At 44.2% G+C, this 72089-nt stretch overlaps 3 protein-coding genes across 8 annotated transcripts in view; 2 read left to right on the forward strand and 1 right to left on the reverse strand.

Moving 5' to 3' along the window:
• Positions 1-8009, reverse strand: part of pum2 (pumilio RNA binding family member 2) — a 92028-nt gene extending 84019 nt beyond the window's left edge. For 4 of the 5 annotated variants that reach the window (XM_062984129.1, XM_062984120.1, XM_062984115.1 and 1 more), the window contains exon 1: positions 7722-8009. The gene's annotated coding sequence lies outside the window, so the exon portion shown is untranslated. The remainder of the gene's footprint in view (positions 1-7721) is intronic. The other variant, XM_062984136.1, reaches the window with a different exon arrangement.
• A 17390-nt stretch (positions 8010-25399) lies between these two features.
• LOC100558251 (b(0,+)-type amino acid transporter 1) lies at positions 25400-53436 on the forward strand. 2 transcript variants are annotated; one of them, XM_003215460.4, is made up of 6 exons: positions 25404-26404; positions 28803-28936; positions 32751-32880; positions 34101-34225; positions 52397-52484; positions 53052-53436. In XM_003215460.4, the coding sequence occupies exons 1-6, from the start codon at positions 25658-25660 to the stop codon at positions 53283-53285; spliced, it is 1458 nt and encodes a 485-aa protein (XP_003215508.2). In that variant the 5' UTR covers positions 25404-25657; the 3' UTR covers positions 53286-53436. The 2 variants fall into 2 exon arrangements, with proteins under 2 accessions (XP_062840220.1, XP_003215508.2); XM_062984150.1 differs by lacking the exons at positions 34101-34225; positions 52397-52484 and having other exon boundaries at positions 25400-26404.
• An 11506-nt stretch (positions 53437-64942) lies between these two features.
• On the forward strand, positions 64943-68672 carry rhob (ras homolog family member B). The gene has a single exon (XM_008118251.3). The coding sequence runs from the start codon at positions 65067-65069 to the stop codon at positions 65658-65660; it is 594 nt and encodes a 197-aa protein (XP_008116458.1). The 5' UTR covers positions 64943-65066; the 3' UTR covers positions 65661-68672.
• Positions 68673-72089: the final 3417 nt, after the last annotated feature.

The following is a 72089-nucleotide window of genomic DNA, read 5'->3' on the forward strand; positions in this document are numbered from 1 at the left end:
TTATGAAGACAGGATAGTTTGCAGAAGAAAGCCTAGTGCAGGAATTTATGTGAACATTAAACATTGTTAATACAGTAGTTCCTTCTTTAGAAGTCTAACAGATGCTACTCTTTATGGCCCCAAAATCTCAACAATAACTTCTATAGCCTACAAGTAGTAAGCCAGGAAAAAGCATCAACAAAATAAAGTAAGCAAAAAAATCTGCAAATTGGTAAGTACTAGAACTATCTCCCAATCTTCTTTGTTTTATGTGAACAGTCTAATCACTTCAAACTATTTTGTCCCCAAACTTCCCTCCACTCCCATTCCCGCAAAACAGCAGGAAACAGTATATTTGAAATGCAAATAATGCACTTATACATACATTTAAGTTAATGAAGATTTAAATTTTTCAGAAATTTTGAAGCTACAGGAGACCCTTTCCCCATTTTTAAAAGCAAACTTTTGGAAAATTGGAAGAAACATGTTAGCATCTTTTACAAATGGAAATAACTTTGTTACTTTAGAAACATAAAATGTTACAATACTGTATAACATTATACAATTATATAAATTTGGTACAAAATTATCACATTTGATACACTAAAAGTACAGTTCAGTCAGACGACGGTTACAAACTAAATTTCCCTTTAATTTTTGTTGTTGCTCTTAAAAGTGGAGCTACTGTAGGGAACCTCTTTAGGAACAGGCAGGGAAAAAACAGACAGAAAAAGAACAAACGAACTATCTCCAACATAAGCAAAACATATAAGATTATTTTGATTCTCAATTTTCTTATGTCCACCAGATATTAGGCATTTATTTCCACACCAAAAGAAAAGATTAAGAAAAGATTACCAATACCAGAAACTGTGATGATTACTAGATGTGCACAATGTTTTACACACAAAAAATCCTATTACATAATTTAGGAAAACAAAATATTTTTGCTGTTAACTGCTATCAAGTCAATTATGACATATAGCAACTCTGTAAATGAAAACACTTCCAATTTCCTTAACATCAACTGCCCTACTCAAATCTTGTAGACTCTTGAGCCATGGTGTCTTTGACTGAATCTATTCCTCTTTTCCTGCTGCCTTTTATTTTACTAAACATTACAGTATGACTTCCTTATCCAGACTCTATATCCATTCTTTCACATGAAAAACATATTTACCCAGAAGTCTTTGTGAGCCTTTCCAGGTCCTAAAGTGTGTGATTCTATGGCAGTGGTTCTCAACCTGTGGGTCCCCAGATGTTTTGGCCGTCAACTCCCAGAAATCCTAACAGCTGGTAAACTGGCTGGGATTTCTGGGAGTTGTAGGCCAAAACACCTGGGGACCCACAGGTTGAAAACCACTGTTCTATGGTATTCTTCCATCTCAAAACATGTCATAAAATAGCACTAGAGGACCTGGAGAAGCTCACAAATTCATTCCTCAGTATTTTTTCAAAATAAAAAATTGTAAAAAAAAAAAAAAACCTCCCCTACCCCCTTCTCACTTCTTTTCTGGCCGTTCATATCTCTAACTGTAAGAGGTAAGCTCTCTATTAGCAGAGGTCAGACACTCCATTGCTGAACTATCAGTGCTGAATCAATGCTTATGAACACTTTTGCCTTGAAGGAGGCATAGCCCTAGATGGAAGAACAGACTAACCTATTCCTATACACCCAATTCCACTGCAATCACCAAAGGGGAAGTGATATACAGACACAGTGACTGCAACAGTCTCTCCCATAATGGAGACAGGGGAGAGTCTGAGATATGAGTGTTGGCATTCAACAGATATCCCCACTGTCGTCTCTCATTTCCTCACAAATTGTTACTCCTCATCCAGTGACCACATGTTTCAGCTTCTGGCTATTGCTCACTACTTTCTTCCCATCCCCTCCACTAAATATCAGATCTTCCATACATCTGGTTCTATGGAATTAAAGAATACACGTCGCCATCACCAGATTACCAAGCAATTCCTATGGTGTAGTTAACCAATTTATGAAGGTGCTACAGCATGAAGATGCTGACCAATAGTAGCTGCTGTACCACCTACACCCAGTATTAGTAAAAGCAAATTAACTCTCAATCACACTACAACGATACAACATACATGTGGGGTTACCTTTAAAAACTATTCAGAAGCCACAGCTAGGGAAAAAGATCCCCCATTATTCTCTCTTCTGGCCCTTTTGAATGCCTGGGTGGGGGTGGGAAAATGATGGTGGAGGCATCTATTCTTTGGCACACACCCCCCTCCAAGGAGTTATGAGAGGCGGCCAGTGATTCATTTAGGTTTTCTTGGGAAGGACTATATCATTATCTTTTGCAATTTTACTCAAGGGAAGGTTCTCCGCCACCACCACCTTTTTTGGCAGGAATTTAAACCATGTGTTAACTTTTATCAAAATAGGAAACATCTCAAAAGACTGGCAAAAGATCTTCTTTAATGGCTAGGCAGGAAAATGGGGGTGGTGAAGACAGCAAAAGAGGCTGTTCCCCTGAGGCAGAGCTGGCTGTTTCCTCACTGCAAGGAATGACACTTCAATTATCCACAAATTGTATCAAAATCCATAATTTGGTGATCAAACCTTCCCTCAACTAACATATGAGATTAACGTACACACAAGTATATGATATGTTGACCTATAAAACCACAGGCAGTTGAAACCTTCAACAGAGGCCCTACTGCACATACCACTAGCCCAAGAAGCAGGAAAAACTGTAGTAAAGGTGGTACACAATAGGAATAATTTTGTCCAAGACAAGCCAGACTGGTTTCATTTCTTCTGAAAATTTACGAATTGTGTTTTTCCTTCTGTCTCTGAGTTTTAAAAACTAACTTTTAAAACTATTTTAGTTTCTTTTAAGTTTTTAAATAAATATATACTTGTTTTAGGCAGAGTCCTGCAGTTTTGCAAGCTTCATGACTGAAAGCTATGCAACAATTTATGGTGTTCCTGGCAGGGAGCAGAAGGTGATCATGCTTGTTAAGTCTGCTATTTATCAAGGCCATGTTCAGTAGCTGGAAGTCTGTGCTAAAAGAGTTACTGGCATATGCAGCACCACTCCTGAATAATTTGGCTACAGGAGCCCCTCATAATCTTTTCTATGTGGGGTTTACTCTAGAATCCAAATAAGGGCTAACACATTCAAAACACCAGGAACTAGGGATCCTTGTGAAAGATATGGGATCCTGGCATACTGACTGGGCCTTGAGATTGAGAGAAGGAGAAGACAAATGGTCAATAGTATCTCTTCTTGGGAGACTCTCTATTTCAATGCTGGGCCTCAAATTCTAACCTTCTGCTTCCAACTCATCCCTTGTTGCCTGTCTCAGCTTAATCCTTTCCCTCCCTCTAAATGGCTTTTCGATCCCATAAATTAATCTCATACCATGTCCAAGAAGAAATACATGTAATTTTCAAAGGCCTCCTGGGAAGGGAAGTACATGGGAATATTTTCCTTTTTATACGTGTCCATTAATGTGCTATGATTTCAAAAAGTGTTTTGAGAGTAATACATTTTATATGGAGTTTAAAGGAACTATCTTCTGAAATCTCATGTGATTCTAGCTGAGGATTTTTTTCAGAGGCACAAAAGTGAAGAGAAAAAGAATCCTTATGTTTCTGTAAATGCAATATACGAAGATTTTCCCTATATCTAAACAGGGTTACACAGTCAGGCAAATCATAACATTTATAGAAATTTTTTATTACTGAATTATTTTCTGAAATTCTACAGCATAATTTTACTGTGACATTATTATTAGTCATAATGAAATGAAAAAATATTCTGAAAAACTATTTCAAATGAAATACAAAATATACTACAAAGGAAGAAACATTTCCCCACAAATCCAAAATTGTCCAAAATATCAGTTTTATCAATTAGCAGTCTTTCCCCCCCACCATAGTTATCTATTAGAGACTTTCTAAGGAATAAAGATTATTCAATTGTTTTACATGAACCACTAAGCGCAATAACCCATTTTTGTAGTATTTTCAAAGGACCAATAGACACCACAGCAGGCATGGGCAAGCTTTTTTGCTTTGGGCCCACATTGCGGGCCCAGCCAGAAGGGCTGAGCCGGGAGAGAGGATGGTCAGGAGGGGCCCGAGCAGGGCCCGAGTCATCCTCAGGTTGTCCTCCCAGCATATAGACAGTTCTGCTCGCCCCATCCTTATGCTGGGCAGAAGGGGAGGCATGCGGCAACAACCCCGATTCTCCTCCCCTGATCCTTGGGGTTGTCCTCTTGGCATTATGCTGGGAGGAGGGCGAGATAGGTGGTAGCTGAGAGTGCTCCGAGGGGCTCTCAGCCACCTCAAGCCTTAAGCCATCCTCCCGGCATAAGAACAGGGCTGCTTGCACCATCCTTATGCTGGGAGGAGGGCAAGACATGCTTTGAGGAGATAGGGCAGGTTATAAAAAAGTATGATGATGATGATTATGAAGTGGCTGAGAGTGCTCCAGAGAGCTCTCAGCTTCTGTGTGCCTTCCTCCCACAGCAGGCCACTATGTCTTTATGCCAAGAGGACAGGGAAAATTAGGAGGGCCTGAGTTAAGCACCCAGGGGGCTGCATCCGGCCCCCGGGCCTTACTTTGTCCATGCCTGAACTACAGTGTCATCTTTTGTAGACTATAACCCACTTCAGCAGTTGTTTAAAATATCTCTTGATTCCCCCCCCCCCCCCAGAGTATAGATATTTGGGATGTGGGGGAGGGGGCTTTAGAAACACTACAATCTCACTCCAACCATATTGGAGTATAAACAGACATAATTCATTTTACAAAGCTGCCCACAAAGAAGATTTTTTCTTCTTTCCCTCTACCTAACTGGAATGTTTTTAGCAGCAATTTTACTGGGAAAAGTTAGAGAACAATGAAAGAGGACTGGAGAAATACATTCGTACCATGTTGAATTATCCCAGATATCTGCAGTAAACAGTGCAATAAAGCCTAAGTTGGAAAAAATTGGATTTTATTCTCACTGATCTTATTGCAACTGTGCATATCTGCTCACAACAGGCAAGATAAACTGCAGCTACCTCCAGAATCCCTTACTGATCACATGTGAATCGCAAAACAAGAAAGAAAAGGAGAAATCAGAAAATCTTATCATGCATCATCAGCATATTAAAAAAAAACCATTGATTTATGAGCCCAGTGAACAAAATGGAAATCATAGGTGGAAGTTATTTTTTTTTTGGGGGGGGGGGGGGGTAGATATCCTTGGATACATATTGGAAAATACTTTCAGTTTATCTCAGGACAAATCCAAATGCGAATCTGCTTAGTTTATTTCATGTGCACATTGTCAGTTTTGAATAAAATGTTTGCTAAAACATGTTGAACTGTTTTTTGCGCTTGTGTAGGAACCTTTGACTATTCCTTCCATGTTATTTCTGCATCTGGTATCAAACCTTTAAGCAATATTCTAGAATGTATCTACTCTATTAACTAACAGAAGTTCTAAAGATGTCTTCTTACATATGAAAGTGTGGTCTATAGCCATTAAAAGGTAATGCTATAATAAATGAGCTATAATCTTTAAAGTCGCACAAGACCCTTATTATTTTGCTGCAACAAGCAGAGCAACCCAGTCTCCCTTTAGGATTCAGATTACCTTTACTATGGCCCCATCTAAACTAACCCTTTAATGTCATTTCAAACTGGTATGGATGAAAGTGATGTGCAGATGATTACATAGGAAATCCTGGAACAGGTTTGAGACCCAGATTGAGATTACAAAAACCACAAAAGACTGATGCACATTAAGATGTTACTTTTGTTCACTTTTGCAGGAGTTTGTCTGACCATGGCATTTTGAAGCTAGTTTGGAACTAGAGTCAAAATTAAATGATCGGAATAGATGGGACCAATGAAACTTTAAGAGACAACGGGTAGGCCAATGCTTTCCTTTTTCTACACAACTTCCCTAGAGAATAATTTCAGTGTAACACAAGAACATTCCTATTTTTAGACACCACTTCTTTTAACAGCTACTCTCCCCCACCTTACTCTTTTGTTACATATATCATTTCCTCAGATTACAACACAAAATGGAATCTCATGTCGCTGAGGGCCTAACTACCAGTTAGGTTCCACTACAGAAATTGCACTTCAGCTCAAATATTCCCACAGTTTAGCCTTGTTACAGTTTTCGCTCTCCTTGTCAGAATAGGCTGAACACACAAAGACAGTTCCTGTTGGCAAGGATCCACCAAAACAACAAAGGGAAAAAAAGAGGTTAACTGGTCGATTGGCCAATCCAGTGCCCTGCCGATGCTCCTCTTTCGCCTCCCACAGCCGAGGAGGCCTCCAAGCACAGCCTTCTCCTACAAAGGGTGCACACACCCCGTCGTTGATCCACAGGCTTCACAAAGAGAAGGCCACTTCGAAAGCACCCACCAGAAAGGCCCCTTCCTCCTTAACACACTGCCCCACCCACTTCCAAAAGGATCCCCTTGACTCTTATGTGATCTCCATATCCTAAGGACAGCTAGAGCTGCATATCCCAAGAGGCAACAAAGCCCACAGAGGGCCCTTCCACACTGCCATATAACCTAGGCCCCTTCCACACAACTGAATAAATCCCACATTATCTGCATTGAACTGGAATATATGGCAGTGTGGACTCAGATAAACCAGTTCAAAGCAGATGTTGTGGGATTTTCTGCGTTATATGGCTGTGTGGAAGGGCCCCCAGAATATCAAGGCAGAAAATCCTACAATATCTGCTTTGAACTGCATTATTTGAGAGCCGTTCCACACAGCCATATAACCCAGAATACAGTATCAAGGCAGAAAATCCCACAATATCTAATTTGAACTGGGCTATCTGGATCCACACTGCTATAGAATTCAGTTCAATGTGGATTTCATACAGCTATGTGGAAGGGGCTAGAGAGATATCAAGATGATAAAAAGTGTGGTAAAGATGATCACTCTAAAATCAGGACAGTAAATAAAGGCCAACACTCTAAAAACGGGGGAATTAGGGTCATGAATCAATCAGGGCCAGCTAACACAGCCCAACAAAGGATTCCCCCAGGCAGGAATCAGCCAGGCCTTGAAGCTGCAAGGTTTTTCAATGCTCAAGGTGATTAATTGCAATATTCACACTTTCCTCCAACCGACAAGAATTCTTTCTTTCACCCTGGACGTTTCACAGATATATAAACTCCACTTGCCTAGTTTCCAATAGCCCTCACAGCCTCTGAAGATGCCTGCCATTGATGTGGGCGAAATGTCAGGAGAGAATGCTTCTGGAACATGGCCACAGCAACCCAGTGATCATTTTATTATTTGGGGAGGGGAAGGGAGGGGGAGCAGCCCACCCGTGGAAACGTTTCCAAAGATCCTCTGCTGGCTCTTTCCAGCACCACACCCACATCGGCCGCCACCCTTCTCGTCTCTTTCTCTCCCCTTTCCACCTTAGCGCGGCGCTTTGTATGGCCTCCTCGCCTCCACACTGGAACACAAAGGGACGTAACGCGGAGCCACCATGCAGGCCCGGCGCGGGGGGGAGGGGAGGGCACAGCAGCAGCAGCTCTTCCCTTCTCTCTCTCTCTCCCTCCCTCCCTCCGCCTTTCTCTTTCTTTTTTCTTCCCCCGGCGCCGAAACAATAGAACGTGGGTGAGCGGGCGCGGAGGGGGGAGCGGAGAGGGGTTGGAATGCCCGCCGCGCGCGCCGCCTCCCTGCCGTTCCTTGCGCGCACCCTCCCCCTGCTGGAATACTCACAGGCTGTAACGGACTCGGGGAGGGGGGCTCCCTCCGCCTGCAGCGCTCGCGCCGATAATGGCCCCGCGCGGCCACTCTCGCCTACCCTCCTCCGTCGCCTCCTCCTCCTCCTCCTCCGCCTCCTCCTCCTCCTCCACCACCACCGCCGCCGCCGCCCCTCCCCCTCCTCCTCCTCCACCACCGCCGCCGCCGTGAGGGAGACTCACAACAACATGGCGAGTGAAAGAGAGAAAGAGAGGGACAGACATACACAGCAACAGCAGCAATAGCGGTGGCGGCGGCGGTAGCAGCGGCGAGCGACTACCGCGCATGCGCGCCCAGGCCCCAATCAGCGAGCGCTGGGACACAAAGGGGGCAGGCTTTTTTTTTTTCAGAGGAGTCCGAGGGAGAGACAGCGAGCGCGTGCGTGCCTTCGTGCGCGCGCGCACACACACACAAGACCTGCCCCGCCCCTTTTCGCCCTCCCTACGCGTGCGCAAGAGCAGCAAGCCGCTCGGAAAGGAGGAGAAAAAAAAGAAGCAAAACAAAGCCATAGAGGCTCGGTCTTCAGATCGTCGTACAGCAAGACAAAGAGTTCCGGTTCTCAATTGCACTCCCGTGTGAGGGGCAAGGGGCAGAGGCCTGCTTTTATATTTATCCATGGCGTTTGCGGCATCAACAGCTCGCTGCCCTCAAGGCTTACCGTCTAATTAAGACGTGACCCAAAAGGAAAAGGAGATGGCAGCGTGGGAGGGGATTGAGTCCAGAATATATGGATGGCCTCCTGGGCTTCTCTGGGGCCGCAGCGATCCTCAAACTGGTAGATCCAAATGGATCCACATCTACCTATGCAGTATACTCTCTGTTATCCGGAACTCGCAAGCAACTGGCAAAGTAAACAATCAGGGCTAGGTAACACCTCCCAACAAAGGATCGCTCAGGCAGGAAGCAGCCAGGCTTTGAAGCTGCAAGGCCATTCAGTGCTAATCAAGGTAGCCAATTGCAACATTCACACCTGCCTCCAACAGACAAGAGTTCTTTCTCCCACCCTGGACATTCCACAGATATATAAACCCCACTTGCCTAGTTTCCAACAGACCTCACAACCTCTGAGTACGCCTTCCATAGATGTGGGCGAAATGTCAAGAGAGAATGCTTCTGGAACATGGCCATACAGCCCAGAAAACTCACAGCAACCCAGTGATTCTGGCCATGAAAGCCTTCGACAACACACGGAAGAAATTGTGTATATGTAAAATCTTTTTTGCAATACAGTAAAACTTTTCACATTAAGTGTGTACAGTATTTGTGTTTGGTGATTGCATTTCAATATTAATATCATAGAATCATAGAATAGTAGAGTTGGAAGAGACCACATGGGCCATCTAGTCCAACCCCCTGCTAAGAAGCAGGAAATCGCATTCAAAGCACCCCCGACAGATGGCCATCCAGCCTCTGCTTAAAAGCTTCCAAAGAAGGAGCCTCCACCACATTCCGGGGGAGAGAGTTCCACTGCCGAACAGCCCTCACAGTGAGGAAGTTCTTCCTGATGTTCAGGTGGAATCTCCTTTCCTGTAGTTTGAAGCCATTGTTCCGTGTCTTAGTCTGCAGGGCAGCAGAAAACAAGCTTGCTCCCTCCTCCCTATGACTTCCCTTCACGTATTTGTACATGGCTATCATGTCTCCTCTCAGCCTTCTCTTCTGCAGGCTAAACATGCCCAGCTCTTTAAGCCGCTCCTCATAGGGCTTGTTCTCCAGACCCTTAATCATTTTAGTCGCCCTCCTCTGGACGCTTTCCAGCTTGTCAGCATCTCCCTTCATCTGCGGTGCCCAAAACTGGACACAGTATTCCAGGTGTGGTCTGACCAAGGCAGAATAGAGGGGGAGCATGACTTCCCTGGATCTAGACGTTATTCCCCTATTGATGCAGGCCAAAATCCCATTGGCTTTTTTAGCTGCCGCATCACATTGTAGGCTCATGTTTAACTTGTTGTCCACGAGGACTCCAAGATCTTTTTCGCACACACTGCTGTCAAGCCAGGCGTCCCCCATTCTGTATCTTTGATTTCCATTTTTTCTGCCGAAGTGAAGTATCTTGCATTTGTCCCTGTTGAACTTCATTTTGTTAGTTTCGGCCCATCTCTCTAGTCTGTCAAGATCGTTTTGAATTCTGCTCCTGTCTTCTGGAGTGTTAGCTATCCCTCCCAGTTTTGTGTCATCTGCAAACTTGATGATCGTGCCTTCTAACCCTTCGTCTAAGTCGTTAATAAAGATGTTGAACAGAACCGGGCCCAGGACGGAGCCCTGCGGCACTCCACTTGTCACTTCTTTCCATGATGAAGACGATGCATTGGTGAGCACCCTTTGGGTTCGTTCGCTTAGCCAATTACAGATCCACCTAACCGTAGTTTTGTCTAGCCCACATTTTACTAGTTTGTTTGCCAGAAGGTCGTGGGGGACTTTGTCGAAGGCCTTACTGAAATCCAGGTACGCTACATCCACAGCATTCCCTGTATCGACCCAACTCGTAACTCTATCGAAAAAAGAGATCAGATTAGTCTGGCATGACTTGTTTTTGGTAAATCCGTGTTGACTATTAGCAATGACCACATTTGTTTCTAAGTGTTTGCAGACCACTTCCTTAATGATCTTTTCCAGAATCTTGCCTGGTATTGATGTGAGGCTGACCGGACGGTAATTGTTTGGGTCGTTCTTTTTTCCCTTCTTGAAGATAGGGACCACATTCGCCCTCCTCCAATCTGCTGGGACTTCTCCTGTTCTCCAAGAACTCTCGAAGATGATTGCCAGTGGTTCTGAAATAACTTCCGCTAGTTCCTTCAATACTCTTGGATGTAGCTGATCTGGCCCTGGCGACTTGAATTCGTTTAGAGTGGCCAGGTGTTCCTGGACAACTTGTTTCCCTATTTGGGGTTGGATTTCCCCCAATCCTTCGTCCATTCCATGTTACTGAGGTTGAAGATGGCTTTCTTTTTGTGAGAAGACCGAGGCAAAGAAGGCATTAAGCAGTTCTGCCTTTTCCCTATCCCCTGTCACCATCACCCCATCTTCTCCTTGCAGTGGCCCTATCGCCTCCTTTTTCTTCCTTTTTCTACCAACGTAAGCAAAAAAACCTTTTTTGTTGTTTTTTATGTCCCTGGCAAGCCTGAGCTCATTTTGCGCTTTAGCCTTGCGAACCTTTTCCCTACAGGAGTTGGCTATACGTTTGAATTCTTCTTTGGTGATTTCTCCCCTTTTCCACTTCTTGTGCATGTCACTTTTGAGCTTTAGCTCAGTTAGAAGTTCTTTGGACATCCATTCTGGCTTCTTTGCACTTGTCTTATTTTTCTTCTTTGTTGGCACTGTTTGCATTTGCGCCTTGAGTATTTCACTTTTGAAAAACTCCCATCCATCCTTAACTCCCTTGTTTTTTAATATCGGCGTCCATGGAATGCCGCTCAGTAATTCCTTCATTTTTTGGAAGTCAGCTCTCTTAAAGTCCAGAATGCGTGTTTGACCTGTCTTAGTTTCAGCATTCCTTTGTATTGCAAACTGCAGGAGCACATGGTCACTTGCCCCTAAGGATCCAACCACTTCAACTGTATTGATCAGGTCTTCCACATTTGTTAAGATTAGATCAAGAGTTGCTGATCCCCTTGTTGCCTCTTCTACCTTCTGGACCATAAAATTATCTGCAAGGCAAGTCAGGAATTTGTTGGACTTTGTACTCTTGGCTGAGTTTGTTTTCCAGCAGATATCGGGATAATTGAAATCGCCCATGACTACTATATCTCTTCTTTGTGCCTGTTTGGTCAGCTGTTGACAGAAGGCTTCATCAAGTCCTTCATCCTGACTCGGAGGTCTGTAGTAGACACCCACGACAAGATCTTTTTGAGTCCCGGTCATACGGTAAGTCTGCTGCTGAGTACGCATGCCCAGTGTGGAATACATCTCGCCGCCTTAAAACAGTGGATGTGGGTCTTAATGAGACATGCCATATTATCACAGGATGTCTGTGCCCTATGGCATTGGAGAAATTACACTGCTTAGCCAGTATTGCACCACCTGATATCCATCAGGAAGTAGCAGCCAATAATGAAAGGACCAAGACATAGACATCTCCAGCCCATCCTCTGTTCGGATATCAGCTAGCATGCCAACAATTTAAATCAAGAAACAGCTTCCTAAGATCCACAGAGGTACTTGCAGGAACAACTCCGCAAGTGAGAGTCCAAAAGTGGCAGGCTAAAACCCGGAACCTCAATCAGTGGTTGATACCAGATGAGAATCTTTCTCCTGGGCACACAGAAGCCTGGGCCACTTGGAAGGCGCTGAACGGACTGCACTCTGTTACCACGAGATGTAGAACCAATCTTAAGATATGGGGCTACAAAGTGGAGTCTGCAACAGGAAGGTGTAGAGAAGAGCAAACCATAGACCACCTACTGCAATGCAGTCTGAGCCCTGCCACATGCACAATAAAGGACCTTACAGCAACACCAGAGGAACTCACAGGTGCCCAGCTTCTGGTGAAAGGAAATTTAGCCTAATGCCAAGTTTTTAACTTTGTGTTTTTCTTTAATACATTATAACTGTATTCTCAATTCGCTTTTGACACGATAAAGAAAGAAATCAAGTACAGTAATTACAAAGTTTATGGTAGGGCATAGTATGGGGTATAGTATTAACTAGGCCTATTTTTAATTGTAACTCAAGCAGCCAAAAACTGTATTTCCTCAGCATCTACCAATCCCCATAGAGTAGAGTTAGTATTAAAAAATAGGCATAACTAACACTACTGAGAGTTCACTGTGTGTAGATCTATAATTTGAGTATCCTTTATCCAAAATACTTGGGACCAGAAATGTTTGAATTTCCGATTTTAAAAAAAATATATCTGTGTTTGAAATCTCTTGGAAATGGGACACAAAACTAAGTCTGCCTACCTTATCCAGATAGCCTGAAAGTGATTTTAAACATATTTTTCATAATTTCGTGTAATATGTATCTTTTATAGATATACATTTGAATATGTGTATTTGTGATATTTTTACAATGTGTGTGTGCTTTAATTATTCTGCAACCCTCCTTGAGCCACAAGTAGTGACTGGTAAGAAATAAAATTATTATTATTATTAATAGAATATGAGAAAGCAAAGGTGTCACTGTCTCAGCTACCCGCATGGACAGCTTCAGATTTGGGAATTCCTAATAACAGATACCCAGCCAGTATTCACATTTTCATTATTCTTTATTGAACATGCTGTTAGATTGTGTATACAGGTGATGAAAGTACGTTGGAGATTCACAGCATTAATGTACTTCACAGTACAGCAAATAACACATAAAGGGAACAAACAACGTGTATTAGTTTCAACATTCCTCATCTGTAAGCATCTCTCGTTGCTTGCTTTTCACAAAATTGGTCCTTATTTACTAACCACTGAGGCCCCTTCTGCACTGCTATATAATCCAGATTATCAGATCAGATAATCCACATTCTCTGCTTTGAACTGGTTTATATGGGTCTACACTGCCATATAATCCAGTTCAAAGCAGATAATCTGGATTTTATATGGCAGTGTAGAGGGGACTTGAAAGTTTTGTGTTAGAATCTTTTTGGAATTCCCGATGCCAAACTTGTAATGAATAATTCACTAGGTTTTGCTCTCAATTAAGCAATTACAATTGAACAATTAAGAATGATCTTTAATTTACAAGCCTGCAGATGATGCTTCTAAAAAGCCTTGTAATGTTTTTTTTAAAGATTTTTGTTTTGTTTAGGAAAGAAACAACATAATACAATGGCAATAGTAAAACAAACCCAATTTTAGGATATATAACAACTCCCTTTCCACCAGATAAATTTTTACATGACTCCAGATACATAGTGATATAAAATAGGTATGAAAATCAAACATTTACTGATAACAAATCAGCATTTGCAAGGCTTGCTGAACAGGCTGGTTTTTCTTTTTGAAGACTACAGCTGAAACATTTTCTGCAGAGCCCACTTGCTAACAAATTTGTGCAAATGGGTGACATTCAGGACACTTTTACTGTTGTGTTGTCGAAGGCTTTCATGGCTGGGATCACAGGGTTGTGTTATGTTTTTCAGGCTGTATGGCCATGTTCCCGAAGTATTCTCTCCTGATGTTTCGCCCACATCTATGGCAGGCATCCTCTGAGGATAGATGCCATAGATGTGGGCAAAACGTCAGGAGAAAATACTTCTGGAACATGGCCAGACAGCCCGAAAAACATACAACAATCCTGCTTTTACTGTTGCCAGTTTTGGTGACCCCCAACATTGAGCTACGGGGACACCATTTAGGGTCAGGATCCACAATTTAAGTAGCAGTGATATATATTACCAAAACTACACAGCTACATTTTACTACCAAGTACAAACTGACATCGAAACACAAAATGAGTCACAGATACACATACAAACCTTTTTTTTAATTTTTTATTGAAGTTTGTTACAATTGTGTTGCTAAAGGAAAGAGTGAGGTAAGTATGGGCAGGTAAATAGCTATGGTAAAAATAAGTGAGAAAAGGAAAGGGGGGCCTATTCCCTATATTTAGGGGAAGGGGAGGGGAGTGAGTTTCTAAGGGTGGTACAAGTAAGGGAAGGGTTCTAGGGGAGGGAAAAGAGGGGGAAGGGAAAGAAAAGGGGAAGGTTACTTATGGGGGGGGGTAGACTTCCACTCTTCTGTCTTCCATTTATGTCTATTTGTACATCATCTTCTTAGTTCTTCTTGTATATAGGCTTCAAGATTTGACCAATCCGTTTCCTTCATAGCTCGTCCGGTGTTCTTTTTAATCATAAAAGTCAATTTATCCATATTTTTTTATCTCAACTACTTTTTCTAGCCACATTTCTTTAGTAGGGGTAGTTGCTCCTTTCCAATATCTCACTACCACTAATCTAGCTGCAGTTACTAAAAATGTAAAAAAAATTCTACATTCTCTCTGTTTTTCGTTTTATCTTTCAGATACACATACAAACCTTAACACTCCTTTTCTGATGGCTTTTATCCATTATAATTCTACACTCTTTAACTGGTATTATATAGCCACACTTCTACCTTTGGCCTGTCATGTTTTTAAATAGCTCCAATAGTACCAGAAATAGGGGAAAATGGCATACAGTATTGTTAATTGAGCCCTCTCTGATTTCTTGGCAACAGACCGGGCAAAGTGTGACCTGCAGGTTTGGCAATACAAGATCCACCGTTTAATAAAGAAGGCATTCCAAAACCAGCAGCTGCGATAGGCATTTTGTGTATTTATTCACACTAATCTGGATCAGCCTTGCAGAACCTTTTCCCCTTCAGGTGCTGGACTACAGCTCTCTCCCTCCTTACCCACCCAAAGCACTCGGTCAATGAGAATTGTCATGAGACACATCTGGAGAGTCCTGGATTGAGGAAGGCTGGTATAGAATTACATACCAATCGGCGTTTCGAGGTTATTGTCACCAGCAGAGATGTTGACAGGCAGGAAACTGAGGTCAAATTTAGGCCTGTGAAACCCATACCTAACAGGAAGCGTGTATCAAAAGTGACAGAGGCCAAAACAGGCTCAGCATGTTGGGCTAATTGTCTCCTTTCCGTGGCAGCCTTGCCTATGCACCCGTGGAATAGATAAACAGGACACAACGAGACAGCATTCCTTCTCCCCACTTCTTTTGCAACTGGAGCTCACAGGTCCCCTGAGCCTGGAGGTGCAGTTTAGCTCCAAGGATTGCTGATGAAAATTGTTAAGAAGGCAGTGAAGGAGCTTGAGGAAAGGAAGAATAACAGGAAAGTAAATACAATAGGAGTGAATTACGAGCTGCAACTCTCCTTTTGAAAGCAGTGACACCTATCCCACTTTCTCTGATTCCATAGGCCATGATACAGGTCACTGTCAAGGTCATAGCCCACCTTTGGGTCGATGCCATCTATGAATATGCGTTAATTTCATTGATTAATACAGTTTAAGTTTAAGGACGCTTCCGGACAGTGCCAAAATGCGTGTTTTAAAAATGAAGCAAAAATCCCAGTACCTGGCAGCAGGTCCACACTCAGGCCTGTCAGTCCCAGGAAATTGTCCCGTGCCATCCTCACATCTTCCTTTGAAGCGGATCAAGATGGAGGATGGATAGAACATCCAGCAGAAGTTGAGTTGTTGTTTTTTTTTTAATTCTCTCCGTAATATGCTAGACCTCATATGTGCACATGCAAATATAATGTAAACACAAGCAGATTTCTTATCTCTCTCTTGACCCAATTGTTAATTCAAGCTCTGTTTATAAAGTTCAAAGAAAGAATTTCAGAGTTCTAATTACTTTTCACTTGTCCTTCCTTTGAGCCACCCGTTTGTCCATGGCAGCATTTTTTGACAGCCTGATCAGCTGTTTTGGGCTTTAAAAAAGAGCACGTGTGCTAGAGCAGTCCACACAGGGGAAGGAAAGCACATGTTTTGCATGACTGCAGGGATATACAGTCATGCGAAGGTGCATGTTTTGGGGCAGAATTGTGTTTTAAACACACCTTTTTAACACATGCTTTTCAGCTGTTAACTCACCTCTGCCTGCACTTTGTTGAAACTTTGAAATGTATCAACCCACCTTTTATCCCAGTTACTTCTGGGACATGGTTTTTAGCCATGTGTTAAAGGGCCCTAAGTCAGTGCAATGGTACAGTAGAGTCTCACTTATCCAAGCTAAACGGGCCGGCAAAAGCTTGGATAAGCAAATAACTTGGATAATAAGGAGGGATTAAGGAAAAGCCTATTAAACATCAAATTAGGTTATGATTTTACAAATTAAGCACCAAAACTTCATGTTATACAACACATTTGACAGAAAAAGTAGTTCAATACGCAGTAATGTTATGCTGTAATTACTGTATTTACGAATTTAGCACCTTGTCAATGTGTTGTGAATGGTTGGATTGTGTCCTGCTGCATAGTCTGAAGGGTTGGGCTGGATAGCCCTTAGGGGTCTCTCCAAACTCTTGGATTCTATGCTTCTATTATTATTATTCTTATTATTATCTTCATCATCATTATTATATATAGGCTGGATGACCATCCGTTGGGAGTGGTTGGATTGTGTTCTCCATGGGAGAATTGGGTTGGACTGGATGGCCTTTAGGGGTCTCTCCTAACTGTATGATTCTATTGTATTTCTCCTCCCCGCAAAGACCCCCCATTTCCCTTTCCTTTACATTGGCCCCCATTTCCATTCAGTCCAAGGACACCCGCATTCTTTTGTCACCCCGAAAGATTTACCCCAATTTCTCCTCACCACGTCTGAATTGTTTTGCGGCCTAGTCAAGGCCTAGTCACATCCTCCCACAGGGCTGACAGGCCAAGGAGAGATAGAAGGCCTGAGGGTCCCTCTCCTCGCCACCTTCCCTGGCCCCGCTCCTGGCCAAGCGTCGCCGGAGGGTGGTGGCGGCGGGGGGCTCCGTGCAGGCCTCGCTGCTCCCTCCTTCCCCAGTGCCGTGCCCAATCCAGCGCCACCTCCTCCGCTGCTGCCAGGCCGTCAGCGCTCACATCTCCAAGGCCCGCACCTCCCTCCAGGCCATTAAAAGGAGCCTGAAGCAGCAGCGGCTGAAGGAGGCAAGGGAGGCTAGGCCTCTCCGGATGTGTTTTGGACTCCAAGTCCCGGCATGCCTGGCGGCCTCGGACCCTTTCCCTTTCCCTCTCAGCCGCATGTCTTCCTTTCAATGGGGGTGAAGAAATGGTGATCCCCAGTGGCTGTCATTTTCCTCACGCGGTGTGGTTTGGGGATGTTGGGAAAGATGGTGGCGGTGACGAGAATAGGCAAGCACGCGAGGGGCGGGGGAGCGACAGTTGAAGGAGGGGGGAGGGGGTATGCTGGGCACGCGCCGGTTCCTCTTCGGCACAGGCGCAGTTCGTTTTTTTCCTGTTTTTTGGGTTTATGGTGTCCCGGTTCGGTTCCAGATATTGGGTTTTATTGTAGGAACCTAGCGGCAAGGTAGTTGTGTTGTGTTGCGAAGTTTCGTGGTTCTGTGGCTTTTAGTTTTGTTGTTTACTTCTAGGCCGAAAGTCCATTACCTTTTTATATACAGTATATAGATTAATCTTATGAAAGCAATTTCATCTGAAATATTTGTTAAACTCTCCAACAGATATATAGACATTAACCCCTAGCAAGCTTTTGCAATCTCTATGTACCTTTATATTTGTATCTAGTATCTATATACAATAATTTTATATATGAATTTTCCCCTCATATGTTTGCAGGTCTTTGCAGATCCTTTATACATATTGATCTGTGTATCTGTAGCCATACATATACATTATTTTTATATATGAATTTACCCTCATATGTTTCCAAGTTTATGCAAATCCTATATAGATATAATTATCTATATAAAGAGAAATGTCTGGATAGATATGAATATATTCTTACCTACCTATATATAGGGCTTGCAAATATTACAGGGGGGAAATGAACACACAAATATATATAGACATGTCTAGATAGATATGAATATATATATATAAATATATGGCTTGCAAATATTGTAGGAGAAATGCACACACACACACACATAGAGAGAGGGGGATTTGCAAACGTTTCAGGGGGAAATGCATATGTGAAATTAGTATCTATAATTTGTCAGGGGATGATGGTGTGCAGAGTGGATTCCAAAATTCATCATCCCAGTCTCACCTCCTTCTCCAGACTGTATTCCCATGCGGAGAATCAGCACTGTCCAAATACCACTTGTTCTTCTCGGTGATCCTCTCATTCGCTGCAGCCATGAACACCTGAGGCTTTGTTGTTGTTGACAAACTTCTTGCCCCTCTGTTCCCACGAGAACTTCTAGCCTTGTTGTTTGGGCAATTCCTGGCAAAATGCCCCGGCTGGTTACAGACAAAACACTGTCGTGTTTTGACCTGGAGAACTGCAGCTTCCTCACAATTCCCAGGAACACCATCTGGACCAAAGCCGGCCACTTGCGCCTCCTCCTGGTCGCACTGTGCCATCGTCTGCTTCTGGGCTTTTTCAAAAGATCTTCGGTCCACTTCTTCTAGGATTTTTCCACAAACTGAATCCAATGTTAAGTCCTGGACTCTCACATTCTGAAAAGAATGTACCAGAAAGTCCCAATCCTCGGACAAACTTCAAAGCACCAAATAACACTTCTGTGCCTCTGTATATTGCAGGCCCCTTTCTTCTGCTCCAACCAATATATGCTTTAGATTGTCCAAATGCTTTCTGACATCCTGGCCCTGAACAAGCTTTGCTGAATACAGCCTTTTAGTCCAAATCATCTGAAACATGCAAGTCTCCCTCTCAAAGCTTGCCAAATCTCCTCAGGAGTGTCCTTATTCCTCACATGGACGAGTTGGTTTGGTTGAAGGCACAGTACCAAATATGCTTTGGCTTTCCTCCTGTGCTGTGCATTCTGGTCAGATCCATCAAGGGTATTTTCTAGATCCTCTGTTGCCAGCAGAGATCGCATCATTACTGACCACGAAGCATAATTATCATCAGACAGCTTTTCCATGCTGGAAATGAAGCTTTTCCCAGCCATCTTTGCCATCAAGAAACAACAACAACACCCCAAGCTCCCGGTGAATCAGCTGCCTCCGTGATTCTCGGTCCCGAGATTAAGCCGTACTGCTACTCACACAAGCGCAGACTCAGGCAGTCACAATCTTCTTCCTGCAGCTTCACTGGAGCTTTCACTGGGTCCCCTCCGTCTCTGGATTCCCTCTCTTGGTCGCACAGTTGTTGAAAGCACACCAGCCATCAACATCTCCACTCAGCACTGGTCAAACAAACACTCCAGCAGGCGAAGGGTCAGTTGTTTAACTGTTGTTTAACTTTATTTACATAATCTATTTACAGTTGCATTTCTCGGCTTCAGAGCATAGCATTCATAGTCCATCTTCAGCGAATGCTCAACGCCAAACACCACAGATAAGATAAGACACACATTCCTCTGTCCAGAGGAAGTTCCGACTCCCAAAGTCATGCCTGATAGGTCATCGCAATCACAACAGGCTGTCAGTCAAAACTAGCCTGCTGTTAACTATTTCATTACTGAAAAATACACACTCTTGCTCATCAGCAGTAAACACTTGATTTACATTTCATACAAATACAACCATACTCCAACATAATTATAGATGAAATTTTATGGGTATCTATTTTTATTTTGAAATTTACCCGTAGCTGCTGCATTTCCCACCCTCGGCTTATACTCGAGTCAATAAGTTATCCCAGTTTTTTGTGGTAAAATTAGGTCCCTCGGCTTATATTCAGGTTGGCTTATACTCGAGTATATACTGTATATATTTTTTACCTGAGGCTGGATCTATACTGCCCTATATCCCCGGATCTAATTGCAGACCATCTGCTTTGACTTGATTATATGAGTCTACACTGCCAAATAATCTGGGATAAACAGATAATCTTGTGTTCAGATCCTGGGATATAGGACAGTGTAGATCCAGCCTGAGAAAACACATCTCTAGGAAGGGCCATAGCCAGAAAAAAAATTTTTTTGGGGGGGGGAGGGTTGAATTTTTTTTTTTAGTGAATCATAACGAGTAGTTCCATAACAAAATAATTTAGAAATCAAGCTCTATTGATAAACTTCAGTGGACACTCAAGACAGATAAACTTCAGTAGACACTCATGGGGATTTGGTTAATCAGTTAAAATTCATGAGTAAACCAGGTTTTTAAAAAAACCTGAAAAAATCGGGGAAGGGGGTTGAATCCCTAAGCCTCCCCCATTGGCTACAGCCCTGTCTCTAGGAATTTCTAGGTCTTCCAGTATGACACTCTGGTCAATTTCCCTTGGAAGCTGGCCATAGGATCTCATTTGAGGATGGAGAAGGGCGTTCTCTCTAGAAATCTCAGGTATTCCAGCATTACTGGGGGAAGTTGACCATAGACTTACACTAAAGGACGTAGAGCTTCCTAGAGAGATCATTTTGATCAAGTCTGTAAATCAATAAGCAAATCCACAAAAGTCAGAACTATAAATGTGGAAGACAATTACTTTTCAACCAGCGTTTTTCATGAACAGAGTATTTTTATTTTATGTGCTGTTATGGTCTATGTCTTTGATGCATCTATACATTTTAGAAGTGTTCAGAGCTAAGCAGTTTAAAAATATTCATAAATAAACATCTTAAACATTGGATTCTCCATGTCATTGTGTAGCCCCAACGAGTTACTATTGCCTTAGTTCTATGAATCCTCATGTACTAAAGCCAACTTCTTATTAGGCTGGAAGTATACAAATTACCTCGTCCTAAAACAAATTTCCAGAAGACTTCAGTGCCACTTTGGTTAGGTTAAAGCAGGAATGAATAGCTAGGGCAGATGAGGAGGTGGCGTTTTCCATTGTGGATCTTAGGGAACAGGGATGACTTTCAAAGATAGTATCTCGCGGTGGTGCAATGGGTTAAACCCTTGTGCCAGCTGAACTGCTGACCTGAAAGTTGGTGGTTCAAATTCGTGAGACAGAGTGAGGTCCTGTTTGTCAGCCCTAGCTTCCCATGTCGGAACATGAGAGAAGCCTCCCAGCAGGATGGTAACACGTCTTTGTAGATGGCCAGTTCTTTCACACCAGAAGCCACTTGTAGTATGTTCTCAATTCGCTTCTGACATGATTTAAAAAATCCCATTATTAGATAAAAACACTCTTGTCTCACAAATAAAAGGCGCAGCTCACTCAAGAACAAGGCAAAACATGATTACATTAGAAAAGCCTACAACCCCAACCCTGAGATGAAGAAACATTGATAAATTACAGGTTTAAAAGATAAATATATAGTACTAATTGCTAAAGCAACTCCACAGAGACTTTCAGCACAGATTATTACCCTTACAATTAACTGCTTTAATTTTGTACTTTGCAGGGTGTAGTCTGTTGGCCTCTGCTTTACATCCCCAAATATGTCATTTTGATGCCTAAATAATCCAGCCTCCTTTAGTGTCCTGTTATGCCCTACTGAGTGTAAATATTTATTGACTTATGGATTTTTTTAAAAAAAGTCAAGGCATACCATTGCGTAAAAAGATGTTCTGAACAAATTCTACTGTGCTATTTTTGAAAGGCAGATATAGAAGACACTCCAAGGATAAACAAACAATCACATTTAAAGTAGAGGTTACTGCCTTAGGGGGCTTCACAGGGCCCTTAGCCAAATACCAAAAGGTCAATTCAAAACAATCAATTCAGACATCTGGCAAGAATAAAATGATGGTCTTCCCTCACTGTCCCCAGGCTTTATGGGTTGGGAGCAAGAAGGTTTGGGGTTGGCAGAAGTGACAGAAAGGGGGGGGGGAGAGGGCGGGGGAGACTCAGATGAGGTTGTCAAAAAGGGAAGCGGGTTGATAGAAGAAACCTTTTTATTTTAGCATGCCTCCCTTTTCCTATGTATTGATGGCAACATATTGCTTGAACTTTCATCTAATATGAGCTCCTGACAAGATCTTATTTTGTAAATAGGTGCCATTACAACACAATCTTCAGTTAGGACAGAACAACCAATTCATGAGGACCATATAACTGATAAAGCCAAGGGGCCAACAGGGGCAAATCATTTTCTTAAATCCCTACCATTCCGTATCAGTAAAATAAAATAAGTGCAAATTGAGAGAAGGAGAATTCATGCAGTTACTCCTGACCCACCTTCTCCTGTTCATTATTTGAATTTAAAAAATTCTTACAACTTCTTAAAAATTTTTTTGCCAAGGGCAAAATGCTACATCATCAGTTCATCTGATGGCCCCATTTGACACTTCCTTCCTACCCATTACATCATAGAGAGAACATGCATAGAATGTGAGTTTTTAATGTCACGTCTCCTTTCTACTTCCTTCCCATTACACCTTTGAAACATCTTATCTGATGAAGGGATCTAAAAAGTTTAACAGCTTGCAGATTTTCTTTTGGTTGTTCCAAGAGAATTGAGTATATTTCAACCCTCATTATCCACAGATTTAATATATGTGGTTTCATTTATCCAGACCCCCAAAAATATTCCCTCTTGGAAGTGTTTGTAGGGCTCTCTTTGTCATCCAGTGCAATTCTATAGTATGCTTCTGGCTCAATATAGTAAAAATATATGGTTTGCTTATCCACAGTTTCAAGTATTATCATACATTACGGCATTGGCAGTGAAATAGTGACTTGGCCTTTCTGGGGACTCCTCCCAGTTATGCTGTTGCTGATTAAATGGTGAGAGTGAGCATTCCTATGTAGTAATAACTTGGTTCACAAGTGTTCCTTACATGTTATAAAAGAATTCAAAAGCAACATATGACTACACCTCTCTAGAAAGACTTGTTTGACACTTAAATATACCTTCTCTGAGTGGAAGGATTATTGTAGATAGGGTAGAAGAGGAGCATATAAGAAGGTATAGTTGTTCAAAGGCAGCAGCTGGACAGAGAAAAAATAACATAATGGACCTCATGGTTAGTGAGCTTATATACAAAGAGCCATCTTGGATCAGACTGAAAGCCTACCTAGCATTCAAAACTGAGACTTCCACCACTGCATTGGAGGGCTCCCATTCAAGCCAATGAAACTTTTCTTTCAAGGTAACTCAACTGGGTTTCCCCTCGGACACAGTTTTATGTCTCCAGTTGTCAGACAGCAATCTGCAACAAGTTAACATGCTCCTTCTGACATGAACCAAATACGAGAGGGAGGGTCCTACTATGTTGTTTCTCCTGTTTTTTGTACTTCTGTGAAACTTGAGGTCCCTTGAACCTAGCTTATTACCTGGAGAATTACTTAACTATCGATATACAGGGTACCTTTAAATAAACAAAGGCATAATTTCTAGTAGGGAGAGGGGCAAAATGGTCAGAACAGCTGACTTATCAGGTAATATGACTAGCATATTTTTGGCACCTGCTGTTTCAAATCAAATCAAGCAGCACTGAAAGAGATTTCTCTATGGTTGCTGGTTCTGCCTCTTTTAACAGTCACCATGGGCTCATCTATACCAAGCAGTTTAGCCTGATGTAAGCATGCCTTGCAGCAGCCTCAGATCAACTATTATTCAGATAGTTGAAGAGCACATCTGCTTCTCTGAGGTAGCCTATATCTCACACAGGTGACCCATTCTGTTGTCGGCAGAGATACCTGCAATAGCCAGGAGCTTTCTCCAAGCTCCATAGCTGGCTAGGAGCAGTGTGCTCCTTGGGGTCAGCTAGTCTTCCATCCAGGGTGAGTTGTTGTTGTTGGTAAGTGTAGTCAAGCCCCCAATTAATTTTATTTAATGGTGTGTGTATTTATTGCAGAACATATTTTGCTTGAAGCATTATAAAATCATGTTGCTTTACTATTCGAAGGCCAGCAGATGGCAACGGGTGATTTGTTCCAAAGGAATTTAGCTCCAGCAATACAGGGCACATTGAACTGGATGATGTGGCAGTATGGAGTCAGATAATCCAGTTCAAAGCAGATATTGTAGATTATCTGCCTTGATATTCTGGGTTATAAGGTTGTGTGGGAGGGCCCTCAGTCTCAGAATCAGTATTATCGTACCAACAAGTGACATCTACTTTACCTCTTTGGCTTTCGGTATGTCTTCCTTAGGAAGTACTAAAGATCAAATGCATAATAATGATCACAGGTCGCCTATGGAGCTATCATAGAATGCACATACCCCCATACAAAGTTTAACAGGGAGAAAAATATCCTCAGCCACTCATAATACTGAAACTTGGGATCACCCACTAAAGGTGAAGGATAAGAGATTAAAGGTGTATAAAGGGAAGCAAGTCTTAATTTTCCTCCTTACAATGATGGCTATTAGCCTGAGGCAGACTTAAAAGAAAATTAGAAAAATTAATGGAAAACGAGACCATCAATCCTTACTAGTCTTCTTGATGATATAGCATCTCCACTGATATAGAGTGATGCAAATCTCAATAAGAGTTCCTGAGGAAAATGGAAACAGGATAATTTTGCATTCATGACCTACTTGTGGGCTTCCTGCAGGAATGCTGGGAAGATATTTGATCTGGATCCAGCAAGATTACAGTTGACATATCCTTTTACCTTAGGGATGGGAATAATGTGGTCATCAGAGTGTTGTTACACTCCATCTCCTAGCAGTCCTCATTCTTGTCTGTGCTGGCTATGGCTTCTAGCAGCATGATTTCCATCACTCTCTTAATTGGATAATTGTGGGAGTGATCCTGGATCAAGAGGAGGAAATGTGATCTGTCCCCAATGTACTGCCCCTTCCACCAAATTGCATATAATGTTATTTTGCAAGTACAGTAGAGTTTCGCTTATCCAACATAAATGGGCCGGCAGAACACTGGATAAGCAAAAATGTTGGATAATAAGGAGGGATTAAGGACAATCCTATTAAAAATCAAACAGACTATGTTGGATAATACATAACGTTGGATAAGTGAAGGTTGGATAAGTGGGACTCTTACTGTATATGTCAAGCATAATGTCACACTTACTTAGGGAGACTTTTCAGAACTTTGGTCTATTATCTAAGATGACATTGGAACACGTTTGGTGTGAACTTTTTTCAAATTGCTTTAATTAATTGGGCACAAAGAGTAAAGTACAGTGTTAGTAACTTATCTACTGCATACCTTGTGTGAAATAGAAGGTACAAATCAGCTAACCAGCCGGTGAGCTTTTTTACTGGCACCTGAGAAGTAAAGATGAAAACACGTGGTAGGATTTGGGCCAAAAGGAAATAACTCTCAATTACCTCACCCTGCCTCAAAGCAGAAGAGGATCTTGAACAAGCTGCTACAAGGAAAGGCTTTAAGAAATAGCAAATGCAACAAGCAAACATGGCAAGACACTGCTTTCTACTTATTACCTACAATCATTAACTTGAAGTTCCAGCTGAATCTTTATTCCTGGAAACCACATTGCTGCTACTTCTAGCTTCACTGGAGAAACACGTTCTGCCAGATCGATGATGACAGGAAAGGGAAGACCAAAAATGCGTGGTTCGTCCATCCAACCCAGTGAGGCGACAGAGGTCTTGAAACTGAAACGAGAGATTGGACTCACCAGTGCTGTGTCATTAATTGCTGGAACCATGATTGGTTCCGGGATTTTTATGTCTCCTGAGGGGGTACTGCGTAACATTGGTAGCCCTGGGGGTAGTCTCATTATTTGGACAGCTTGTGGCTTGCTGGCTACTTTCGGGGCATTGTCATATGCTGAATTGGGAACGTTAATTAAAGAGTCTGGCGGTGAATATATCTACATTCTGAGGAACTTTGGCTCTTTTCCTGCTTTTCTTTACATATTCACCTCCGTCATTGTGGTGAGGCCTGCCAGTGTGGCGGCTATCTCTTTGAGCTTTGCTGAATATGCTGTAGCCCCCTTTTATCCAGGCTGCTCTTCATCTCCGCTGGCAGTCAAGTGCACAGCCATTGCCTGCATCCTTCTTCTAGCTTTGGTCAATTGTCTCAGTGTGAAGTTGGCCACCTCTATTATGAACATATTCACAGCTGCCAAACTATTGGCCTTGCTGATCATCATAGTGGGTGGAATCCAGTTGCTTATTCAGGGCCACACACAGAGTTTTCAGAATGCCTTTCAGGGCACGAAAACAGGGGCCGGGGTCATTGGAATTGCGTTTTATCAAGGGCTTTGGTCTTTCGACGGATGGAGCAACCTGAATTCTGTGACTGAGGAAGTTAAGAAGCCTGAAGTGAGTGAAGAATTCCTTTTAAAAGATCAATAAATCAATTGATTGATCAGTGAACTTTATATTGTCAATGTTGGATAACACTATGTACATTTAAGTATGTGGGTTTTACATCTAATGTTGCTATATATCCCAAATATGAATGTGCATTGGATTCTGAACATGCTAGTTGGAGTGCATGTGATGTGTTAGTTGGTCCAGATCCTTAATCCCCCCCTCCCCTCAAATACACACATTTTTAAAACATCAGAAATCACTGATATAACAGAAGTGGAAAATTGTGACATGACAGGGGTTTATTCTTTTTATTGCTATGCTGAAACTAGAAGTAATGAAAGGTCATATCTGGTTTCATTTTGGATCATTCCTTAACTTGTGAGAGAAATAGTGTCTGGGGAATGTGGGAGAGAAAACCTGCTATGATTTGAAGCATTTTTAATCCCTTTTGAGATTATGGGGCCAGAAATATAATTGAAGCCTGTAGTTCTGTTCTGGGGAACACTGAGGATCAGAACAAAGGAAGTTGGAGGCTCATGTGGTGTGCAGAACACACTTACACCAAGAGTCCTACTGCAATGTTAACTGCAACGGTTTTAGCTGCTTTTCAGAAATTGTAACTTCAATCCTGATTTACCGTAACCTCCTTAACTATAACAGTAAATGATTGCTTTTTAAACATGACCCCCAAAGCTCTGATTGTTCATTAATATTTCACTTTCTCTTCTTTCCATACATTGTTTGCTTTCGGTCCACTGTGTGTGTGTGTGTGGGGGGGGGGGGCATATATACACAGGTACTCATCAAATTATTTTGTAGTGTTTAAAATTATGGTGTTTCTCTAGTGTCTTACCACTTCACTTTTCATTTCACATCTCATACATAGCATTTTCACTACAGCCCCTTTTCTACCTAAGATCAGCCTTCTGCGTACACATGGTAGTTTGTGCAATGACTACCGACATCTGGTCATCTTGTTTTGTTTGGGGAAAGCACCTTAAATGAGGAAATGAGAAATTTGTGAAATGAGATGGCAGCACTCATTGCCAGGTACCCAGATACCAAAATCACAAGTTGTGATTTCACTAGTTATGATGATGATAGATGGATTTTGTACATGTATTATGAGGTAAGGTGGGTTAACAAGCCAAGTGTTTAGCTGGGTTTTAAACTACAGGTTGTGCACCTGATCTGCATAAATTAAATGTTGCTACTTGTCACCTCCTTGTAATTTGCATAAAAGGCAAAATTAAACCTCATAACTGTATCTATGACTTTTGGCAGCTCTTGTCATTTAAAAAAAAAGTGCTGACAACTTCTAAGTGACTGTGCTAATGCAAATGCTAATTGTACTATTTCAAAACCCACAGACAGAAAATACCTTTGCTAGGACCAAGCAAAATGCCAAACGATAGTGATCAAGCTTTTATCTTCTCTAGAAATCATTAAATTGTTCATTAGGAAGAAGAATATACAGAGGGGAAAACTGCTTTGATGTTCCACCCACAAGCCCTGTATTCTTACACTCTTTAGTTAGAATGAAAGGAAGAAGGGCTTATTGTAGTTTTTATATATTTTTACTTTGAGACGTGTATATGTATATATGTAGTGTAGTCATTTTTTTAACAGGATCACAAAATGCACAGTGTAACATGTATCATATAATGTAATACATTTTAGATGTCGTATACTCTTTTGTTCACACAATTTGCTTATTGTGTGAACAAAATGGATATCACATTTTTTAATATTTGTATTTACAATTTAATTATATCTGTATTATATGAAGATTGGTTATATTATCGCCCTCCCAGCTTTTGTGATATGGAGTATTCCATTATATAGGCAATAATACGTCAACAAAACCGTAGCCTTAATGTCTGTCTAATCTAAATTGAATATTGAGGCATGCCCAAGTATCACTTCCTTGCTTCAAATTACTGGCTGTAACAACCTCTGAGGATGCTTGCCATAGATTTGGGCGAAACTGTCAGGAGAGAATACTTCTGGAACATGGCCATACAGCCCGGAAAACATACAACAACCCCAATACTGGCTGTAAACCTGTGCACTGGTTAGGGAAGTCTGCCACCTAGTGCTGTCAGGTAGTACTGCAGAATTAAAAAATGATATTATATGAAAAATAAGATTACTGTCCATTAATAACCAAGTAATTTCTTTTGATATGCATGCCACAGATCAGGTGTTTAGTTTCCTAGTTCTTGAGCTATGGTTGACGGACAGATATACTTTCTCATTCATTATAATAAAGAGTTTATTAACAAATGATTTATAAAGAAAAGGATACATTTATAAATAATATATAATTTTATACATAAAATAATACACAGATGTATATATATTTGGCATATGCTATTGTATATCTTAATTTTCCCCTTTCTAGGTAAACCTGCCAAGGGCAATGATGATTGCCATTCCCCTGGTTACCTTCTTCTACGTGTTGGTGAACGTGAGCTATTTTGCAGCTATGTCTCCTGTTGAACTTCTTTCTTCAAGTGGCGTGGCCATTACTTGGGGGTGAGTCATCCTTTTAAGTACTGAGACCTTACTTGTATGTTTAGTAAAAGTGAGTTTGAGTTTTGCAGATTTGATTATGTTTTCTCTAAGAATCTCTAGGTTACCCAGTGTGACTCAATTGTCAGCTTAGAAAGGGAATAGAGATGTCGTCCACCCATACTTCAAATCTAAGCACATTAAAGCACAATGGACTTCCTTCTTTTGTGTGGCTGCTACCTTTTGTGTGGCTGTTACACTCAATTAATAATTTTAATAATAATTTTAATAATAATAATAATTTTAATAATAATAACAATAATAACAAACACAACTACTATTACTACTTTATTTATACTGTTTCACCATCTCCCCGAAGGGGCTCAGTGCAGCTCACAGAAGTACTACAAGTGCCAAACATAAAATAAACAATAAATAACCATAAAGACTGTGACAACATAGATTTACAACAGCAAAGCATACATAAAATGACACAAATGAAAATTAAAATTCATAAAACGCAGCAGTGCCTACAGATAAAACTGGCTGTCATAATTTAGCAATCCAAGTGCTAGAGTGAAGCAAACACTAAGTCCTCATTAAAATCTGCTCAAGGTCAAAGGCCTGTCTAAAAAGCCATGTTTTTAGACTAGACCGAAAAGCTTGGAGAGTGGGTTAACCTAGGGAGGGCAATCCAGAGCTGGGGCACCACCACCAAGAAGGCCCTCTCTCTCGACCCCACCAACCGTACTTGGGGCAGTGGTGGGATCAAGAGAAGGGCCTCCTCGGCAGATCTCAACGCCCACGCCAGTTCATAGAAGGAGATACGGTCTCGAAGATAGGTTAGACCCAAAGCATATAGGGCTTTATAGGTAATAACCTGCACTTTGAATTGGGCCTGGAAACTTGTCAGCAGCCAGTGGAGCTGCTTTAATAGGGGCATGGTATGCTCCCTATAACTAGACTCAGTTAGTAATCTGGCCGCCGACCTTTGCACTAACTGCAATTTCCAAGCCTTCTTCAAAGGCTGCCCCATGTAGAGTGCATTGCGGTAGTCCATTCTGGATGTAACTAAGGCGTAGACCACCACGGTCAAGTCAGGATTTTCGAGGTATGGTCACAGCTGGTGCACAAGTTTCAACTGTGCGAAGGCCCTCCTGGCCACCACTGACACCTTAGCTTCAAGCATCAGTGATGAATCCAGGAGAATTCCCAGACTGCGGGCCTCTGTCCTCAGGGGAGCATAGGTTGCCACCCTATAACCCGATCAGCCTTGCAACTAACCAGGAGGACCTCGGTCTTGTCTGGATTAAGCCTCAGTTGGCCCTCATCCAATTGATTCACAAGGGGAAAGAAGAGATGAGAGAATGGGATCTTGCCCTTCCCAGCAGGTTCAGGCAAAAGCAAACTGCTCATAACTTCTCTGTTATTCCTCATCAATAACTGTTGCCATCTTGAACAGAGTGTGATCTTATTTGGCCATGTGTATTTTAACTGTGAACTGTTGGATATGCTACTGGGTATAAGCAAACTAGATTGACACTCTAAGGAACAACTCAGTATTTGGAGGCCAGTGTTCATTCTTCATTTGCTATATATTGTCTATAATTATTATGTTAACTCATGAATACCTTGCATTTTACATGTCCTGGTATAGTACAGCATATACATGTAAATGTAAGATATAGATATATTTTTGCTAACACTTCTGCCTAAAGTTACAAAACACCTACTGAATCAATGGAACATAACATAAGTATTTACAAAGTTCTCTTTTTGATTTAACAGAATTCATTCTGTTTAGGACTAACAGTTATATTTAGGCCATATTTTACAGGACTGAGAGCTACAGAGGGGAAAAAACCCAGTAGTAGGCCTCAGAGACAAAGGGCATATCTCATGACCTTTTCATGCACTTCCTTACCCATCATTCCTTATTAACACAAAGATTCCCTTTTGTTACTGGTTTCCATATCTCCACCCCACCCATGCTCAAGCCATTCTCTCTTTGTGTTTTGCCTGATCAACTTTTCAGTTCTTGGGAACCGGGCCAGGTTGAAGGGTGGAATAGAGTGGGGGGACTACTATGAAACTGCTTATCTCAAGGAACAGATGGAAGAGTAGGAGGTTATGGATACATCAGGAAGTACAGCATTAGCAACTGTAACATGATGCTCACTATCTCAAAGATATGCACTGCTGACAGTTTAAAGTCATTTGTTTCCTTATTAAATTAAGAATCTACCTTTGTTCCTGAAACAAGATGCTGGTTGACAAGCAGACCGTTTTGCTCTCCTGTTACAGCCTTCACTTGGCAACCACACTCCCACATGCTGTGTAGTGCAGAAGGATAAAAAGCCTACCCAGCTTGGGATGTTGCTTTTACACATTGTCCCTATTGTTCGGTTGTTATTCTTTAACTATTGCATTTGCTTTGGTAACTTGATAACTTGCAGGCTACACATTGTAAGGAAAAGGAAAAGTGTGCCGTCGCGCCTGGGGCTGTAAACTCTTAGTGAAAGAGGCATGGACGTGACATCTTTCCCCAGGGGATTGCTTCTTGCCCTCCTTTAGGGAAACTGGAACTCCCAAGGACCAAAACACTGTAGTTAACTCAAAAACTGGGTTTATTCTTCACAAAGGGGGTAAAAGAAAATATACATTACAGTCTTTGATTGTTTAAGTCCATGAAGCTTGTCCAGATCCCTCTTTCTCTGGCTGTGAATGCCGGAGCAAACTCAGCCTCAGTCCAATGACCTATGTCTGAAGACAAGAGTCTTCCTCTGTTGCCAAAGGACTGATGTGAAGGCGCTTGAGACTCCTCAACGTTGTTCAGGTTGGCCCTGAACATGAAGTGTGAGTCCCAAGGGTAAGAACCTCAGAATTGGTGCTGAGAGGTAACTTTTGAAGGGCTTTCAGAGCCAAGCCTCTCTTTCACGTCCATCCGATAGAGTGGAATGAAAAGGAGGAAACACAGTCCTACTCCAGGAAGAGGTGGAGCCAAACAGTTTTGCTGAGTGAGCAATATAACAGGTACAAACAACATTGATTGACAGATATAAATAACCAATCTAACTACATTTACAGGGTAAGGGCAAAATCAGGCATGATACAACAATTCAAATCTTGAAACTTATAGTTCCAACATATAGATGGCGCCACTCGCGCCGTCACAAAAAGTATTATATGAAGAGAAAATGTACTATGAATAATGGTTGTAATTACATCCCGTCTTTTGTAGTGCTTAAGTATTTTTTAGGAAGAGGGCATTTTCTATAGAAATGACCATTAAAGAAAAAAAAGTTCATTATTTGTTATCAGCACTCCAACCACAACATTGATACCACTACACTAGTTTAAGAGCTGGGGAAAGAATACATGCTGTGTTGCAGCAGACCTAAATTAGATCATTTTTATTCTAGCACGGGTAGGGACTGGGTGGATGTGCAAATTGATACAAATTTTCAGTGAAATGGAAGCAATTGACATGTTCAAGAAGCTGTTGAAGACCTTTTGGTAGAAGAACCTCTAGAATCTTCCAGCCACATTGGTTGGGTTACAGAATCTTCGAGATGCAAAACAGGATAATAAGGTCTGGTTTGCTTGTCTAACTGAGGCCCCTTCTACAATGCCATATAAAAATCCAGATTATCTGCTTTGAACTGAATTATATGGCAGTGTAGACTCATATATCCAGTTCAAAGCAAATAATGTGTCTTATCTGATTTAATAATCTGGATTATATGGCAGTGTAGAAGCCAAGTGTGACTCAACAAAATTCAGTTGGTGTTCCTTTCATCTTTCTACTAATAACATTCTTCTCAACTCCATTCCATAGAGACAAGGTCCTAGGCAGCTGGGCATGGCTGATGTCCTTATCAGCGGCACTTTCATCATTTGGATCAGCAAACGGAACATTCTTCAGCGGAGGCCGTGTCTGCTATATTGCCGCAAGGGAAGGTCACATGGTAAGTCTTACCAGGTCTTCCTCCTTCTCTGGCAAAGAGTGCTGGAACCTCAACAAACTACCACTCCCAGGATCCCATACCATTGAGCCATGGCAGTAAAGGAGTGTCAAATTACATTCATTCCCGAGCAAACTAAATTAGCAGATCCAAGACTGAATCTGTATCTATAAATAGGACTAGATGCAAACTTAGGCTGCAGTCCTATATTTGGTTTCTAGAACCAAATTCCATAAAAGTTTGGACAGTGTACAATAACAAATGCTGTACCAAAAATATGTCACAACAACTACAGTACACCCCCCATACCCATGGATTCTGCATCCATGAATTCAACCAGCCACAAATAAAAATATTCATGGGGAAAAAACCCTAAAAGCAAACCCTGACTTTGGACACACAAAGCATTCAGCTGATGTGGACTCATATCCTGCTGTAGCCTCCACCATTTCAAAGAAACTGAAGCTCTTTCTAACACGTGTTTAAGTTGTTTCTAATTTTATATAAGAGATGCTAATGTCCTATTTTAAATTTTATTACGTATGTGACTTTTTAGGTGAAAGTGTTGTTTAAATTTATGTTGTCATCATTTTATATGCTTAAGTAGTGTGTATTTTATGTGTACGGCACTTTGGGGTGCTTTTGTGAGCTGCCTCAGGTCCTTTCGGAGAGATGGTGGTGGGATATAAATAAAGTTTAATTTATTATTTATTTATTACTATACCATGCTAATAATGGGACAAGCATCCATGGATTTTGATAATGATAGGTCATGGAACCAAATTCCAGTGGATTCCAAGGGTCCACCATACCAACATTATTAGTGACCATAAACAAGAAATCACTTCTGTCTTATTTTATTTATCACCTGCACTAGATAAGGGAGAGATACAATACCAAGAAATCTATTTGGAAGTGAGTGCTACTGGCAGCTGGTGGGACTTTACACCCAAATAAGTTTGTTTTAAATTGAACTGTCTAAAGATTCATGTTAGAAAGAGCCACAACTGGTTGCCAGTTTCTAGAACAGTTGGTTAAGGCTACGTGAAAATAATGCATTAAAACAAATACTTGCAAGACTTTAGTTTTCTTCTGAAAGAACATCTTCCACATTTATTGCTCTTTTGCTGATTAAAAGTTGTGAAAGGGCCTCCGATGAACTGATGGAGTAAAACAATCCTAACAGCATTGATTCTAATTATTTTCTCTGTGTTCATTTTCAGCCAGGCATTCTGTCTATGGCTCACGTAAGACGCGTCACACCTTCTCCTGCACTCATATTTACTTCGATTGTGTCATTCATTATAGTTATACCTGGGAATTTCAGTCAGTTAGTGAATCTTTTCAGGCGAGTATGTTTGCTCTTCTCCTTACTCTTCTCTTCACTCCTCAGCAGTGCTGACTTTCCAGCATCCTTTGGATCTCGTTTTAACCCTATTCTATCCTGAAGCCACCAAGGGAGGAGCAGGGATGTGTGTACTTGCTCCACATCCAACATCTCTGTGAAATAACAATACCATCTATCTTCCTGCATTGATGTACACTGGAAACATAGTTAACATGTTGGACCACAACTTGAAGTAGTTAGAGATCCTGATTAAGAAGCATAGACATCCATGACTTGGAGAATCAAACTAAAAGTTTTATAATAGAAACTCCCGTTCTAAGATGGGAAAGTGAATCGACATTAGCTATATTCTGGGGAAGAGCTGAGAAAAAATTGGTGGCATGAGGAGATGTGGAAAACATCTCTAAGAGTATCGGTTTATATTACAGAAAAGTCTTGACAAGTAGACATAGAAGAAAGATACTACGTAAACCTATTACTTTTGCCTGCTCTGAAGCATTCTTGACTTTTCAGTACTAAGCGTTATTGAACTTCTAACACTTCCATCCCTAGTTGAAGGCAATAGTGACTGAACAGGGCTTTCTTCTTTCATTATCTTCCCTTTCTCTTCTTGTTTTAGAAGTGTCAAATACTCTAACAAATTTTATAAGTCTTCACTTAAGAAGATATTCATCATGTGAGAAAGACAGCATGAGAGGGTTACATATAGGAAAGAGAAAAAACTGCACCTATTGTTTGTATTTTTACAAATTAAAGTGTGTGTGATTGTGACAGAGACAAAGCGATATTGCCTTGTATGTGTATGAAGCAGAGCTGGGGAAGTTATATTCAAGAAAAATAAATAGAATGACATGTGGTGGAGACATCCATGATTGACCAGTGGTAGGAAGACAACGTGGAACCAATAGCATCATTCTTCTAGTGTTCAGTAATGGATGGCTCCAGCCAGGCATGTAGCGGGTGTGTGTGTGTGTGTGTGTGCTTGAGGGGCTTCAGCTCCCCCTCCCCCCAAATTCTCAGGGTGGTCCGTGAGAAGGCCTTACATTTATTATTTAAACTTACGTTTATTCATATCATGATGTGTCAGGACCCAGGCTACAGAGCACCAATAACCATACGCAGAGGCCAGATTCAATCTAATATCTTTATTAAGGAAATATATAAGATTAATAAAAATAAATGTAAAAGTTAGTTCAGAAGCAGACCTTTCAGGAAAGGTCAATATTAGTCCCAAAAAGCAATGTCCAATATGAAATATTATGATCCAAAGTTGTAATCCAATAACCGAAACACTCACTTTGCCAGGCAAAGTGAGGGGAGATGACAAGGTCCTTTAGTCCATAAACTTGAGCAAGGCTAGGAAATAACTTGATACTTGAAGCAAGGCTTAAAACGTGGAACAAGGTAACAAGGAACAAGAACAAGGTCCGTGGAATAACTTGGTAAAATCCGTGATACAAGGCAAGGTATAGTCCCGGGAAACAAGCAAGGTCCGTAGGTAAACAAAGGCTGGAAACTGGGGCGAAGGCTGGAAGGCAGGCAAAGGCTTGAGCAGGAACGAGGCTTGAAACGGAGCGCGCTGTCCAAACACAACTCGCTCCGGAGGCTGACGAATTGACTCCGCGAAGTTACTACGCGGGTAAAACACCTATATAGAGTCTAACTTTCCCGCCGAAGCAGTTCTCTGGGAACCAGAAACGAAAGCTAAACTCTGAGACCAGATGTCTGACTCCTTAAAGGTTCTCACGAAAAGCAGACTTAATTGGGTACATTCTTAGCTGCTATCCTCGCACTCCTGCGCGAAGCTGCTTCCAAACCCCTCTGTTGTTTACAAAACTCATGGCGAGAGAACACGGGAGATGTAGGCTCAGGGTTTGTTTGACATACTTCTGGGACACAACTTTCTTGCAGGTGCAAGGTTCCCAGATCTGCCTGGGAAAGATCTGGCTGAGAAGATTCCAGTTCTGACTGGGAAGGTAAAAAACCCAAGTTTTCTTCTTCATCAGGCATTACAATGTCATGAGCAGGACTACAAGGCCCATGAGTCATCACACTATCCCCCTTCTCAAGGCCCCTCCCAAACTGGGACTCTCTCCCCGAGGCGCGAGGTCGTGGTTTGGCGGGATAGGTCTGATGAAAGCGACGGGTTAGATCAGGAGCATGGACTGTGGAGGCGTCTTCCCAAGAGCGTTCCTCAGGGCCAAAACCCACCCAGTCAATGAGATATTGCAGGCGGCGGCGGTGAAAGCGAGAATCCAAAATGTCTTGAACCTCGAACTCGTCCTCCCCATCCACCAAAATAGGGACAGGGGCCGGCCGGTCTACATCTGGCCGCACACCATCCGCCGGAAGGAGCAGGGAGCGGTGAAACACTGGGTGAATGCGCATTGAACGCGGAAGTTGAAGTTTGAAAGTCACGGGGTTTAATTGCGCCACCACTGGATAGGGGCCAATGAAACGGGCATCTAACTTCCGGCAAGGGCGGTGGGAGGGCAGAAAGCGAGTGGACAGAAAAACCCGATCTCCTACCTTGATTTCGGGGCCCGGCTGGCGATGTTTGTCAGCGTGGCGTTTATAGTCCTCCTTGGCTTGGTCTAGTTGCTGGAGCAAAAGTTGTTGTACCGCTGTGAGTTCCTGCAGCCAATCCTCTGCTGCGGGAACTTCTGAAGTTTCAATGACAGGGGGAAAGAAACGTGGATGGAAGCCGTAGTTTGCAAAGAACGGCGTTTCTTTTGTAGAAGCTTGAACTCCATTGTTATAGGCAAACTCTGACAGTGGTAACAGAGAAGCCCAATTGTCCTGTTGGTAGTTTACATAACAGCGAAGATACTGCTCCAAAGTGGCATTGGTGCGCTCCGTTTGTCCATCTGTTTGGGGATGATGAGCTGAAGATAAGCGAGAGTCTATGCCCAATAGTTTTTGTAGTGCCTTCCAAAAACGAGAGGTGAATTGAGATCCACGGTCTGTGACTAAACTCTTGGGCAATCCATGTAGTCTGAAAACATGTAGAAGGAATAGATCTGCAGTCTCTTTGGCCGTGGGAAGACCTTCACAGGGAATGAAATGGGCTAACTTGGTGAAAAGGTCCACCACCACTAGGATCGTGGTGAATCCACAGGAAGGTGGTAGGTCAGTGATGAAATCCGCAGAAATTATTTCCCATGGCCGAGATGGGGTAGGAAGGGGATGCAGAAGCCCTGAGGGCTTCTCCCTTCTTATCTTGGAGCGCTGGCATACTGGGCAGGTGTTGACATATTTTTCCACATCTTTGCGGATCTTGGGCCACCAAAAATCCCTTAGGATCAGATGCATGGTTTTAAATAGTCCGAAATGCCCTGCTGGTTTGCAGTCATGACACAGACGAAGCGCTTTTTCCCTGCCCGGTCCGGGTGGGATATAAACATGATTTCTATAGCATAGCAGTCCATCTTTAAGCGAAAAGGGAAAATGCAGACCTTGACGAAGTTGGTCCTGCGCCCAGGCATCTGCTTGCTGACTAGCCCTGATTTCTTGAGCACAGATGGGTCCTGGAGTAGAGGAAGTTGAACCAATGGGAGTGGATTTGGTGTTCCCCACTGTGAGCGTGGCAAAGTTCTCGGGTTGTAGTAATTGGGATTCAAAGGTCTCCTTGCGTCCTGCAGCGTATTCCGGTTTACGTGACAGGGCGTCTGCTTGCTTGGTTTGGGCTGGGGCCACATAATGAATCTGGAAGTTGAAACGTTCAAAGAACAAAGCCCAACGTTGCTGCCTCTGATTTAGTTTGCGGGCAGTTCTTAGATGTTCTAGATTTCGATGATCAGTGTGGACTTCAATGGGAAATTTGGCCCCTTCTAGCCAATGTCTCCAAGTTTCAAAGGCTGCCTTTATGGCCAGTAGTTCCTTTTCCCAAATGGTGTAATTTCTCTCTGGTGTGGTTAGTTGACGGGAGTAAAAGGCACAGGGACGAAGGTGGTCTCCCACCGGTTGTAAGAGTACAGCCCCAATCGCCACATCAGAGGCGTCCGCTTGCACAACAAAAGGGGTTCCAGGATCTGGGTGCTGTAGAATTGGCTGGGACGTGAATAATTTCTTTAGTTGCTGGAACCCTTTCTCTGCTTGATCAGTCCAGCGGAAGGGCTGTTTTCCACGGATGCAGCTAGTGATTGGGTCAGACCAGCGGGCAAAATCTGGAATAAACTTGCGGTAATAGTTCGCGAACCCCAAGAAACGCTGCACCTCTTTCTTGTTAGTTGGCGCCCGCCATTCCAATACTGCTGAAACCTTGGCTGGATCCATGGAGAGCCCTAGAGGCGAGATACGGTATCCAAGGAAATCTACCTCTTGTAGATCAAAAGCGCATTTTTCCAGCTTGGCATAAAGTCCATGATCCCGCAATCGTTGTAACACCATTTTGACGTGGTTCTCATGTTCTGATTGTGATCTAGAAAACACCAAAAAATCGTCCAGGTAGATTATCAAGAACCTATCTAGATAGTCCTGAAAAATGTCATTGACAAAATGCTGGAACGTTGCGGGAGCTCCGCATAATCCATAATTCATAACTCGGGACTCGAATAATCCGAATTTGGTCTGGAAGGCGGTCTTCCACTCGTCCCCTTCTCTGATGCGAACTAAGTTGTAAGCCCCCCGAAGATCCAGCTTGGTGTAAACCTTGGCTCCTCGAAGCCGATCCAGTAGATCCGAGATTAAGGGCAGGGGATAGCTGTTCCGCTTGGTGATATTGTTCAATGCTCTGTAGTCCACCACCAAGCGTAGTTCCCCTGACTTCTTCTTCACAAACATCACTGGGGAGGCGGCTGGGGATTGAGAGGGTCTAATGAATCCCTTACGAAGGTTTGTCTCTATGAATTCCCTGAGAGCTTCTTGCTCTGGTTCAGTCAGGGAGTATAGGTGCCCTCGCGGGATCGGGGCCCCCTCCACCAGGTCAATGGCACAGTCATAAGGTCTATGTGGGGGTAATTTCTCGGCTTCTTTTTCATTGAATACATCCCAATACTCGGAGTACTTCTTGGGCAGGGTGATGATGGGCTCGGTGTCTGTGGCATGGCAGACCTTGGCTACAAGGCAATGGTTTTGGCAGTACTGTGAAGCAAACTGCAGTTCTCTGTTGGACCAGGAGATGCTTGGGTCGTGGAGAGTCAGCCATGGAATTCCCAAAATCACAGGGAAATGGGGAACCTCGGTAACAAAGAAAGAAATCTCTTCCATATGTTCCCTTATCCACATCCTGGTGGGTTCCGACCACTGACTTACGGGGCCCGTCTTGAGGGGGCGGCCGTCTATGGCTTGTACCACACGAGCATTCTTGAAATCATGATATTGTAATCCCAGAGAGTCGGCATACTCTCTATCAATGAAATTGTTGGTGGCTCCGGAGTCTATCATGGCGTGGATCATGACGGGTCCCCTTTTTGCTGACCATAAGGTGACCACGAGAAGGAACAGGACCCCGGTTGGCGGCTCTTGAACGGGTTTTTTGACCGGGTTGGCGAGCCTCTCTACGCCCGGTCGTTGGCTTCCCCCGCCGGCTGTGTGCCAGCCGGCTCAGACGCCTTCGTCTCCGTGGAGGACGCCGCCGCAAGACGGGCGGCGGGCTTCCCTTTGGCTGGGCACTCTCTGGCGAAGTGGCCCCCGTTCCCGCAGTACCAACAGAGGTTTAAGCGTTGACGACGGGCCTTCTCGGCGGCATCTAATCTGGGACGCACGTTGCCCAACTGCATCGGCACCTCCTCGCTTCCTCTGGGGTATGGGGTTGGTGGTGGGGGTCTCCACACTGGACGTGGCTGAACGCTGGCGGGAGCGGGGGGTTTTGCCCCAGCTCTACCGCTCTGGCCTCGAACCCACTGTTTCCTGTTGGCAATCATGACTTCAGCCCGTAAACATTGATCAATGAGTGCTTCGAGGGTCTGGGGAGGATCCACCTTGGAGATTTCCTCCAGCATTTCGATGTTGAGACCCTCCCGGAATTGTCCCCTGAGGGCTACATCATTCCAGCCGGTGTTATGGGCCAGCACTCGGAACTCGGCTATGTACTGAGACATAGGTCTGTCTCCTTGGAAGAGGCGACGGAGTTTGTGACCGGCTGCCTCCAAATTGTCCTCGATTCCCCAAGTCTCCTTAAGGTGGTCCAAGAAGCGTTGTGCGGACCTTAGGTGTGGAGAGGCTTGGTCGAACAGTGCCGTCGCCCAGTTGGCCGCTGGCCCGTCTAGAAGACTGTAAACCCATGCCACCTTGATGTCTTCTTGGGGAAATTCGGCAGCACGGGCCTCTAGATAAGCTTGGCATTGGCGACGGAAAACATGAACCTTAGAAGCTTCTCCAGTAAACTTGGTTGGCAACGCCATGGCCGGTAGACGGATTCCGCGTTCCTTCAAACCTTTTATTTCTCCATCCTGGGCATTAAGCTTATCACGGATTCGATCCACCTCATCTTTGTCGATGGTGTAGGTAATCGGCTGGCCGCTCGGCCCAGGTACGGTTCCGGTAGACATTCTGGCCGAGGTTAATTGGTGCTTAGGGTGGCGGAGTCAAACTGTCAGGACCCAGGCTACAGAGCACCAATAACCATACGCAGAGGCCAGATTCAATCTAATATCTTTATTAAGGAAATATATAAGATTAATAAAAATAAATGTAAAAGTTAGTTCAGAAGCAGACCTTTCAGGAAAGGTCAATATTAGTCCCAAAAAGCAATGTCCAATATGAAATATTATGATCCAAAGTTGTAATCCAATAACCGAAACACTCACTTTGCCAGGCAAAGTGAGGGGAGATGACAAGGTCCTTTAGTCCATAAACTTGAGCAAGGCTAGGAAATAACTTGATACTTGAAGCAAGGCTTAAAACGTGGAACAAGGTAACAAGGAACAAGAACAAGGTCCGTGGAATAACTTGGTAAAATCCGTGATACAAGGCAAGGTATAGTCCCGGGAAACAAGCAAGGTCCGTAGGTAAACAAAGGCTGGAAACTGGGGCGAAGGCTGGAAGGCAGGCAAAGGCTTGAGCAGGAACGAGGCTTGAAACGGAGCGCGCTGTCCAAACACAACTCGCTCCGGAGGCTGACGAATTGACTCCGCGAAGTTACTACGCGGGTAAAACACCTATATAGAGTCTAACTTTCCCGCCGAAGCAGTTCTCTGGGAACCAGAAACGAAAGCTAAACTCTGAGACCAGATGTCTGACTCCTTAAAGGTTCTCACGAAAAGCAGACTTAATTGGGTACATTCTTAGCTGCTATCCTCGCACTCCTGCGCGAAGCTGCTTCCAAACCCCTCTGTTGTTTACAAAACTCATGGCGAGAGAACACGGGAGATGTAGGCTCAGGGTTTGTTTGACATACTTCTGGGACACAACTTTCTTGCAGGTGCAAGGTTCCCAGATCTGCCTGGGAAAGATCTGGCTGAGAAGATTCCAGTTCTGACTGGGAAGGTAAAAAACCCAAGTTTTCTTCTTCATCAGGCATTACAATGTCATGAGCAGGACTACAAGGCCCATGAGTCATCACATGATGTGATCACCATGTTCAATATATCCCATGTGCATGCGGGTATTGGGATAATGATACAAAAGGTTTGCTAGGGTAGATCCTCTCTCTCAGACTCAGCCCCCCCTCCCTTGAACCAAAATCCCAGCCCCCCCCCCCCCCCCCAAATCAAAATCCTGGCTACAGGCCTGGCTCCAGCACATGTTCATTTTTCATCATTCTTAAAAGTAACTCCCAAAGCTCTGCAGCAGAAAGGGTGCATGAGTGTGTGTTCATACATTATCCCCCTCGTATTATTTATATAATGACACTAGCTGTGCCCTGCCATGCGTTGCTATGGCCAATTGGAATTGCAGTGAATAGTGTCGCTGCTTCAAAGCCTGGCCATTTTCTACATAGGGCATCCTTGCTAGGCCAGGTTGAATGGGACGGAGTAGCCTCATGGCTTTCAAGCCTGGGAGTTTTCTACCTAGGGGAAATCTTAGTTGGCCAGGTTGTTCCACCTATTAAGTTTATCATCCTAATTGGTCCTAATTGGCACCTTATAAAAATTTATATTGTACCATACTGAATTAATTTTACGATCATAGCTCTTCCGCCTGCCTTGCACTAGTCATCTGACCCAGTACCTATGCTGCTCATGCACCCTCTGCACTTTACAACTGCACTTGCACTTTGTATTGTTGGAGGGGGGTGGGAGTGGCTGGAGGATTATGGGGACTGCAGGGCGGGGGGAGGGAATGGGTATGAAAGGATGCCAATTTATAATAGGGAAATAATAAATCAAAAATCATCGTCCGGATCAGGGGAAGTGGAAGAGAGAGGACAGCATGCCAGGGGAGGGGAGTGTTCTGATGGGTGGGGAGCCCCTATAGAGGTGGTGTTCGGGAGAGGGAGATACGGGAAAGGGAGACCAAATCATTTAATTCGGCCTAGGGTTTTTGGTAGGACATTAATAGTTCCAAATCGGTCTCCTGACATAGCTAATCTGGGTAGCCAGGATGGCGCCCCCCCCCCCCCCAGATTAAAGGTGGTGCTGTTTAATGCCAGGTCAGTGAACGGGAAAATATCTTTCATCTTGGATGAGCATGTAGACCTGGCATGCATTACGGAAACCTGGCTGGACGAGATGGGAGGAGTTAATTTCACCCAGCTCTGCCTGCCGGGTTACTCCATACAGCACCAGCCGAGATCTGGAGGGAGGGGAGGTTTGGTTGCGGTGGTCTATAAGGATTCCATCCCCCTGACCAGGTGCCCTGTCCCGCAGTCAACCAGGTTCAAATGTGTCCACCTGAGGGTAGGAGACCGGGACAGATTAGAGATTCTGTTAGTGTACCAACCACCCCGCTGCACTACAGTCTCCCTGCCTGAGCTAGCTGAGGTGGTCTCGGGCCTGGCGTTGGAGTCCCAGCGGCTCATAGTGCTGGGGGACTTCAATGTCCATGCTGAGACTAACCTTTCAGGTGCGGCTCAGGACTTCATGGCTGCCATGGCAACCATGGGGCTGTCCCAATTGGTATCTGGTCCCACCCACAGCGCAGGGCACACACTTCTGTCAGGGATGGGAGGAAGGTGGCGGTGTGGAGGAGCTCACTATCACTCCTTTGCCATGGACTGACCATCACCTGATCAGGTTTAGACTTACCGAGCGCCCAACCTCTGCAGGGGTGGTGGACCCATTAAAATGGTCCGCCTCAGACTTATGGATCCAGAAGGATTCCTGACAGCTCTTGGGGAATTTCCCGCCTCCTTGGCAGGTGATCCTGTTGATGCTCTGATCACCCTCTGGAACAAGGAGGCGACTAGGGCAATAGACACGATCGTTCCGGAGCGTCCCCTCTCAAGTAACCGAGCTAAACCAGCTCCTTGGTTTACTGAGGAGCTGGCAGCGATGAAGCAAAAGAAGAGGGAACTTGTGATGTCTCATGGGCCATGTAGTCCTGTTCCTAGTATTATTGTGACAGATGAAGAGGAAAACTTGGATTTCCCACCGTTTCAGCCAGAATTGGAGCCCTTGCACCTGCAGGATATTTGCCCTCCAGAAGACAGCCAAACAAGCCTTGAGCAGAAATCTCCCCCATTTTCTCGCCGGGATTATTATAATCAACAAAGAGGCGCTCGCGAGGTGACTCGCCGGAGCGCCAGGATAGCTGCCAGACAATTAGCTGATTAAGTCTGTTTCCCTTGGGAAACTTTAAGGAGTCAAGCATCTGGACACAGAATGGCTTTCGTTTCTTGTTCCCCAGAGAAAGTGTTCTTTGGCGGGAAAACAAGATCCTATTTAGGTGTTTGCTCTCGAAGGAACCCTTGCGGAGTCAATTCGTCAGCTCGTGGAGTGAGATCGTGTGTAGACTTCGTACTCCAGTTCCCAGCTCCTGAATCAAGTTCCCAGCCCTGCCTTGTTCCACGGATTTCTATGGACTCAGTTCTTGTTCCACGTTTGCCTTGTTTCAAGTTGGACCTTGCCAAGTCTCAAGTCTTGCTTTGCCTTGCGTTTTAAACCACGGACCCTGCTTCTCGGATTCCAGCCTTGTTTTCCTTTCCTTCGGATTTACCTTAAGCCTCAAAGACTATGGACAGTTCCCCACACTATTGCTTGCCAAATAGTGTGTGTTTCGGTGAAGTGGACTTTAATATCATATATTGGACATTGTTTTCCTGGACTATATTTGACCTTTCCTGAAAGGTCTACTTCTGAACTATATTCTACACTTGTTTTTATTGACTTTATATATTTCTTTAATAAAGATATTAGATAGATTCCGGCCTCTGTGTATGGTTATTGGTGCTCTGCAGCCTGGGTCCTGACAGTTTGACTCCGCCACCTTAAGCACCAATTAACCTAGGCCAGAATGTCTACTGGAACCGGGGCAGAAGCCCAACCACTCAGCTATACCATCGCCAAGGATGAAGTGGACAGAATCCGTGATATGCTCCATACGCAGGAGGGAGAAATACGGGGTTTGAAGGAACGCGGAACCCGTCTCCCTGCCCTGGCGTTACCAACCAAGTTTTCTGGAGAAGCTTCCAAGGTTCAAGTTTTCCGTCGCCAATGCCAGGCATATCTAGAAGCCCATCATGCCGAGTTTCCCCAAGAAGACATCAAGGTGGCATGGATCTACAGTCTCCTAGACGGGCCAGCGGCCAACTGGGCGGTGGCGCTATTTGATGAAGCCTCTCCACACCTAAGTTCCGCGCAAAACTTCCTGAATCACCTTAAGGCAACTTGGGGAATCGAGGACAATTTAGAGGCGGCCGGCCACAAACTCCGGCGCCTTTTCCAAGGGGACAGGCCTTTGTCCCAGTACATAGCCGAGTTCCGAGTGCTGGCCCAAAACACCGGCTGGAATGACGTAGCCCTCAGGGGACAGTTTCGGGAGGGTCTCAACATCGAGATGTTGGAAGAAATCTCCAAGGTGGATCCTCCAAACTCTCTTGAGAGACTTATTGACCAATGTTTACGAGCCGAAGTCATGCTTGCCAACAGAAAACAGTGGCTCCGAGGCCAGAGTGGAAGAGCAGGAGTAAAACCTCCCGCTCCCGTCGGCATCCAACCACGTCCAATATGGAGACCCCTGCCACCAGCCCCATACCCCAGAGGAAGCGAGGAGGAGCCGATGCAGTTGGGCAATGTGCGCCCCAGATTAGATGTTGCCGAGAAGGCCCGCCGCCAACGTTTAAACCTCTGTTGGTACTGCGGAAACGGGGGCCACTTTGCCAGAGAGTGTCCAGCCAAAAGAAAGCCCGCCACCCGTTTGGCGGCGGCGTCCTCCGTGGAGACGGAGACGGCCGAGGCGGCAGGCGCAAAGCCGGCGGGGGAAGCCAGCGACCGGGCGTAGAGAGGCTCGCCAACCCGGTCAGAAACCCCACTCAAGAGCTGCCAACCGGGGTCCTATTTCTCCTAGTGGTCACCTTGTGGTCAGCGAAAAAAGGACCCGTCATGATCCATGCCATGATAGATTCAGGAGCAACAAACAATTTCATCGATAGAGAGTATGCCAACTCTCTGGGATTACAATATCACGATTTCAAGAACGCCCGGGTTGTACAAGCCATAGATGGCCGCCCCCTAAAGACAGGTCCAGTAAGCCAATGGTCTGAACCCACCAGAATGTGGATAAGGGAACACATGGAAGAGATTTCCTTCTTTGTGACCGAGGTTCCTCACTTCCCTGTGATTTTGGGAATTCCATGGCTGACACTCCACGACCCAAACATCTCCTGGACCAACAGAGAACTGCAGTTTGCTTCTAAATATTGCCAAAACCATTGTCTTGTAGCCAAGGTCTGCCATGCCACAGACGCTGAACCTATCATCACCTTGCCCAAGAAATACTCGGACTTTTGGGATGTTTTCAATGAAAAGGAAGCCGAGAAACTACCCCCGCATAGGCCCTATGATTGTGCCATTGACTTGGTGGAGGGGGCCCCGATTCCGCGAGGACACCTCTACTCCCTGACTGAACCAGAGCAAGAAGCTCTCAGGGAGTTCATAGAGTCAAACCTCCGCAAGGGGTTCATCAGACCCTCTCAATCCCCAGCCGCTTCCCCAGTGATGTTTGTGAAAAAGAAGTCAGGGGACCTACGCTTGGTTGTGGACTATAGTGTAATGAACAATATCACTAAGCGGAACCGCTATCCCCTGCCTTTGATCTCGGACCTATTAGACCGGCTTCGAGGGGCCAAGGTCTACACCAAGCTGGATCTTCGGGGGGCTTACAATCTAGTTCGCATCAGGGAGGGGGACGAGTGGAAAACCGCCTTCCAGACTAAATTCGGATTATTCGAGTCCCTGGTCATGAATTACGGTTTATGTGGAGCTCCCGTAACGTTCCAGCATTTTGTCAATGATATCTTTCTGGATTATCTAGATCGGTTCTTGATCATCTACTTGGACGATTTTTTGGTGTTTTCTAGATCACAATCAGAACATGAGAACCACGTCAGAATGGTGTTACAACGATTGCGGGATCATGGACTATATGCCAAGTTGGAAAAATGCGCTTTTGATCTACAAGAGGTAGATTTCCTGGGATACCGTGTCTCGCCACTAGGGCTCTCCATGGACCCGGCAAAGGTTTCAGCAGTATTGGAATGGCGGGCGCCACCCAACAAGAAAGAGGTGCAGCGTTTCTTGGGGTTCGCGAACTACTACCGCAAGTTCATTCCAGACTTTGCCCGCTGGTCTGACCCAATCACCAGCTGCATCCGTGGAAAACAGCCCTTCCGCTGGACGGAGCAAGCAGAGGAAGGGTTCCAGCAACTAAAGAAGTTATTCACATCCCAGCCAATTCTACAGCACCCTGATCCTAAAACCCCTTTTGTTGTGCAGGCTGACGCCTCCGATGTGGCAATCGGGGCTGTACTCATGCAACCAGTGGGAGAACATCTTCACCCTTGTGCCTTTTACTCCTGTCAACTAACAGCCCCAGAGAGAAATTACACTATTTGGGAAAAGGAACTTTTGGCCATAAAGGCAGCCTTTGAAAATTGGAGACATTGGTTAGAAGGGGCCAAATTTCCCATTGAGGTTCATACTGACCATCGTAATTTAGAACATCTAAGAACTGCCCGCAAGTTAAATCAAAGGCAGCAGCGCTGGGCTTTGTTTTTTGAGCGTTTTGACTTCCAGATCCATTATGTAACCCCTGCTCAGACCAAGCAAGCAGATGCTCTTTCACGGAAACCAGAGTATGCTGCAGGGCGCAGAGAAACCTTCGAATCTCAATTGCTACAGCCTGAAAACTTTGCCACGCTCACAGTGGGAAACACCAAATCCACTGCAGTTGAACCAACTCCCTCTACTCCAGGACCCCTTTGTGCTCAAGAAATTAGAGCCAGTCAACAAGCAGACGCCTGGGCTCAAGATCAAATTCGCCAAGGACTACGTTTCCCTTTCTCACTTAAGGACGGGTTATTATGCTACAGAAATCATGTCTACATTCCCCCAGGACCAGGCAGGGAAAAGGCACTTCGCCTGTGCCATGACTGCAAGCCAGCAGGGCATTTTGGACTATTTAAAACCATGCATTTGATCCTACGAGACTTTTGGTGGCCCAAAATCCGCAAGGATGTAGAGAAATATGTCAATACCTGCCCAGTATGTCAGCGTTCCAAGACAAGAAGAGAGAAACCCTCAGGACTATTGCATCCCCTTCCTACTCCATCTCGTCCATGGGAGATAATTTCCGCGGATTTTATCACTGATCTACCACCCTCCCTTGGATTCACCACGATCCTAGTGGTGGAGGACCTTTTTACCAAGTTGGCCCATTTCATTCCCTGCGATGGCCTCCCCACGGCCAAAGAGACTGCAGATTTATTTCTTCAGCATGTTTTCAGACTACATGGATTGCCCAAGAGTTTAGTCACAGACCGTGGATCTCAATTCACCTCTCGTTTCTGGAAGGCACTACAAAAACTATTGGGCATAGACTCTCATTTATCTTCAGCTCACCATCCCCAAACGGATGGGCAAACTGAGCGCACCAATGCCACTTTGGAACAATACCTTCGCTGTTATGTAAACTACCAGCAGGACAACTGGGCTTCCCTGTTACCTCTGTCAGAGTTTGCCTACAACAACGGTGTCCAGGCTTCAACCAAAGAAACCCCGTTCTTTGCAAACTACGGCTTCCACCCACGTTTCTTTCCTCCTGTCATTGAAACTTCGGAAGTCCCTGCAGCGGAGGACTGGCTGCAGGAACTCACAGCGGTGCAACAACTATTGCTCCAGCAACTGGACCAAGCCAAGGAGGACTATAAACGCCACGCTGACCATCATCGCCAGCCGGGCCCCGAAATCAAGGTAGGAGATCGGGTTCTTCTGTCCACTCGCTTTTTGCCCTCCCACCGTCCCTGCTGGAAGCTAGATGCCCGTTTCATTGGTCCCTATCCAGTGGTGGCGCAACTTAACCCCGTGACTTTCAAACTCCAACTTCCGCGCTCTATGCACATTCATCCAGTGTTTCATCGCTCCCTGCTCCTTCCGGCGGATGGTGTGCGCCCTGATGCAGACCGGCCGGCCCCCACTCCTGTTTTGGTGGATGGGGAGGAGGAATTCGAGGTTCAGGACATTTTGGAGTCTCGCTTCCACCGCCGCCGCCTTCAATATCTCATTGACTGGGTGGGTTTTGGGCCCGAAGAACGCTCTTGGGAAGACGCTTTCACAGTCCATGCCCCCGACCTAGTCCGCCGCTTCCATCAGGCCTACCCCACCAAGCTGCGACCCCGCGACTCGAGGAGAGAGGCCATGTTTGAGGGGGGCCTTGAGGGCGGGGATAGTGTGATGTCTCATGGGCCATGTAGTCCTGTTCCTAGTATTATTGTGACAGATGAAGAGGAAAACTTGGATTTCCCACCGTTTCAGCCAGAATTGGAGCCCTTGCACCTGCAGGATATTTGCCCTCCAGAAGACAGCCAAACAAGCCTTGAGCAGAAATCTCCCCCATTTTCTCGCCGGGATTATTATAATCAACAAAGAGGCGCTCGCGAGGCGACTCACCGGAGCGCCAGGATAGCTGCCAGACAATTAGCTGATTAAGTCTGTTTCCCTTGGGAAACTTTAAGGAGTCAAGCATCTGGACACAGAATGGCTTTCGTTTCTTGTTCCCCAGAGAAAGTGTTCTTTGGCGGGAAAACAAGATCCTATTTAGGTGTTTGCTCTCGAAGGAACCCTTGCGGAGTCAATTCGTCAGCTCGTGGAGTGAGATCGTGTGTAGACTTCGTACTCCAGTTCCCAGCTCCTGAATCAAGTTCCCAGCCCTGCCTTGTTCCACGGATTTCTATGGACTCAGTTCTTGTTCCACGTTTGCCTTGTTTCAAGTTGGACCTTGCCAAGTCTCAAGTCTTGCTTTGCCTTGCGTTTTAAACCACGGACCCTGCTTCTCGGATTCCAGCCTTGTTTTCCTTTCCTTCGGATTTACCTTAAGCCTCAAAGACTATGGACAGTTCCCCACACTATTGCTTGCCAAATAGTGTGTGTTTCGGTGAAGTGGACTTTAATATCATATATTGGACATTGTTTTCCTGGACTATATTTGACCTTTCCTGAAAGGTCTACTTCTGAACTATATTCTACACTTGTTTTTATTGACTTTATATATTTCTTTAATAAAGATATTAGATAGATTCCGGCCTCTGTGTATGGTTATTGGTGCTCTGCAGCCTGGGTCCTGACAGAACTAGAGTGCGTGTGGCGATCAGAGTATAACGAGTCAGACCGAACACGGCTAGGCTCCTATCTTAGGGCATATGCCGCGGCAATCAAAGCCGCAAGGAGAGTCCACCTTGCGGCCAACATTGCGTCCGCACAGATCTGTCCGGCGATGCTGTTCCGTGTCATCAGAGGGTTGTTAACTCTCACCAATCAAGGTGGGAGCCCTGATAACTCGGCAGCCCACTGTGAAGCATTTGCTCGGTTCTTTGCGGACAAAGTCACTCTGATCCGTTCCGACTTTGACACCATGTTAACGGCAGTTTCTGAGGATGTATTGAGTGCACTTGCTTGTCCAGTTTTGTTGGATTCATTTCAATTGGTTGAGCTCGAGGATGTGGACAAGATCCTTGGAGAGGCGAGACCGACCACATGCATCCTGGACCCCTGCCCATCCTGGCTGGTGAGAGAAGCCAGAGGGGGTTTGGCCGAGTGGGTGTAGGTGGTGGTGAATGCCTCTCTTTGGGAGGGCAAGTTTCCAGCGAGCCTAAAAATGGCTGTGATCAAGCCGCTGTTGAAAAAGCCATCACTGGATCCCACTCAATTTGGAAACTTTTGGCCTATTTCCAATTTCCCCTATTTGGGCAAGGTCTTGGAACATGTGGTTGCCTCGCAGCTTCAGGGATTCTTGGTTGACACTGATTTTCTGGATCCGGCACAGTCTGGCTTCAGGCCGGGGCATGGTACCAAGACAGCCTTGGTCGCCTTAGTCGATGATCTTCACCGGGAGCTGGACAGGGGGAGTGTGTCCCTGCTGGTTCTGCTGGACCTCTCAGCGGCCTTCAATACCATCAATCACAGTATCCTTCTGGGACGCCTCGCGGAAATGGGACTTGGAGGTACTGTTTTGCAGTGGCTCCACTCATTCCTGGAGGGTCGTTCCCAGATGGTGTCACTGGGGGATGCCTGCTCGGCCCCACAACCGTTGACTTGTGGGGTCCCGCAGGGCTCTGTATTGTCTCCCATGTTGTTTAACATCTACATGAAGCCGCTGGGAGAGATCATCAGGTGTTTTGGGGTCCGGTGTCATTTGTACGCAGATGATGTCCAGCTCTGTCACTCCTTCCCACCTGTCACTAAGGAGGCTGTTCAGGTCCTGAACCGGTGCTTGGCCGCTGTGTCAGACTGGATGAGGGCCAACAAATTGAAATTGAATCCAGACAAGACGGAGGTCCTCCTGGTCAGTTGGAAGGCCGATCAGGGTACTGGGTTACAGCCTGTGCTGGATGGGGTCACACTCCCCCTGAAGACACAGGTTCGCAGTCTGGGGGTGATCCTAGACTCATCGTTGAGCCTGGAACCCCATGTCTCAGTGGTGGCTAGGGGAGCCTTTGCACAGTTAAAACTCGTGCGCCAGCTGCGACCGTACCTTGGGAAGCTGGATTTGGCCACGGTGGTCCACGCTCTCGTTACATCCCGTTTAGACTACTGCAACGCACTCTATGTGGGGCTGCCTTTGAAGACTGTTCAGAAGCTTCAATTAGTCCAATGGGAGGCTGCCAGGATAATAACTGGAGTGGCATTCAGGGAGCGTACTACTCCTCTGTTACGCCAGCTCCACTGGCTGCCGATTAGCTACTGAGCACAATTCAAGGTGCTGGCTTTAGCCTATAAAGCTCTAAACAGTTCTGGCCCAGCTTATCTGTCCGAACATGTCTCCCACTACGACCAATCTCGAAGCTTAAGATCATCAGATGAGGCCCTGCTCACGGTCCCGTCAGCTGTCGATGCAGGGCGCCTGGGCAAGGCCACGCCCCTGTTGCGGCTGCTGGTTTGTGGGCCCTGTAGTCCCCTTGCGCCTCTCTGAAGGCGAGTGCATGAGCGACCATTGGGTGTGTGTATGTGTGGTGAGCGTGTGCCAGTTCATGTCCGGTGCATGCGATTTTTGCGGTTTTTGGGCTGCTTTGGGGCCGGATTTGGTTCCAGATGTTAGGTTTCATGGTAGGAACTTAGTGGCAAGGCCGCTGGGTTCCATTGGCAAGTTTCGTGGTTCTGGGATGTGTGGTTTTGTTGTTTAGCTCATGGTCCCTATTTCATTACCCTTTTATATATATAGATAGTGTACATAATGCTTTGCAGAGAACAAGAGAACAGATCCCTGACACATCAATATGTGCATATTTAGTGGCACTGTCCAAAGATTAAAGAAAAGAAAAAATAGGACGCTCAGACAAGTAGGACCACTAGTAGGCTAATGTCTAACTATCTCATGGGCAATTTATCTGTTCTGTAACACAATTCTGTACAACGTAATATAAATCCTAGGTTATTTTCATCAGCAAGTTTAGACACACCTGGTTACAAGTAATTGAAAAAAATAGTATTTACTTATAGCTGTAGGACTGCATACATTAAATTATGGGGGAAACAAAGTGTGTCAAATATTGTATGATCCTTTAATATTACCCCCCATAACATCAGGAATTGCATGTTGAGTCCTAGACTAGCTTGTATTAATTCTATTTCCAAACAGTTTTACAGCTTGGTTTTTCTATGGGATAACGGTTACTGGTCTCCTGTATTTAAAGATTAAGAAACCAGAAATGCCCAGATCTTATAAGGTGAGTATTTTTAAAATGCACAGTTTTCCTCATTGTATAGAAAACCGGTTAAAATTATTTTTCCCATGTGTTTGCCCACTCACCCTTTTCTCTCTCAACCTTCACCATCAAGCATGTGGTAAACAAGTGTCCTTCAATGAGACACTTTATCCATCCTAATACTATGTAAAACTTTTTTTCCTTTCACCTAAAGAAGCTGAACCTGTGTGTTATTATGCACAAGTTGTGAGTAAACTTTTTTTTATTACCTTTTACTTAAGTTTGGTTCTTTTATGGACTAGACTCGGTCTTGGAGGAGGAAGTGGATTGTCTTTCTGTTTCGGCTTCATCTTGGGTCCCTTCTACACTGCCATATAAAATCCAGATTATCTGCTTTGAGCTGGATTATCTGGCAATGTAGACTCATATAATCCAGTTCAAAGCAGATAATCTGGATTATCTACTTTGATCATCTAGATTATATATCATTGTAGAAGGGGCCTTAGTGGGCCATAGGCTTTGCTACCAAAGAGATTAATCAAATTTCATACTTTAAACCCAACATAATCATGTATATTCTTCCAACAGGTACCAATCATCATACCTGTCATCTTTCTGTTGTCATCTGCATACCTGGTGCTGGCGCCCATCATTGACCAACCCCAGATGGAATTCCTCTATGTCATCCTATTCATTCTCAGTGGTGCCATCTTTTATTTCCCCTTGGTTCGCTACAAGTACCATCCTGCCTGCTTACAAAGATTGACTTTGCACCTGCAACTGCTCCTGGATGTTGTCCCGACGGAAAAGAACATGGACTAATGTAATCTTCATTCAATTGCTTGTAGAGAACCAGAACCATCCATTATCTTCACATGTTAAGGGGTGTAAGATTTCATTAAATTTCTTCTCAAGGGAAGCAATAGATGCCTTTATCATTTTTTCCTGCTGCAATAAAGTCTTTAAAATTTGATTTTTACAAGACTACTCATAATTAAGGGGTTTTATTACATGAAATTCACAAGTGTTTGTTTTGCATGAAAGCAACACTATCTTTGGGGAGAAAACAGCATTTTCTGTGCAGAAAATAAGACTGCTGAATGGAAAAATGATTCTCTGTGCAGAAAATTGTTTCCTATACAAAACAGCAAAGAACTTTGTACATGAAACCTTCTGAAGACTCTCTCCATCTAATCTAAATAATGTGTCTATAGCAGGAATGACAAACCTTTAACTTTCTAGGCTTCATCTCTCACCTCTAACCTCATGCCTATTTGGAAAGGATTTATGGGATCTGAAGTCCAAAACCTCTGGAGGGACAAATTACCCCCTCTGCCAGTCTATAGGAAAAACTACATCTTACATGTTTTTAACTTGTTGTTTTGTAAACTGCTTTGTGCCGCACTCTGGTTAAAGGTGGCAAATAAATACAGTACATACAATATGAGCAGTCTGGTGGCTTGAGGATTCTGGGAGCTTTAATCTGAAAACTAAAATGTCTATATTCTAGTTTCACATATGTAGACACCAATATATAAATCAACAAATAAAAAATTTGGCGATTTTCTAAAGGCAACACCTTTATATTTTTCTGTTGAGGAAGATGGAAAGTTACCATCATAACTTGAACACTTTGGAAATTTGTATATAGCAGAATCTTTAACATGCCATGTTCATTAAAAAAAAATCCAGAAAGGAATGGCTGCTTGTATCACAACCAGACAGACTTCCCACTTCATATGCCAATTTTGTTAATAAATGCCTGATGCTCTCATCAAAATAATACTATAAGGCTATAACACGATCTAGGCTTTCTCTGGGAATAAAAATGGATCTCCATGAGTACATATGAATAGGACTGAGCTGTATGACACATTTTTGACACCCTTGAAAAGCTGTTCTTAAAAAGGAAAAGATTGTGGAAAAGTGGTACATAAAATGTTTTATGGAAGTCAACAGTGGGTGTTTTAGAAAGATTTTCATTTTGTTTATATGTTTCCTAAAGGGCTTTCAGTTTCACATAGCAGAACTGGTATACTGGAAAGCACAAGAATGGGTCCTGGAGCACTACATCTAATTGATGTTCTCCCTCTCCCTCTCTCAAGGCCCTTCTACATTGACCTGGGAACCAAGCTTGATCTGATGTCCCCAATGCCAGATTGAGCCCACTTGAGAGCCCACTTGAGGCTCCTTGAATTGCCTTGGAGGTGGTCCTTGAGTTGCCTTGAAAGTGGCAGGGAATCCCCATTGTCCAGCCATGCCGAACAATTTGGCGCCACTGGGCAGGGATCCTAAAAAGGTCTCCACCAACCCCGTGTCATGGCTTGTGACAGCTGCAACACCACACTGACCTGACTTTTTGTGACGCATTGGCTGATATGGAGATAGGTAGTGAAGCTGCCCCTAGGCCGGTCCAGTGTATTGTTAGCTCAGCCTAGCCTCACAGTAAGTAGCCCACATGGATTGGTCATTTCCTATTTAGGCAGAGTTTCATATACTTAAAAATTCATGCTTCTTTCCCAGACTTTGGGCCAAGACAGCAAAACTCTTTTGAAACTCAGAAGACTTTCAAGAGACTGACAGCAAAGTTTTTTTAAAATTCAAATTATAGGGCATACCCAAGCAGTTCTTTTTATCTATATTTTGAAACATAAACTTTCTCAGCCTTGTTGTTGTCATTGTGTGCCTTAAATCACTTATGGAACCAATCACAGAGTTTTCTTAGAAAGAGTTGTTCAGAAGGAGATTGCCTTTCTTTCTACTGAGGGCCCTTCCACACAACCATATAACCCAGAATTTCAAGGCAGATAATCCACAATATCTGCTTTGAACTGGGTTATCCTAGGCCCCTTCTACAGAGCTGTATAAAATCTGCATTGATCTGATTTATATAGCAGTGTGGACTAAGATTAACCAGTTCAAAGCAGATATTGTGTGGATTATCTGTCTTGATATTCTGGGTTATATGGCTGTATGAAAGGGCCCTGAGTCTACACTGTCATATAATCCAGTTTAATGTGGATTTTATACAGCTGTGTGGAAGGGGCCTGAGGCTAAGAGAATGTGACATGTCCAATGGCACCCAATGGAACTATATTACTGTGATTCAAACACAGATCTCCGGAATCACATTCCAATCTCAGATCAGTATACAATGCTGGAAATGTCATGCCCTCTAAAACTGCAAAAAAGAGTTCCTTATTCTACTTCTTATATAATATATGTTGTAATTTACCATGCTACACTGCCTCTTAAAAGATGCTTTTAAAAGAGCTTATAGCATTTAGAGCTCTTTACTCTGTAAGGAGCTTATAGAGGCGAGTACCATTTCTCTTCTTTCTCTTGAGTAAAGAACTATGGTGCTCAATCTAACAAAATTAAAAGCCAGCCGTCACATCTCAGGACAAATGGATCCAATGTTCTTCTTTAGAGATTGTTTTCCTTTTGTAAAAATGGAGCGATATGCACATAAAACTTACATGTAGGAACTTGCACTGATTAGTAGAAAAGTGTTGCTTTGAAATGTCAAATCTTGATGCTAAAAGCTCTATTACTGCTTTAATCATTGTTACAGTGTATGCTCTCACAAGAACATTAACACTGAGACTAGAAACAACTGTGAGCACTCAGAACAGAACATCCAAGAGAAGGTGGGTGCTTTGATAGGAATTTGGGGAACTCAGATTTTCAAAGTCACCTTCATATGTATGAAATGTTGAACAAGTATGGTCGGTATGCATTCTCTTTCAAAGAATTCCAATGAGAACTCTTTAACTAGAGCCAGTGTGATGTAGTGATTTCAATGTTAGACTTTGGAGACCACATGGAGACTCCCTGAGTGACCATGGATGATTCACACACTGTCAGCTTTAAACATACCTGTGATAGGTTCACCTTAGGACAAGTCAGAAATGGTTTGAACGCACAAAACAAGAACAACACTTCAAGTAATACAGTGTAGCCTTCTCTAAAATAAATTCTCTCTATTGGTTACTTTATGACTCCCATCATACCCATAAAAACTCCCATCTCTCCCAGCAGATGAGTGGTCTCTGGGGCTAGTGACAAAAGTGTGTGCATATCTTTTGATCTCTGTCACTAGGGAGAGACCACAAACATTAGGTCATGCCTCCCCCTTTTTTTCCTGTTCTCATATGATGGCCATGTTTAAATATTCGAAAGGATGTCATAAGGATTCCAATGCTTGGACCCTCTTCTCCAGTTCCCAGGACACGGGAGAGGAATCCCAGGGTAAGAGGGCTGTCTTCATAGGCATATATGTATATATATATCTATTTTTCTCATTTGTTAGATTTGGATTTTTTGGTTTGTTTGAGAAGCACATTCTATTCACATGTAGTTGATGAGCAATGTAACATGCTTAATGACATTGTCAGAGCTCACCTCCTGTGACATTGGAAAAGGTTGCACTTAATTTCAAGTTTTGGAGAGTCCTGATCGGGCAATCTTGATCATGACATCATTTTTATTATTATTTTATTATTTTAAATTATTTTTTTATCAAGTGACTTGAGAACATATTGCGAGTTGCTTCTGATATGAGAGAATTGGCCATCTACAGAGACGTTGCCCAGGGGATGCCCGGATGTATTATCATCCTGCTGGGAGGCTTTTCTCATGTCCCTGCAAGCTAGAGCTGACAGATGGGAGTTCACCCCATCTCACGGATTTGAAAAGGAAAAAAACTTCAAGTCAGCAACCCAACCTTCAGGACAGCTGTTCAGCCGGCACAAGGGTTTAACCCATTGCACCACCGCAGCTCTATAACTACATTATGTAACCTGGGTTATACAATACATACATGTTCAGTCTCTTGCTCCTCTGCTTCAGACACACTCCTGCCCTTGCACATGGTAAGAACTATTGCAAGAACAACTTTGGCGACTGCAGCCATGCCCTTCTTTGTTTCTGAAATTATGTGCCTTTCTCATCTGAATTAATAAACACTCTAGTAATTCTTTAACAGAGCCTTTATATTGTCTGAATGAAGCAAGATCAAGATTTGTGGTGACTCCCTTTATGGACACAGCAAGGAATGGTTACATAGATTCTCCAGTGTGACAGCATTATAGCTCCACGGTTGGCTTCAGATGGTGATATATGGAAGCATACTGCTAGAAGGTATCATCACTGGTCCTTTAAATCCATATATTCCATACTGAGAATCAGGCACTTAAGGAACTGCTGAAAAAGTGAGAACTACAAAACAAACCCGATCCATCGTGTGGTATACAGAAAATGACAGGACTCGTAGTTGTCTCCTATTTCAACAGCAGCCACAATGGGATAGCAACCTCTCCTGCACCTAAATCAGGTGAGCTTGGAGGACCCACACCATGTTGTTGTATGGCATATATGGCTCTGTCATTTGACAGAAGGGAAAGACTGGAGAATTTATGGGGACAGCCAGGCATCTGCCACTGCATTATCTACCCCATGATCTTAAGGAGCATCTATATTGTAGAATTGTCATAGTTTGACATCACTTTAACCGATATTGCTAAATGCTATGGAATTCTGGGAGTTGGTAAGATGCAAGCACTTTTTGCCAGAGAAGGCTAAATGCCTTGTAAAACTACAGCTCCCAGGATTCCATAGCATTGAGTCATGAGAGTTAAAGTGGCGTTAAACTGCTTTAATTGTATAGCATAGATGCATCAAAGTCAGCATTGACACTGAAATACAACACCACCTGAGTTCTACAAGTGCAACATTTCTCTGAATGAAGCAGAGAGTGTTTGAGGATCAGGGCATCCATAAGGATACCAAGGTGCTTGTTTATAAAGCTATTTTCCTCCCAACCCTGCTCTACGCCTGTGAAACATAGACTGTCTACAGACGTCACACTCAACTCCTGGAGCGTTTCCATCAGCATTGCCTCTGAAAAATCCTGCAAATCTCTTGGGAAGACAGGCAGACAAATGTTAGTGTGCTGGAAGAAGCAAAGACGACCAGCATTGAAGCGATGCTCCTACGCCATCAACTCTACTGGACTGGCCACTCTGTCCGAATGTCTGATCACCGTCTCCCAAAGCAGTTACTATACTCCCACAGAACACTATGTCTTCTGTGCCTGTTTATCTGCATCAATAGCAGAAAGGTTGGGGCCAATGGAAGGAGATCTCATGAAGTAGGGATAAGAAAGTATTGCTGATATTTTACAGTATGGCCTCCGTATTTACAAGAGATATTTTCCCAGCCAGACTATGGTTATGTAAAGTCACAGATATCACATAATTTTGAATGACAGAAATAGTTTTCCTCAATGACTGACTTATGTTAACTTTAGCAAAACAATAAATGGTAAGGACTGAAACAGAGATCTTTAGAAGAGTTGCAAGGTCAGAACAGACAAGTAATTGTGATAGGAAGAGAAGAGCCATGCTTTCAACAATGGCCTTGTTTCCAGACAATGCTTGTGTGTCTTCAAAGTAATTTCCTCAGCAAAGAAGATAGATGGCCAAGTTCATCATGGATTTTAAATTCTATAGCAAGAGTAATTCTTTCTTCTAGTAGAATTCCCTCAATCCTTCATCATTCTGGGGGACTTTCCTATGCTTTGCACTAGATTCCAACCATAGGTAAAGGTAAAGGTTTCCCCTGACGTTAAGTCTAGTCATGTCTGACTCTGGGGGTTGGTGCTCATCTCCATTTCTAAGCCAAAGAGCCGGCGTTGTCCGTAGACACCTTCAAGGTCATGTGGCCGGCATGACTGTATGGAGCGCCGTTACCTTCCCGCAGAAGCGGTACCTATTGATCTACTCACATTTGCATGTTTTTTGAACTGCTAAGTTGGCAAAAGCTGGGGCTAACAGCAGGCGCTCATTCCTCTCCCCGGATTTGAACCTGGCAACCTTTTGGTCCGCAAGTTCAGCAGCTCAACGCTTTAACAAACTGCGCCACCAGAGGTCCCAGATTCCAACCATGGGTTCACCCAATAAACGTCTCATTCACTCTGTATGCCAGTGGATGCATGGAGAAAGAACCAAGATCTTTTGCTTTGCTCCTATGTGTTACCATGGTCATCAACAACTACATAGTTCTATTCACAGTTCCAAGTGAAAATAGCAATTTTAGGTACGTGTGTACTTTCTGCTGGTCTATAGCCACAATTATTTATTTTTCTTGTGCTACAGAAATAATGTCATTCTGTACTTAATGAATTCCAGGATTTAATTACATATGTAAACTACAAAATTACAGTTAATCAAATGAAAGAATAAGAGTTTTAAACTGGGCTATTATTTTTGTATTCTTGTTTCTCATCCTTGTTTATCTACTGGCAACAACTTTTCATCCTTCTTTTCTATGTGTATTCTTAAAAAGACCAGTAAGACATAATTCATTATATTGGACCACTAGTTATGGCCACAAGATGGCACTAAATCCCAAGAAAAAAATAATGCTTTAGCAAGTTTTTTTAAACGTCTAGATTAGGTAATACTGTATATTGAAACAGGTAAGAAGAGTTCACACAGAGCAGGCCAAATGTGGGTGTTTCTTACGAAGAGACATGCCAGTGCTTGTCATTCTGATAATCTCTGGGCAATGGGACATGTTCTAAGAATTGTCTGGTTTAGGCTATGCTTAGATTAGATTTGCCATTAACTGTAGTCTGATAAATAGAGTCAGAAACCTTTTCCTGCCATAGAGTGGATCTACACTGTCAAATTAATGCAGTTTGACACCACTTTAACTGCCATGTCTCAATGCTATGGAATCATCAGAGTTGCAGTTTTATGAGGTCTTTAGCCCTCTCCATCAAAGAATCCTGGTGCCTCACTAAACTACAGCTCCCAGGATTCCATAGCACTGAGTCATGGCAGTTTTAGTGGCGTCAAACTACAGAGTAGATCCACCCAGAGATGAAATGGTAAGAGAAAGGCTTTGGCTGCTTAATATTAGCTTACCAATATATTGCTAAAGCAGAACTTGAGAAAGTTACTTTTCTCTGCCACAACCCGTTTTCCAGCTATGATGGCATGTATGCATTTCTCTGTCTGTGAATCATCTATCTATGCTGTTCTGATGTCAGCATTTATGTGTTCATGTGTTGCTGTTTGTTTGTTGCTTGCGTGGGATCCATGTGATCCTTCAGATGATATTGAATTGCAATTTCCAGCATCTCTAACTATTAGCCATGCTGGCTAGAACCAACAGGAACTGCAATCCCCCAATATCTGGATGACTGAATACTTCACTCTTGCTTTATTGAATTATTTACATACTTATTGAGTTAACTCAGGCCCCTTCAACACTGCCATATAAAATCCAGATTATTTGCTTTGATCTGGATTAAATGGCAGTGTACAAAGCCTTTTCACATTTGACCTTCTCTTCCCTTTTCACATTTTGTGTATAGATGGAAAGGTGTTTTGTTTTGAAAAATATTGACATTGGGAGGATAATAAGTGGAGACTGGTGAAACATTGGGCTACAGCAGCATTTCTTTTTTTTGGGGTGGGGTAAACAAATTAATAAAGGTTGAGCTGAGAATGTGTGTGATCTAGTGTGCTCAGGAACACATCTACAGTACTTTGTTGGCTGTGGTACCTATGTATTATCCATTTGTGCTGTTTTACATTGTTTTACTGTAAGATATTGGAAGCTGATCCAAAAGAACCTTCTGCCTAGAAAAGGAAGATGAAACTTTTAACATACATAACACACAGGAACTATGAGAAAAGTGGCTTGGACAAAAAAATTTCGCAGGGCCAAGGAACACAAAAGATTATAGCAAGCAATGGGAAATAACAGTGGATAGGTAAAGGTTCTGGTGAAACCGATATGACACCTATATCTAAAAAAAAATAGTAATACTTTTGCTACTTTTTTTCAAATCAGTCTGTGATCAACATGTGTGAGTTTTCCACATATACAATTTAATTTATACTCTACTTAATGGCAATACTATTGATAAGAAAAACAAGACTTTGTTTACAGGCCCCTTGGTTTCTCTTCCAACTCTAGGATTCTAGGTTTCTATATCAGGGGTAGATAATACGGGGTCTCATGGATACACTTCATCTCTCCCATCCACCATCTCACCCTGACCAAGGCCAACCCTTTGGGGATCCAAACATTTCTTCACTCTCTACCTTTGAAAGAGAAGAGGAAGGGGAGCAAAGGGCAGGGAGGGGGCTTGGGGAAAACCCCCTCCCTCCCGCCCTCTTTCCTGGCCCACCCACCCCACTCCTTCCGGCCATGCAACCCCCAAGTTAGAAGGTTTGCCCATGCCTGTATTAGTGTGTCCCACTCACTAAATGAGATTTGCTTCTGGGTAAATAGCAGTAGGATTATATACCCCACAAGTACCAAGTCCTGTCTGATCCTGAAAGCTTAGCAGGGTCAGCCCTGGTTAGAACATAGAAACCGCCAATGAATACTACATGCGGAGGACTATATTGCAGAGGCAGAAACTGGAAAAACCACCTCTTAGCATTCCTTGGCTCAGAAAATCCTATGAAATCCATGGGGTCATCATATGTCAATGGATGACTTGAAGACACATACACAAAGAGCAGCAGAACAGTGGAAAGGGAATACCAGTGCAGGACTTTTGCTTTTCAAAGAAGATGACAATACTGGTCTGAGTGCTTGGGTAATACATTCATTTGGCAAGAGCTTTTACTGCATTATTTAAAAGTCATAAAGGGAACTCCTCTATATTTAAAGTAGTCATCCTACTAACAGTTCAAAATGAGTCTAATCCATGGGATGTTACTTCTGAGAAATATTTCAAGCCTGCAAAGTGTACAGCCTTCCAATGTTGTTGTTATGATCTCTGTGATACAATGCTTATGTGTCTGTTGACTCTCAGGAAGGAAACTTGGGTGTGTATGTGTTGTCCTGCTTATACATGCAGAAGAATTAAGAAGGCTGAGGAATTAAGAAAGGCTTCAGTGCCTTTCTGTGTTCCAAATGGTAAAACTACGTGTTTGTTTGTTTTGCTTAATCCTGTTTGGGAAGGAATATTCCCAGTGAAGGCAAATGTCTTTGTTCAGCTCCTCTGGAAATCTGTTTGCATCCTGCCATCAAGATCTGGTACTTGCCAAACAAAATATTCCCAACAACAATAAATAGAATATTACAGATAAGCTGGGTGATTCTGAGGATGCAGATATGGTGAGCTCCTATAGTATGAGGTTAACCTCATATTGGGAGGCTTGATGGCCTCCCACTGCTGGGTATTGATTCATTCACTCATGGTATTTTATCCCAGGGCAATTTCATTTCCCTCCCATAGGACGACTCCAGGGTCAAGTTTGGTAGCTATGTGTTCGAATCAGGATAAGGGATGGGCTTGGTAGCAAGTACTCTAATGCATGTCATTATTGTCCTTTCCAAATGGAAATATGCACACTGGCAAAAGGCAGACCTTGGTGGATCCTCTTTGAAATTCCTTTTTTGGCAGTTCGTTAGGCAAATTGGATGGGGGAAAGAAGAGAGAGCATGGAATTGATGGAGTGGAGCAGCTGCATTGGCGGAGGAAAAAAAGTTGGAAGCAAACTCAGCCACACTTCCTTTGGAACTGAACTGAGCATTGCCCTAAAGCCACCAAACTCCGAGTGATCTTGGAAGCTAAGCAGGGTCAGCCTTGGTCAGTACTTGGATGGGAGATTACCAACAGAGACCAGATGCTGTAGGTCAGAGGTCCCCAAACTAAGGCCCGTGGGCCAGATGTGGCCCTCCAAGGTCATTTCCCAGGCCCCTGCCCTAAACATTAGATTTAGGGGTATCCTAAGGCACAGAACAATAGCAATCCTAATTGACTATCTCATCAGCCAAAAGGAGGCCCACACTTCTCATTAAAATACTGGGCTCTTTTGCAACTGCCACATAAAACCCAGATTATCTGCTCTGAACTGGATTATATGGCAGTGTAGACTCAGATAATTCAGTTCAAAACAGTTACTGTGGATTATCTACTGTGATAATCTGGATTATATGGAAGTGTAGAAGGGGCCCGGGTCAGTTTATGTTGGTTAACATTGTTCTTCATTTTCAATATTGCATTGTTCTCTAATGTTGTTTTTGTACTACAAAAAAGAGATGTGCAGTGTGCATAGGAATTTGTTGTTGAAGACTTTCATGGCCAGAATCACTGGGTTGCTCAAAGTTTTCCTGGCTGTATGGCCCTGTTCCATAATCACTCCCTCCTGACGTTTCACTCACATCTATGGTAGGCATCCTCAGAGGATCCTGCTAGAGATATGGGTGAAATATCAGGAGAGAATGCTTCTGGAACATGACCATACAGCCTGGAAAACTCACAGCAACCCTGCATAGGCATTTAGAAACACAGCATTGCCCAAACATGAAAGGCACTGCAGACTAACTCAACCAGAGAAGTCGGCTATAGCAGGGCACTTGAGGAACCAACCTGGACACTGCATATGATTTGAGAAAACAGAAATGCTGGACCACTCTACCAGCCACAATGCCAGACCACACAGAGAAGCCACTAAAATCCACAAGCATGTGGATGATTTTAACAGAATGGAGGAAACCATGAAAATGAGCAAAATTTGGCTACCAATATTGAAAAACTCTAAAATCAGGACAGTAAATAAAGAACAACACTCAGAAAATGGGAATTCCAGACATGAAACAATCAGGGCCAGCTGATCACCTCCCAACAAAGGATTCCCCCAGGCAGGAAGTCACCAGGCTTTGAAGCTGCAAGGCCATTCAATGCTCATCAAGGTGACCAACGGCCACATTCACACTTGCCTCAAACAGACAAGGGTCCTTTCTCGAGATATATAAACCCAACTTGCCTAGTTCCCAACAGAACCTCACAACCTCTGAGGATGCCTCCCATAGATGTGGGAGAAACGTTAGGAGAGAATGTTTCTGGAACATAGCCATACAGCCTGGAAAGCTCACAGCAACTCAGTGATTCCGGCCACGAAAGCCTTCAACAACACAGTATTCTATTCATTCCACAAGGTAAAAACAGGACTGGAGAATGAGACAGATCAGGCCTGGGCAAACAGGTGTCTTTGACTTCAACTCTCACATTTCCTAACAGCTTTAAGCCCCTTCCTAAGCGGCTGAGGGGGAAAGGAAAGGGTCTGAGCCTGTTAGGAATTGTGGGAGTTGAGTCCAATGAGGGCCGAAGTTTGCCCATGCCTGAGTTAGATTCTTGTGTTGATTGCTTCTTGACAACCCACAGCCCCAGGTCTAGCCCTATGCATTCCGTTGCTGCCTTTTAGCTCCGCTTTCCAAGCCCACCCTCTCTTCCAAAACCTCGGCGCCCCTTTGGTAAACACAACACAGAAGCCGGGAAGAAAGCCACGCCTCTCCCTCTCTCTCCGCCCTGTCGAAGCCCAAAGCCCTGCTGCGGCACGTTCCACCAATAGCGCTCCGCTTCCCAGAGGATGACTTCACCTCCAGCTTCCCTATTGGCTGGCTATATTAAGAAAGTCGCCGGCCCCTTTAAATACCGGCGTCGGGGTTGGAATAATCAAGCAGACGCGTGAGAGAGGACGGAAGAGGTAGTGTTTAGCAGGGCGAGTGGGTTGCAGACACAGGAGGGGAGGAAGGGAGGAAGGGGAGCTGCACAGCCGCGCCGGGGCCATGGCGGCGGCGATCCGGAAGAAGCTGGTGGTGGTGGGCGACGGGGCGTGCGGGAAGACGTGCCTCCTGATCGTCTTCAGCAAGGACGAGTTCCCGGAGGTGTACGTGCCCACGGTCTTCGAGAACTACGTGGCCGACATCGAGGTGGACGGCAAGCAGGTGCAGCTGGCGCTGTGGGACACGGCCGGGCAGGAGGACTACGACCGCCTCCGCCCGCTCTCCTACCCGGACACCGACGTCATCCTCATGTGCTTCTCGGTGGACAGCCCGGACTCGCTGGAGAACATCCCGGAGAAGTGGGTGCCCGAGGTCAAGCACTTCTGCCCCAACGTGCCCATCATCCTGGTGGCCAACAAGAAGGACCTGCGCCACGACGAGCACGTGCGCGCCGAGCTGGCCCGCATGAAGCAGGAGCCCGTCCGCGCCGAGGACGGGCGCGCCATGGCCCTCCGCATCCAGGCCTACGACTACCTCGAGTGCTCGGCCAAGACCAAGGAGGGCGTGCGCGAGGTCTTCGAGACGGCCACGCGCGCCGCCCTCCAGAAGCGCCACGGCGCCCAGGGCGGCTGCGCCCACTGCTGCAAGCTCCTATGAGCAGCAGGAGGGGCACACGGGACCCGGCTCTGCGCCCGCCTCTCCTCCTCGGCCGAAGGAAACCCGGGACAAAAGCCCCCAGGAGGAGGACTATGGGCCTCTCCATTCATCCACCCCTCCCTCCCCTTTGGCTCATTTAGGCACCAAGGGGAAACCAGAGAGAGGGGCGATGCTTGGCACTCACCCAGCTTAAGGAACTATCTGCAGGGCCTTCTTCCTGATGGTCCTTCCTCTTCCTCATAGAATCCTAGAGTTGGAAGAGACGCAATGAGCAGCAGAAGCAAGGAGAAGGAGGGCCAAAGGAAAAGGCCAGGAGGAAGAGGACAGTGGGACTCTCCATCCATCCCTTTGGCTCATTTAGGCACAAAAGGGGAAACTAGAGAGGGGGAGGATGCATGGCACTCATCCAACTCAAGGAATTAACTGCAAGGCCCCTCCTCCCACTCCAGTCCTACTCCCTTCTACCGTTTTGGCCAAAGGAAACACAGGGCAAAGGCCAGCAGGAGGAGGACAATGGGGCTCTCCATCCAACCATCCCTCCCCTTTGGCTCATTTAGGCACCAAGGGGAAGTTAGAGAGAGGGGCAATGCATGGCACTCATCCAACTCAAGAAACTTAACTGCAGGACCTTCTTCCTGATTGCCTTTCCTATGACTCCCTTGGGACCTTCTCCCTTCCATCTTTACTCCTTCACCAAAGGAAACGGTGGACAAAGGTTATCAGGAGGAGGACAATGAGACTCTCCATCCACCCATCTCTCCCCTTTGGCCCATTTAGGCAGGGAAACGAGAGAGAGGGGGGAATGCATAGCACTCATCCAACTCAAGGAACTAACTGCAAGGCCCTCTTCCCGCTTGCCCCTCCTCTCCTTCCAATCCTACCCAATGTGGCCTTCTCCTTTCTCACCTTGTCCAAAGTGGACAACTACCACCAAGAGGAGGGAGGGAAGGGGAGAAGCCAGATCCATTGGAAAACCAGGAGTGATCAATGGCACTCTTTCAACTCAACCACAGGGCCTGCTTCGGGCTTGCTCCTCTTCTCCTTCCAATGTGGCCTTCTCTTTCCCACTTGGCCAAAGTGGGCACTCACTCCTCCACCAGTCAAAGTGCCATGAGAAGGGGAGAGGAGGAAAGAAGATAACAAGACTTTTTATCCGTCCTTGACTTATGGAAAGAAGGGAGGGAAAGGGGGTGTTCTCCCAAATGCCTTCAGTTGGGAAAATGAACCCTCCAGGACGGGGAAAGAATTCCCTCACAAAAGGGACTGCAGGGCCTTCTTTGTGCTTGCCCCTCTCCTTTTCCTCCGATCCTCTGGAGGGGTGTGAATGTAGCCCACTCTTTTTCAAACTGTCTTGGGACTTGCCTCCAGAGCTGATGAAGAGAGGCCTGAATGTAGCCTTCCTCGCGAGGGCTTTTCCCAGCTAAAGTGGGACTCCAGAGAGAGCTTAATGAACTGGGGAAAAAGGCAGGGGGGTTGTCTCCTGCTCTGCCTTTGAAAAGACTACCCAGCTTTCTCTCTATAGGAAGAGGCCACAAATATGCTTCTCCCCTCAATGTGAGGAACCCCCCCCCCCCATTCTTGCTGTGGAATTTGCTTGGAGGCTTTGTAAGAGGTGGGTGGGAGAGGTCATGGAGGAAGGGAGGGGGGAAAGTGTGTGTGTGTGTGTGTGTACATGTAAAAGTATTTTCCTTTGACCGGGTATGCTGAAGCGGCGTGGCTTTATCTAAACACTGGACTGGCCCCCAAAGCTCTCTTGGAAATTGTGTGGTTGAAGGCTTTCATAGCCGGAATCACTGGGTTGCTGTGAGTTTTCTGTGCTGCATGGCCTCTTCCTGAGGCCATATAGTACTGAGACGTCTGAGGATGCCTGCCATAGATGTGGGTGAAACATCAGGAGGCAATGCTTCTGAAACATGGCCACACAGCACAGAAAACTCACAGTAACCATCTCTTGGAAAGTTTTGATTCTGATGCCAGGGAATGAGGGCCTTGCCTCTCCTTTCCTGTGATTGTTTTTTTTGGTGGGGTGGAATAGAGGGGGGTTATTCCTGGCATGGATCTTCTAATAAGGAGATTTTCATGTGTGATCAGAGAGCAGCAGGGCAGGGGAAATGGGTCGAGGGTTTTCAGGATTTTAGTGCCTGTTCTCCTTTAATTCCCCCCCCCCCCCGCAAATATTTTGGTTTATTTAAATAAATGATCTACCTTCCAGAAGAAGAGAGAACCTACTTTGCACAATTGGGGTGTTTTCTTTGGAGGCTTTGTATGCACTTCTGCAATTTGGACATGGTTGCATTGCAAAAACCTTTGAATCAGGACGTCATTGTGGGCATAGTCCGGCTAAGAAGCACTTTCCAGTGAAACCTGTTTCTTAAAAAAAAATGTGTAACCAGATCTAAGCATGTAAAAGGACTCCAAAACGATTTAACCCTGGCTGGTTTGTGTCCCTTTCCTTCTGTAAAACTGACGAAAGCAGCAAAATCACTGTAATTGTCTCTTTGTTGTTCCTTGGTGGAAAAACCACTGTCTGTATTTGTGACATTTCACGGTTGTTTCAGCCTTGAGTTCATTTCAAACAATTGTACACTTTATTTTCGCAGGCCCACTTTTCTGTGCCTGTGTCAGAATAATGTGCTTCTGTGGACCTTTCCACACATCTGAACAAAATCCCACATTTTCTGCTTTGAACTGGAATATATGGCTGTGTGGACTCAGATAACCCAGTTCAAAGCAGATATTGTGGGATTTTCTGCTTTGATAATCTGAGTTATATGGCTGTGTGGAAGGGCCCTCTGTTTCAGAGAACTGATTTCGTCTCCCTTTGCCCTTACTGTTAAAAAACAAACAAAAAAACCCCAGTGGTACTAAGATCTTTATTTAAAGAAAAACCACAACACTAAATTGACCTGCTAAGAAGAGAAGACATGAAGTTTACATGAAATGATATAAGCTGTGTATGCAGTCTTTTTTTTTTTTGTAAAGTATTAAAAGATTCTATGATTATGCTCATGAGATATGCTTGTTTTGTCCTCATGTTTTGATTTTCTTTGTGTTGCAATAAAAAAAGCTGCTGATTCTAAGAACCAAAACATACGCATTCATGGTTCAAAAGAGGCTACAAGTGGTTAGTGGTTCAAGGCATTCATCATTCCAGTTGATACTCTGCTCTAACAAAGCTGATTTATTTCCCTGGTGAAGATCTCCTCTAATTTGTTGCTAACTGGTGTCAAGTCTACCCCATTATAGAGAAATCTTGTTGGCTTAATGGATTTAAGTAGCCTAGGTAGATGCAACCACTGCAAACTTATGGGCAGCTTGAATGAAAGAGAGGCTTTTATTTAAGTTAGAGTGGCTGAATGCCCCTTGAAAAAACACCTAGAGACTTGATTTGCAGTTCAGTGTAAAAAAAACCCCCCACACACAAGGAAAAGAGCCTTTTTTCCAAGGGCCTTTGTCCTGCTGGGATGAGGTCAGTGCCTTTTCGCTTGCTTCTTCTGGGTCTTAATGCCCCTTGGTTTTCTGTCGCCTAAGCAGCTTTAAGAACAGCACACCTCTGGGATAAGGATTGGGTATGTACATGTTCAATGTGTTGTCGAAGGCTTTCATGGCTGGAATCACTGGGTTGCTGTGGGTTTTCCAGGCTGTATGGCCATGTTCCAGAAGCATTCTTTTCTGACGTTTCACCTGCATCTATGGCAGGCATCCTCAGAGGTTGTGAGGTATCTCACAGCTCACAACTGGCAAAGATTGGCACAAAACGCTCTTTAACGACTTGCTTGCCTTTTTGGCGAGTTGGAACTTGGTGTGTGAAAGCAATCGGCAGTCATCTTAAATCTTTTCTTGGGGGTCTCAAGTTCATACTTTGGGCATGTCATAAGATAAGATGACTCTACAAAAGATAGCAATGCTAACTGTTTTGGAACTAAGTGACTTGAAGGTTGGGTTGCTGACCTGAAAGCTTCCAGGTTCGAATCCCACCTGGGGAGAGTGTGGATGAGCTCCCTCTATCAGCTCCAGCTCCATGCGGGGACACGAGAGAAGCCTCCCACAAGGATGGTAAAAACATCAAAACATCCGGGCGTCCCCTGGGCAACGTCCTTGCAGACGGCCAATTCTCTCACTCCAGAAGCAACTCTGGTTGCTCCTGACACGAAAAAAAAAAGTGATTTGGAGGTCTCCCATTCCCTGGTTGTCCATAAACTGCTTTCCTTGATGGCTTCATTTTGGAAGAAGAAGAAAGCTTATGTTAGAATCACAGAGATGTCTTTCACAATCCAAAAGGAAATTGAAAACTTCCCATTTGTCTATAGTATAGAGGCTGGGGGAGGGGATTAATTTGTTGAGTTGAATTAACTGAATCGACTCACAGAACTGAATGAATTAACCGATTAGCGCTAATTTAGAGAAGCTATTTCCTCTAAGAGCAAGTGGGTTTGTCACTTGGGAGGCAAGAATGATGTTGAATATTTCTAAAAGCAAGGAGGTGGAGAAGAGAAATCACTGGCTTCCCCTCTTTCCATCAGAAGCATAAGCATTAAACAGAATAGGGCCTATGAAAGTAGAAAGGTTGCCATTTCTTATCTTTTCAAAAGAATTTGCTGCTGCTGCTGTTGACTTATTGCGGTTTTACCATTCTCTTGCGTGTGACTCCCAGAATTATCATGAAATTAGTTCAATAAGCCCATAACTTTTTTTCTTTTTGTTTTATTAGGGCAGTGGTTCTCAACCTGGGGTCCCCAGATGTTTTTGACCTACAACTCCCAGAAATCCCAGCCAGTTTACCAGCTATTAGGATTTCTGGGAGTTGAAGGTCAAAAACATCTGGGGACCCCAGGTTGAGAACCACTGTGTTAGGGCATAGAGGACACCTGTATGCAGAAACATTGTACAATATGTGTACTTTTGTATTAACAATGCATTGGCCATCCGAATTCCAGATGTGTGCATCTTGCCAAGAGGTGGAACTTGAAAAGCTACTCTTTAAAAATAATCTGCATTACACTTCATTTCAAGGCACCTTCAAAACAATTGTTACTCATAAGCACTCCTGACTGGGGGCCCTCCCACCCAGTCAGATAACCCAGAATATCAAGGCAGAAAATCCCACAATATCTGCTTTGAACTGGGTTATCTGAGTCCACACTGCCATATATCCCAGTTCAAAGCAGATAATATGGGATTTTATTCAGGTGGAAGAGACCTGAGATGTAAGAAATCATGGATGTATTCAGAGTTATCCCCCTTGACTTAAAGGTGTTTTCTCCTATGGTTTCCTCTACATAATGCATTGTTTGCCAACTGCAGAATGTCACACTGGGAGACGAAGCACATTGCTTTGGGTATTAGTCTAATGACTAATTGCGCCACACATCCTGGACATATTAACATTAAATAGTTACTGTTCATTGGGAGTTGTATGCATATAGTTTGCCTTTGAAGCTGCCTAGAGCACCATGGGCCCTTTCACACGACACAATAATAGCTCTATTATTTCATTTTGACTGCCATGGCAACACTGGATGGAATCTGGGGATCTGTAATTTTGTGAGGCTCAAGAGCTCCCTGGCAGCGAATTATAAACGCTCCCCCTTAAATGGCAAATCCTAAGATTCCATAGGATGTTGTCATGGCAGCCAAATTGGTATCATAGTGCTATAATTATATAGTGTGAAAGAACCCCAAATTGAGGTTTCCTTTCAGCTATTGATTCAATCCTCATGTTCTAGGGCAGATTAGATTTCCAGTTTCACCTGCATTTTCCATGAACATACATGCACAGGCACATGTCTTGACAGGGGTGTTGTGCAAATAATTCCATTATAGACACCACGAAGGTTATAAGATGAGCAAGGAGAAAAGTCCTTGGCAGTGTGGTAGATTTACTTCCATAGAACTTTGACAAAGTTTACCACTGCTAGACTTCGCTTACGTTTTGCTGAGAAACAAGGATGGCTTTGTTTAAAACTTAATTTCTATGGGGTGATGGGGTGGGGGAGCAGAAAAGCCTCGTTCATGTGTGCCCTGTGACTTCTACATTCATCTTAAATTAATACACCCTATACACTGACTTCTTTGCAGGTTCCTTGCACAATGGTATACTCAACAAGATACCCAACTAGTATATTATTGCTACATGCTAATGAGATGAGGCATTTAGCATGGCTATGTAAACTTAATGAGTCATGTTTAGGACAGCTTGCGTCTTGGGAAATCTTTTTTTTTTTCCCTATCCAGGGTCAGTTTTTTGGGGGTGAACTGATGGGTCATGCCAGCCTTTTTCCTCTCTTTTTCCTGCTCTTTCCCTCTGGTGAACACTTTTGGCTCCTCTCTCTCTTTGATACCCATCTGTTGCTCTGTCATCCCATTCTCTCTCCCTCTCTCTCTCCCTCTCTCTCCCCCCCCCCTCTCTCTCAGATACCCTTCTGTTTT

The sequence above is a fragment of the Anolis carolinensis genome, chromosome 1, assembly GCF_035594765.1.
Source record: "Anolis carolinensis isolate JA03-04 chromosome 1, rAnoCar3.1.pri, whole genome shotgun sequence".
In the NCBI taxonomy this organism is placed as follows: domain Eukaryota; kingdom Metazoa; phylum Chordata; class Lepidosauria; order Squamata; family Dactyloidae; genus Anolis; species Anolis carolinensis.

What these genes read in the sequence shown, in the direction of transcription:
- rhob (XM_008118251.3), top strand. Translation starts at nt 65,067, where the DNA reads ATGGCGGCGGCGATCCGGAAGAAGCTGGTGGTGGTGGGCGACGGGGCG.
- LOC100558251 (XM_003215460.4), top strand. Translation starts at nt 25,658, where the DNA reads ATGATGACAGGAAAGGGAAGACCAAAAATGCGTGGTTCGTCCATCCAA. An exon ending in AGGAAGTTAAGAAGCCTGAA is followed by an intron (nt 26,405 to 28,802) that starts GTGAGTGAAGAA and finishes TCCCCTTTCTAG; the next exon opens with GTAAACCTGCCAAGGGCAAT. An exon ending in CAGTTAGTGAATCTTTTCAG is followed by an intron (nt 34,226 to 52,396) that starts GCGAGTATGTTT and finishes ATTTCCAAACAG; the next exon opens with TTTTACAGCTTGGTTTTTCT.